The sequence below is a fragment of the Anolis sagrei genome, chromosome 4 (genome assembly GCF_037176765.1).
Source record: "Anolis sagrei isolate rAnoSag1 chromosome 4, rAnoSag1.mat, whole genome shotgun sequence".
Lineage (NCBI taxonomy): Eukaryota > Metazoa > Chordata > Lepidosauria > Squamata > Dactyloidae > Anolis > Anolis sagrei.
The window spans coordinates 22237549-22309637 of NC_090024.1; the positions used below are offsets into that span (position 1 = coordinate 22237549).

Genomic DNA, 72089 nt, shown 5'->3' on the forward strand with positions numbered 1-72089 from the left:
CCCTTGTTCCATGCAAAACAGCCTCCTCCCCCAAATCTTGAAGTACGTATGTGCATTGATAAAATACCAGGAAACATATTTCCCTCTCCATTTTAACAGTACAGTCTATCTTTGGTATTTGCAGGAGATTGGTTCTGTGTGTTGGAACTCAACCACATCCTGTCATAAGTTTGTAGTTCTCATCAAGAACTTAGGTAGGCAGTTAGTAGGGGAATGTCCTTCCCCAATTGGCCTCTCTATCTGCCTGTCTTGCTTTCTCTCCTTCTATCACCTTTCTTGTTAGGCTAGTTTTTTTTTTTCATGCCAGGAATGACTTGAGAAACTGCGAGTTGCTTCTGGTGTGAGAGAATTGGCCATCTGCAAGGATGTTGCCCAGGGGACAGCCAGATGTTTTGATGTTTTATCATCCTTGTGGGAGGCTTCTCTCATGTCCTCGCATGGGGAGCTGGAGCTGACAGAGGGAGCTCATCTGCACTCTCCCTGGATTTGAACCTCCAACCTGTTGGTCTTCAGTCATACCACTTGCACCACTGGAGTCTTCTGGTGCTTCTTAGGGACAAACTGGTCCTTCTTAGGCTGGTGCTTCTTAAGGACACACCACTAACTGTACAAATATCTGAGTACATGGAAAGGTTCATCTTGTTACACAGTTTTTTGAATAAAGTGTTTGATAACTTTTTGAATAGCTAAAGTTCAATTGCTGTACTGATGGCACTGGAAGCCTCTGATTTGCTGAACTACTGCTGCTTTACCATTTTTGAATATCTGGAAATTGTCTCCCAACACTAAGACCCCATGTAGATACCAAAATTCACAGATGATCAAGTTTTATTATAAAATGACAGTAATGTGAACACAAACACTTCAGCATCTTCCAAAAGCATCACATGCAGGACTGGTTGTGCTGTGAATGGCAAGATGTTCTGGTTTTTTCCCCAGTCCATGGTTGATTGAATCTGCGGGTGGGAAATGTATTTATTTACTATATATACGCCCTTCCCTGTCTCATACCAAAAGGGCCTCAGAGTAGCTCCATGAATATGGAGGGCTGACTGTATTTTGTTAGTGGAAAAGAGTCCTGTATATTCTTGTGTATGAGTCAAGAGCAGATTTTGGGGGCAAAATAATGGATTTTGAGATAACCATGTATAAGTTGAGGATCATTTCACAGAGAAGAGAAAGCGCCAGTGCCATCTCAGGGAGCCACGACTATTTCTCCACCCAGGCCTACAAAAAGGCCAGTAATGGCACCATGGCAGTGACAGTGCTTATTTTAATATGGACATTTCCTTTTCACCACTCTCCTCAGGGAAAGGGAATGTATGGTTCCCTTTTCTATAAGAGTTAAGGTACAGTACTTAACACTGGCCTGTGATAAGGATTTGGGGGTTGATATTTTGACTAAAGTTTCTCAAGTTAAATGGGAGTATAATGTACAATGTTTCTTGTGTGATGTGCAAATCACCACACAAGAAAAGTCCTGATACAGTCTTTAAAACCTTTTTATTACACTTTTATGGTGTTTTATCAGTATAAACAAGGTACAAACAAGGAAAGGGGGACTGAAAACCCACACAAACTATGCATGGCCAAGTAGCAATGTTAGTTTAATTAATTTCCCAGTTAAATAATAATTTGGAGGCTCTCAAGGCAGGACATACAAAATGCAAAACAATCAGGGCAACTGGGAAAATCCACACACCCCTACGTAATATGCAGTTTTGGTTGAGGTATAACTATGTTTAGTACATTTAAAGTAAAAGAAACAGCAGTTACTGGCAGATGAAATAAGTCAAGAGACCACTCTATTTTTTGACTGAGAAGGATTAAAATATTTATGTGGGTTTTGGGGTGTAATATAGCAAAGCACACATTTTGCTCCAAACAGATTTCTAATAGCAAAGTATTTCTCAGCAAAGAATCAGTAAAAAAAAAACCTTTTCAAACCAAAATAAAATTGAAGCATAAGATTCTTCTGTGTGTGAAACCTGAGCAAATATTTAGATACAGCCATATATTAAGGGGATCTCCAACCAAACATCACTTTCCGTTCAGATTGTTGCCTTATGTCTTTCTTGTTTTAATCAATTTGGGATGGAGGAATTTAGGGTGAATAAAAAAGAAAACGAGAATACAGTCTTAGAAAAGTTACTTTTGAAAAACTACTGGCTGGAAGATTGTGGGAAATATTCTAAAAAGGTAACCTCCTAGCCATTTCCCCAAGTGCTGGTTCTTAATTCAAGATTATATCCCTCAAAATTTGTGGGAGGGAACACCATAGTTTAGGAGTAGCCACCAGAAAGGCCATGTCTTGTGTCCTCACCAAATATGCTGGTAACAGTGATGAAACAAAGAGTATTATTGAATCTGAAAAGTCTTTCAATGTTCAGTTCTTTGTGCACAATCATTGTGCTTGAAGTACCTTTCAATGTCCCTTCCCAAAAAAGACAGGTCTAATGAGTGGCAGCGGCAGACAATTGAGTGATGTGTATGGTCTGGCTCCAGGTGTCTGACCATGAAATTCCTGTAAAGCGTACTTATCTGAATGTTGCAAAACTGGAATTTAGGTTTCGGTGATGTCTCCATATAAGGTGAGACCAATCAAAACTCAAAAGATGACATCCTCAGTTCCCTAAATTACTTTTTATTTGTCAGTAAGCCATCTGCGCTTAACAATGGACCACTGTTGTGTTTTATTTCATTTTTTAAAATACAAGAAAACCATTAGATACATCCAGAGACAATATTTTATTTCCATTTGCAGTTTCCTCCCCTTGGAAAGATTCTTTTGTTTTTAAGGCAGTTGATCTCGTCTTATAGATATCAAGATCTTGTTTCAAAGCAGAAGCAGCCTAGCAGTTTGGAGCCACAAAGGTCATGGTACAAACTTCGACTCAACCATGGGTCCCATTCACATTATACAATTAGAACATCTCTATAATTTAACGAGACTTTGTATTTCTAAGATTACTGCAGATGCAGACTGTAGCCAGGAAATCAGAAAATGTTTACTTCTTGAGAGAAGAGCAATGACCAATTTTGATAAAATAGTGAAGAGTAGAGACATCACACTGGCAACAAAGATCCACATAGTTAAAGCAATGGTATTCCCCATAGTAACCTATGGATGTGAGAACTGGACCATAAGGAAAGCTGAGTGAAGAAAGATAGATGCTTTTGAACTGTGGTGCTGGAGGAAAATTCTGAGAGTGCCTTGGACCGCAAGAAGATCCAACCAGTCCATACTCCAGTAAATAAAGCCCGACTGCTCACTGGAGGGAAGGATATTAGAGGCAAAGTACTTTGGCCACATAATGAGAAGCCAGGAAAGCTTGGAGAAGACAATGATGCTGGGGAAAATGGAAGGAAAAAGGAAGAGGGGCCAACCAACCAAGGGAACAATGGATGGATGGTATCCTTGAAGTGATTGGTTTGACCTTGAAGGAACTGGAGGTGGCCACAGTCAACAGGGAGCTCTGATGTGAAGTGGTCCATGTGGTCACGAAGAGTCAGAAGTGACTGAACGAATAAACAACAACATAATTTAACAATCAGTGGCTAAATCTAATGGGATCATGGGATTTGCCATTTGGTGAGACAGTAGCGCTCTCTTGTTGGGAATTCTCAATACTTCTTAAAGCTGCAAATGTCGCTATGGTAGTTGAATTAAAATTAAAGCTCTACAATTGCAAAGTATGTAAGAGCCCTTTGCTGTTGTCAAAGTCCTTCTTCATATAGAAGTGGTTTTACATTGCTTTGTTCAATATGGCACATCCATATCCAGTTGGAGATCATGGAAGCGAAATTGCACATATGTTGGTGTTGTGCATTCAACACAAGGTCATAATACTCTGTACTGAAGATTTATGGTAGGCAGTTCTGATAGAGGGTCTCAGTCAGTAAATGACATTTGATGTGGTTGGTAGTTTTTAAAACTGAAAATAATCAAGCTTGTGTGTGTGCATACTTAACATCTGTTGCTAAATTTCATACATTGCAGAGAGTGCAGCATCACCTTACTACGTTTGGTTTCCTAAACTATATTTCCAAATGCTCGACTGGACATTTAAATTATTATAATGCCAGAAATTCAGGAATGAAGATTTTTCATCATGTCAGAAGCAACCTGAGACAAGTCACTTCTGGTTTGAGGAAATTCACCATCTGCAAATACATTGCTCAAGGGACGCTCGGCCATGTTACCATCCTTGGGAAGTTTCTTTCATGTCCCCACATGGGAAACTGAGGCTGACAGATGAGAGCTCATCCCATCTCGTGGATTCGACCCATCGACCTTCAGGTCTTCACATGAGCAATTCAGTCTAACCAATTGCACCACTGCAGCTCCCTAGGAATGAAGTGAAGTTTTGTACAGGGGGCAGAATGCATATTTGATGTCCTATTTGACCCCCCCCCCAAATATACCCCTGACCCAGTTCCTATATCTGAGAAAATGACATAGTACTATTAATATTCATTGTTGTGTTGTAAGTACTCAATATCTGCAGGAAAAGAACCCTGCAAGTCATTGAAGGGTCACAGTGCAGTTCTGTATTTGGTAGGAAAAATAATGGCATATTTTACATTATCTTTTCCAACAAAGAACTACTGTACTTCCTTTGAAATACGTTTCATATTTAAAATTATGTTCATTTGGGTGATTGAATTTAATTTTTATACAACAGGTATGAAGCAAATGCAATCATTACAGCCACTTTCTAGCTTTTCTACTCTTTATGAGTAAATGTTTTTTCACTGCTGTTGGCATTTTTTCCATTTTAAATGGTGACAAGCAAAATGAAACACATATTCCATTATGCTACATTCCGACCAGAACTAGAGTCCCTGTACCATGCATGATTGAAATGTCACCAGGATTTGACATATTTTGTTGATGGAAAACTTTTTAACATGGGTTGCATTAGACTTCTTTCTTTTGGTTGCACAGTGTCATTTTCTCCGAGTTAATTTATTTGTCTAGGTAAGCATAAACTCATCCGAAAAAACTAACATTCAGAAAAGTGAGAACATTTTCTTTTTGAATGTAATTAGATTTCAGAGACACTGCTTCTATCCAAAGTCATGCTTGATATACAGTACAACTCCTTAGATGTATGGGGAATATGTTGCTGAATTAACTGGAAGTTTGAAACCACAGACCTTGTTGAAATGAATGACTTCTGGTGGAAACATACCATAAGTTCACATTGAAGAACCTATGAAATGCAGAGAAGGAACATCTCTCTGGCATTCTTGAGTCCTCCAGTTAACTTCCAACAGAAGCATACCATGAATATTTTATCCATAACATTGGTGGGTACCTGAATTCTAGCTATAACTTTTGGAGAATTATGATCTTTGAAAAGGCATGACCTTGTTAGAAATCATAAGTTTTTTGAAAAACGATGCCATGGCCTTTTGGGAAATGGAAATCTCCAGAATCTTTTGGAAAATGGCATTCACCACCATTGGGGAAAATCAGGAATCTCCCTGAGAAGAGTTAAAAACTCACTTGAGACAACCTTCTCCTTAGTAGTAAATATCCATTAGTATTCATGCAAGGCAATTGGATTTCTCAGCTGTTAAAATGAGATACCTAGATATTTCTTTGAACTGTTAGGGACAAAGACATGCCAATGCATCTGCCTGCCTGCCTGCCTGCCTGCCTGCCTGCCTTCCTGCCTATCTATCTATCTATCTATCTATCTATCTATCTATCTATCTATCTATCTATCTATCTCAGAGCTTCAGAAGTATTCTTTCTGTTGTCCCAAAAACATCTACTCTCTCTTAAACCATCTTGGTTTAAATCATGCACTCAAGAGACAAAAATAAGTAGACTTCTTTGAAAGTAACAACTCATAAACTTCATGTATTCAACATACAAGTACATTTTATTTATTTATTATATTTCAAATATTTGTACCCTGCCCTTTTCTACCCCCGAAGGGTGACATCACATATCAATCCAGTTACAGATATGATTTGAAATAGTTTCTCTATATAAATAACACATAGCATCTTTCTTATAAGCAACAATCCAAAATCTAAAGCATTTCTCTGTTCTGAGAGTCTGAATAGAGTCTCTGTCTAGTCTGAAAGTCCAATGGAATCTGAGATTTAAAATGGAGTCTGAGTCCTGAACAGTTCCATTTCTGATCACATGGTCTGCAGCCCCTCCCAAAATCTGATGGCAAATGTTCTTACTGGGATGACTTACAACCTCATCACTCAGTGGCATGTGCTAATTTAGCCCCTGTCACCCATGGAGCTGGCCAGCTCCCATCATACAATGTTGTACCCAGGCATGTAGCCGGGGGGGGGGGGCTTGAGGGGCTTCAGCCCCCCCCCCCCCCGAAATTCTCATGGTGGTTTGTGAAAAGGCCTTACTGGTGCATTATTTAAACTGTTATGTTTATTCATATCATGATCTCAATATATCCCATATGCATGGGGGTATTGGGGTAATGATACAAAAGGTTTGCTAGGCTAGACCTTCTTTCACTCAGACTCAGCCCCCCCTAAACCCCCCCTGAAATTTTTTTAGCCCCCCCCCCCCCCCCCCCCCCCGAAACGAAATCCTGGCTACGGGCCTGGTTGTACCTGCTCCATGGCTGAAGGGAAACGGAAGAATTGTGCAACTGCCACAGCAACACGGGAGACTTCCTGTGTTGCCATTGACTTTAATGCATTGAGAGCCACATACTCCACATGCACACCATGCTTCCCCCATAGGATCAACAGCCAGAGGAACCGGAAAATGTGCATTTTGAATAGGGTATGAAAACCATTTTACTCACAACAGGAAGAAAATGGCTATATATTTACTTGAGGCACCTTGATTCCATAGCATAGAGTCCTTCGAGTTAAAATGGTGTCAAGTTACATTAATTATACAGTATAGATGCATTCTTAGTCTTGGGATACTTGGATTAAGCTAATCTCAGTATCCAAACTGGGTCTGATTTAAAATGGACTTGTGAAATGTCAAAAAAAGTCTTCTACTATGCATTTTTCTGATTTTTTTTTTGTTACAGAAATAAGAATGAAAGAAATGAAAGAAAACACAATTCTGCTTTAAAAAGTCACAGGGGTTTCCCCCTCTTATGCCAACTTAGAACATTCTCTCAATGGGTCTGGTTTGTCAGGATATATTTTTGTAATGGTCTTTGGAAAATCTTAGAGAGAAAAAGGGAGGCAGGGGCACTGGAAGCACTCTATCTACTTTCCAAACAAGGACACAAAGAATTCCTGGAATTCTGTTCCAAAACAAAGCCTACCACAAAACACAAAAATCTACAGCAGGGGGGACCCACATACATGCCCACCACGAGGCAAGTAAAACCAAACATAATTAGTTTGAAAGCAAACATTGTTCTATGGTTTATAGCAGAAAACCATAGACTTTTATGGACATTCCAAACTCTCATTAGCAAGCATTCCATCTACTTCCGATCTTCAGACCATTCATGGCACTGCTTATGTAGCCACAGCAGCATCACAGATTTGTAAGACAGAAATGTCAGCAAGCCAAGGAGATACCAAGGTTGGCAGAAGAACAAACATTTTATGGATGGAAAATTCTAAGGAGAAGCAAACCTAGCAAAACCAACTCAATGGGGATTGCAAGGGAAATGAGAAATTGAATGGAGTATAGAATAATAGAAATCCAACCCCTTGCCAGCCAGGAGAACCCAAAGTGCTCCCAGCAAATAGCTATTCAGCTTCTGCTTAAAGATCTCCAAAGGAGGAGACTCCACCACACTCCAAGGCAGTGCATTCCACTAACTAACAGCTCTTACTATCACTCAGTGGGTTTCCAAGACTAAGGAGGGGTTTTGAACCCAGGCCTCCAAGGTTCTGATGGAATAGTCAAGCCACTACACCATTCCGTTTCTCTTAGTAGAAAGAGTGCCCAGCCAGAAAATACATACATTGTTCAGAGAGGATGTTGTTGAGGATGGAGGAGCTGAAACATTTAACTTTCAATTAAGCCTGGTTATGTCACCAACAGGATGCCAGCCCAGTCTCATGGTCCAATACAAACAAAGGATGAGACAGGATTTGGAGGAGCGCAAGGGGAAAAAAAGGAGAATGTTTCATAACCTTAGTAACATTTGAGAGTGTTGAGGTGCCACCGCATTTGAAATTGCAGGTGCTGAAAGAATAAAGTGAAAATATTACTCTCATGTTTCCCTCTGGTGCCATTCCTGCTACAGGCTTTTCATGACATTTCATTCTTGATGGCTCATCCATACCAGAACAGTCACAGTTATACCAAAGTTAAATGTGCACCAGATCACCTCAAGCATTTTGAGAAGAGGCTGAGGCACAGTTTTGGCCTCAGAAATAGCAATTATTAATCAGCTTGTTTTGAGTAAAGCCTTCTAATACCCACAAAAAGAAAAATTTCTGGCAGACTAAAACTGTCCCTGAAACAACAAAACTTCCCCACAACTGGTTAACCAAGTAATAGCATCATAAAGCAAAAAAAAAAAAAAATAGCCAGAGATGAAGTGAGGCAGAAAAAGAAAATCTCAGGAAAACGTATTGGTTCAAAGCTTATCTTGTATCAATTCCATGTCCCCAATATGTGATATGTTTAGAAAAATAAAACACTTTTCTGTTTCTTTTGGACTGGCAGCCTGTAACCAGAGGAGATGTTGATGCTGGCGTCATGCATCTCTGGTTGATCTGATAGGTTTATGCGTATTCAATATCAAACTGGATATTAAAACAAGTGATTAAAGTTGTCTGGATTGATGGAGACTCTGAATCATAGTGTGGGAAGGCTCTTGCCCACTTCAATATCACTCGTCATGAGATGCAAACCAAGTCCAGGAAGATCAAGTAGGCACTGAGCAAACATTAAAGCCTTTACTCTCAAATTTGGCTTCTTGGATACTTGTGTCCTGTCAGCATCGCTAATGTATCCTTTCACTTTTGAGATGCGTAGACTAAAAAGAATGTACAGGAAGATGGTCCTTTCCCTAAGGGCATGCTGCAGAAAACCAATCCAGCCTCTGCAGTAAAGCAACATCTACCACATCAATTGAGTCCTTTTGTAAGGAGCTTTTGAGCAACCATTTAATTTACAAGTGTAAGGGTTCATGACTGCCAGGCACACAGACTCTTTCCACTGGATTCAGATCTGTGCCATTCCTTTGATTTTGGAAGGGGATGGACATCGCCCAGGCTAAAGCAACAAATTAAGTCTGCACTACAAATGGAGTCTGTGTAGACTTATTTATCATTCATCAACATTGACAGGAACTACCAAACACCTGATTTGAGAGTGGTTGGATTCAGTATCAGTCATTTAAATGCGTAACCTGGAGGTTCACATCTGTAAGGATCCATATTTGCAATCGGGCCATTACTCTACTAAACATGATGTTGTAGAATGTTCTCCAGATGTTAGTGAACACCAGTCTTACCAGTATTAGTCAGCCTAGCTAACCATAAAAAAGGATTCAAGTAGCAATTCATCTGCATTTGAGGGGCTGAAGAATTCACACATTGGGCCCCCAATTTTCAAATGGGAATCTTTACCACCCTTACACAGAGGAAAGAAATAGTGAGCAATGTTCCCTTTCATCCTTATGAGATTTCCACATATAAATGGCCATGCTAGACCCACATTGGGCTTCAAAGCACATTAAGTTATTTTTAAGAGTGTGTGCGACCTTAGTAAAACTAACGTTTGGCGGCATTTGTTGATTAAACTCCACAAATATCCCTTTAAAATAAACAAAATTGCCTTGATTATACCAGATTCACCTGCTGCGTACAGAGTCACTTTTGCCACGTATTTTGTCTTCCAGGATTAAAGCGCAGATCCATTTATAGATTCAGTTATTCTAATGACAAGCAGGATGGAAAAAAGATTAACAATCGTAATGTGAAAGACAGGAAAGAAAATACTGAAAATAAGAAGATGGGAAAAGAAGCAGAAGTTGGCAAGCGCATGGAGAGTGTTAAATCAATAAACAGGTTTTCCCGCATACAGTACGTCACTTAGGAGTAAGATACATCAGGATTTGGGGACTTCCACCACCACCACCACCAGTAATAATACCTGTTCTGGTCAACTATTTTTGCATCTCGTCTGTGGGAAGATGTAAGCAGAATGGACTGAAAACATGGAAAAGACATCCGTCTTCAAAGGCTGGCTTGGACAACTCGGTGCCCTCCAAGTGTTTTTAAAAACAACTGTTACAGATACTAGCTACACATTGTACTGATGGGGCCTGTCGTCTGAATGGGAGTCTGCCTTGGCTTCACTTTAGTTTTTGCTTAAACTACTATAAGCCTTGACATAATAATATTTGCCATGGATAAAAGGGAATACTGCCAGAAACTATTAAACTAGTAAGTGAAGGTTACATCCAGCATATCTTGTTACATATATCATATAATGTAGCATAATTTGGAAAAAAAAGAGTATGGGGCCTCCTGATAAAATTCATCGTTCACACTCAAAGAAAACTATTGATGGCCAGTCTGATGCCTGGACTGACAGATAATGAAAACATATTTTCAAAATGCATTGCTTGGCAGAAAAACACCTCAGAACATGTGCAATGAATGAGGGACTTCTGGAAATGACATTAAAGTGTACAAGCCATTAGTTCATGGCTCTCATTTGGTACAGCAGGCTGTGAAACAAAAGGACATTTCTTTTTAAAAAGCTAGATCCTTGATTTTAAAAACTAGATCCTTGTCCTCCTGATTGGACCCTGCCTGGCACAGGAACATTGTCTTCCAAACATTTGAGAGTGCTTTTTGTTCTTCCTATTGGCATGGTGTAGTGGTTTGAGCCTTGAACTATCTAATCATCCATGGACCTTGGGCAAATCCTACTCTCTCAGCTTTAGAGGAAGTCAATGGCATCCATTCTCTAAAGAAATTTTGCCAAGAACATCATATGATGGGGTCTCCATAAGTCAAAGGCTCATGATTGCCCCCATCATCATCATCATCATGATTCGAATAACACCACTATACTACCTTGCACTTTATAATCCTCCTCCTCCTCCTCACCACCACCACCACCACCACCACCTCCTCCTCCACCTCCTCCTCCTCCTCCTCCTCCTCCTCTTCTTCTTCTTCTTCTTCTTCTTCTTCTTCTTCTTCTTCTTCTTCTTCTTTCTTACCCACCTCTCCTCATGGCTATAGTGGGACTATTTCCTTCTTGTCTTGAAAGATGTATGTTTTCATGTCACCTGACAACTTATGTGATCTCAACCTCTGAGCATTCTTAGACAAGAAATACTCTGAGATTGCTTGCCATTGCTTTCTTCTGAAATATTGCCTATGGGACATGGTATTCCTTGGCTATCTCCCATCCAAGTACTAACCATGGCTGATCCTGCTTAATTTCTAAAATCAGGTAGGATATGGTGCCTTCGGGGTATTTAGGCATTCATCTCTTTCTAAGCAGTTCTGTGACATAGTTCTATGACAGATAGCCACAGCCCACAGACTTTTAAGATGTCATGTCTGTGAACAAGCATAAAACCACTAAATTTGCAAAGCTCTGCTACTTGTGGAGTTTGATATACTGGAAAATATTTTGTCCCTATTAATTTTTGAGGATTATTATAGGAGTGCCTATTCATATTGCAAATTGCTCACACTCTTAGCCCATTAGTGATTGTTCTCCTTGTAGCACATTCCCTGGGATAATTTTGAGATCACAAGTAGCAATTTTGAGATCACAAGGGGAATTCCACGAGGCTTTGTTCTTAAAGGAGGACAAAGGGACTTCAAAGACAAACTCGCACATTTCAGGTTCTGTTTTTGCCTCAGCCATATGCCTTTGTAAACAATACATCATACAAGAATCAAAAGAGATACTATTGTAATTCTGATCTAATCATAGAAAAAAATCATAAGATGTATGAAACACGAGAAAGTAAACCTAACCCATTAAAATGTGTGTTTGTGTGTTTAAAAAAAGATTAAGAACAGTATATTCAACCTTTTCTGACAGCACCTGCCCCCAATTTTTGCACACTTTGCTGGTGCTTGTTTATCTTTTGGAGAGATACATTCAAATCAGATGATTGCCCCAGGACAGACACAGAATTATAGTACTCATATCCCTCTTTAGTTGCTGGGGATTTATAATTTGGCATTTAGAACTGTTTGCCAAAGAGCAGCAGTGCCCCATCAAACTATATGGGTTTCTATAGGAATCGGTTGCTATGTCTGTTAAGAAGGATGGCCTGTCTCATATTATTAATAATAACATTTGGATCTCACTTTAATTGCATGATTCCTTTGTATGACATCCTAAGATCTCTCGTTTTTCCTCAAAGGTACTATAGAAGTTATAGAACAATATATAAACAATATATAAGCAATATATAAGCAATATATATATTCTCTTCACTGGGAGGGGATTAAATATGAAACCACTGAAATGCAATTGATCCCAGGGATAAGGGGCTTTCTGAGACTTTCTCAGAAATACCAGGGAGTGAACCTGGGACCCTTTAATGCAAAATGTACTCTTCCATACCCTATCATTCCTTGATCTCTGTTATTGGGATCATTGCATTTCATGTTTTTTTTTCTATTGTATTTTTATTTCATTGTCACCAAACTGTTAGCACATCCTGATTAAGGGTAGTTTCATTTAAAAGTTGCGCAAATATTTTATCCCCTTTGAGAGTACACTGGGGATGCATCTAGACAGCCCCTGTAATGCATGAGTTACCACAATTAAAAGGGGGCTGTTCAGATAACGTTCTGGACAAACCCGAATTAATTCACCAAAAACCAGGAAAACCCTGGTCTGTGGTGAATTAATTTGTTACTGGGTTTATTCCATGCCTTCTTGGAAGGTGCGGGATAAACCCACTACTTCCAGTGTCTGGAAGTAGTGGGTGTCTGAAGTTCAGAAAGTAGTCCCAAGGTTTTCTGGGCTAAATTAGCTTGGGAAACCATGAGATCACCAACCTCCTCCCCAAAAGCCCTCCAAAGCCCTGTAAAAAACAAAAGAACTTACCCGGCCTCCATTAGAGAGCTGCCGGAGCTCTCCTGACATGTCATTTCTACATGCCAGGAGAGCTCCAGCAGCCCTCTAATGGAGACCAGGTAAGTTCTTTTGTTTTTTCAGGGCTTTGGGGGAATGGGTTAGAGCAGGGGTCAGGAACCTTCGGCCCTCCAGGTGTGGTGGACTTCAACTCCCACAATTCCTTGAGGCTTTGTAGGCTAAAGACAGCACAAGGAATTGTGGGAGTTGAAGTCCACCACACCTGGAGGGCCGAAGGTTCCCCATGCCTGGGTTAGAGTGTCTGGGTGTTCTCCCAGAAAGTTCCAGGAGAACATCTGGACATGACCCCAGAAAGCACGGGTTTCTGGGGCCAGTGTGGATGGGCCTCCGGAAACGTTTCCAACGCTAATGTTCCCAGGAGAAATGTCTGTCTAGAAGTGCCCTAAGTTCACTGTCTGGATTCATTCAGTTTCTGCAGCTGTACTCTTTGCTCTTGAGATACTGTTTGCAACCTCAAATTTGCAGCAGCTTTGCTATTATTGTTTATAATGAAAATTCTCAATTTCAAAAGATGGCCATCCTTGCAGTTGTTCAGAAGACACCTGGGTTGCCACTACTTATATTTTTGCAAAACATGTGGTCTTACCACAATAAGAAAAGAGAGGTGTTATTGGAGGCCACAATTCTATATGTGGCATTTAAGTACAGGGTAGATGATAAGTTAAAAAAAAACAAAACCTTTTCAGTTGCTGAAAGCACCTCAATACTAGATTAGGCAGAAAAGCCATCAGTTACTATTTTGAGACTTTCCAATAGGTTCTTATAAACGATCTGCATTGTTAATTCACATTCAGTACTCATGAAACTGTTGGGCAGTTTCAGGGTGTAACCCTGACAAAAGCAGCTGCTCGTGTGTTGTTTTCATTTACTTGGTTATTTATTTTAACGTATTTCTGTATCACCTCCCAGACCTCAAAGGCTCCCAAGCCGATGAACAAATAAAAACCAGCTAGAGCAGTACAGTATAAAAACAAAAACATTTGAAAAACTTGCTTTTATGATATTTGGGCCCTAATTAATTTACTAATATATACATTCTTGCATGCATTGAAATTGATATTAGAACCGTAGTCCCCAACCTTTTTTTGACCAAGGTTTCCAACACTTTCCAAAATGGTTACCAATCAGTTTTTGGTCAACGTTGGATTCAGTTTGGTTATTTGTGATGCTGATTCAGAAAATTGCACTGGATAGACCACACCAGCTCTAGTTTCTGATACAGAACATATGTCATGCAGTAGTCCCCATCCCTGCTCTCTTCTTGGCTGTCTTCATTTTTTTTTGCTCCTCCTCCTACTGTGATCCCTAAGCAGCATCAGGAGCAAGGGACTGGGTACTCTTTGTGTGAATCTCAGGATGCAAGAGGAGTGCATATTTGACAATCCTGATATTTTAAGTAAAATACTGTAATATGGTTTGGTATGGAAGGAGGCCCATAGGGTTACTGAACTGGGTGATGCCATCTCGAGTGATCATAGAATCATAGAAGCATTGAGTTGGAAGAGATCTCACGGGCCATCCAGTCCAATCCTCTGCCAAGAAACAGGAAATGCATTCAAAGCACCCCCAACAGATGGCCATCCAGCCTCTGTTTAAAAGCCTCCAAAGAAAGAGTCTCCATCACATTCTGAGACACAGAGTTCCACTGATGCTGCTGCCTTCTGCTTGCCTCAGTAATTTAATCATAATATCTTATACACTCATCCCATGGATCCAACAACAGTTACCTGTGAGTCACTTAGGATGGCCACCAATACATGTGATTCTTCCTTGCCTGTTTCTTCCTGAGATTTGTACTCTTCCAGTTACATAACTGTATTATGGTTTTGGCCCTTGCTTAACTTTATTTTGCAGAAGCAACTATCACTTTATTATATACCAAAGGATGCTTATGAATCCAGGGATTTATGTAAGATGTTTACGGAACCTGAGGTTGGCCAGGTATTCACCACATGGACTGCCACACTGCAAAATGTGTGCTTTGATTTTGAAAGGAAGTGTAGGAATCAAAGTTTAGTGAGTTCAAGTGAATTTGCAGAAAGTGCATCAGATGGTGCAAATACAAACCCTAATTTTCTTCCTGAAGTAAATGTGACAGTCAGCTGCCAAGGAAGCCAACATTCATTTCAATATTTCTGAAAAGGGACCAGGCTGTGAGATTGTATATAATCTCCCTGGCCCTCCATCATGCTCTCCTAAAAGCTGACCATGAATTAGAAATATGGAAGGAAGCTTGCAAAACATTTGCAATCAACGTTATTTATTGTGTGGTTTTAAAAGTAATTGTTTTCCCAACTATTGCAAAGGGGGGGGAAAGTCATTATTACTAATACTTGCCATTTCTTGCATTTGAAGTTACTTTTTTCAGGAACAAAACAACCTAAGATAAGCAACTTAAAGCTCACCCAGAAGAGAGAAAAACACCTCTGAAAGTATCACTGTGCGTTGTGAAGACAGGCAACAGTGGATTTACGTAGTATCTGATTTTTTGGGCTATGTAGACATGCCTTGATTGGCAAAACACTTGAAATAGCCTTGTCACAGTACTATTAAATAAAAGTGATCCCAAAAGTAACTTTGAGATGTAACTAGAAACCAGAACTGAACACAGTAATAAAGTGTTCTTGCTCCCTTTTGCTATTTCAGTTTCGTAATATAAATTTGTAACACCTTTGTTGCCAAGATGAAATATATGATTTGTAATTTGTCATGAGTAAATTCTATAAATCTGGTCATGTAAACTGGAAGCCTAAAGATCCCAAAATTTGGAGAGGACTCAAGAGGGACAAATATGGTGAAGATCAGTAAGGATGGAATAAATGCTGTGCCCATCACAAATGTGCATAGCTATGTGACTATTTACCACCAGGATTGTAGTCACATAGTTTTCTCATGGTAAATGTGAATGTGCATCTGGTCAAGCAGGAAATACATTTTCATGAAGTGGAAAAGAATTGCGCATTTTTCCTCCTTTCATCCATGCTACCACAGATGACTAACACAGGTATGTGTGGTAGGTGAGTTAGTAAACAGGTTGGGCATCTAGTAAGGCATGACTTAGAAAGGAACATCATGTTCCATGTATTTGGATTTTTCTGTATATTTTGGAAATTCAACTGCTGAGATTGCATTTTGAAGGGAGAGGATAGGAATAGGGTAGCCATGTGCCCTTTGTTGTCAAGGAGAGCTTCGTAAAAGACCTTCTTTTGAATGCCATTTTGGCTTAAAGTAAGCATGGGCAAACTTTTTAACTTGGGGGTTGCATGGTGGGCTGAAGTGGGGTGGGTGGGCTGGGAGGGAGGGGGTTCTCTTCAAGTCCCCTCCCTGCCCTTTCCTCCCCTTTCTCTTCTCTTTCAGAGGCAGAAAGTGAAATAAAAACAGGAAACATGTGGATCTCAAAAGGGTTAGCCATGGTCAGGATGAGATGGTGGACAGGAGAGAAAAGGTGTATCCATTAGACCCCATATTGCCTACTCCTGACATAGATTCCTGGAGCTGGCAGAGACACTCCAAAGGCCATCCAGTCCAACCCCCTGCCATGCAAGAAGACACGATCAAAGCACTCCCCATAGACAACCTCTGTAGGAAAGCCTATGGTACTTTCCAACAACACTTACTCTCAGGAAGTTCTTCCTAATCTTTTCAGTTTAATCTCTTTCCCTGCCATTTAAAACCATTGCTCCCTTGTACCCTGGTCTCTAAAGAAGCAGAAAATCAGTTTTCCCCTCCCTCCTCCTTGATGGGACACCTTTTAAATCTTGGAACATGGTTCTCATGTTCCCTCTCAGCCTTCCCTTCTCCCAGCTAAACATCCCCAGGAGAAAAGGAGGAAGGAAAAAGAGAAGGAAGGGAATGGAATGGAGGGAAGTGAGAAGGAAGGAGAGACAAAAGGGAAGGAAAGAAGTAAGGAAGGAGAAAGAGAGAGGGAAGGAAGAAGAAGGAAGGAAGGAAGGAAGGAAGGAAGGAAGGAAGGAAGGAAGGGTAGAAGGAGAGGAAGTAATGAGGGAAGACAGGGACGGAGGAAGGAAAGAGAGAAGGAAGGAAGGATCGGATAGGATGGTGAGATAGAAGAAGGCCTGAGAAAAGAGCCCAGGGGGCTGCACCTGGCCCCCAAGACTGGGTTTGCCCATACCCGGTTTAAAGAAATGCCTAATTGAATCTAATTAAATTTTAATGAAAGATAAAGAAGGGAGAGAAGTGATTTTGAAGTTGCCCATCAGCAGTTTCCATCTGGATGGTAAATGGAGTGGACAAACAAATCAACAACGTACTCACTATGGAGAGATGTATAATGTTTCTATTTTCTAAATTTGCGTGCATACATGCAAATTAAGTTTCACAGATTGTATGCAAATCTGAATCTTTTTTTCTGTTTTTCTTAGGAGACTGCCAACAAATTACAGATCATGTGAGCTGTATTTCAGAGGAAGGATCTGGCAAAGCCACCTCTGAGTATTTCTTTCCTAAGAATGGAATGGGCCATCATAACAGGGAAGTTTCACAACCTATTCTCTAAATTCACTCCAATCCTTCCGGATTACAACAACTGCATCTGCCCCTGGGGAAAAGATATCTTTATATTTTTCTCTTGCTGGTAGTGGAAGGAAAAGCAGCAGTTTAAGCAAGAAGTTTCAATGAGAAAGTAGCAGAAGAATAAGGATTTGAGAAGCCCATGTTCTGCCCATGGTCTTATCATGGATGTTGTGTGTCAGGCTGAGGACAACTACAAAATGAATACAATTTTTATACAAGCCCTAGGATGAATCAAAGTTTGAAAAGGTTATATTGTTGGACTACACCTTCCAGATCCCCAACTTTGCTGTAAAATTCTGGAATTATAATCCAACAAAGCAATTTTATCAAACTCTGGTATAAAATTGTGTGGGAGGTAGATCAGTTGAATGCATAAAGAAAAATACAGACAACTTTGCAATTTTTAAAGGATGTGTTAAACTGTTCTAAATTGGACTGGACCATGAAATAGAAATATGTCACCCTTATCCATGATAGCTATGTCTTACCTAAAAAGGGGGAATTTTCAGCCAAAAAAGTAGTTGATGGGGAGAAGTCCTTAGAGGAAGATTCAGTGACAGGGGAAGATATTTTTAAAGCATGGTTTCTATAACAGGCCGCCTGTGAATAACTCCCTCCTTGTTGTGTTGGAGACCGGTCTGTTTGGGCACCCCTTCCTTGCCCAGGAAAAAGGTGGGCAGTAATGCAAGGCAGACAGTCATGATTTAATCCAGCCCCGTGCCCCCTCTCCCTCATCTTCTCCTTCTCCCCTCCTTCCCAGCCTGTGGTTAAAGAAGTTACATGAAGTCATCCTCTGCAGGTTCCTTAAAACAAAAAACAAAACCAAAGGGGGAGGGAGGAAAAAATCTGAAAGTAATTGATCGTGGGGAGGGAAGGAGCACACCAAAGCCAAGATTTCCTGTTCAGCGAGGCTGCAGAAAGATATAAAAAGAGGCTTTTAACATGCTGCTGACAGTCTTTGCAAGCTTGCAAAGGGAGTGGAGCTTTCTCTACATTTGTCTGCTTAACTTCCCAGATCCCTGAGGGTTTTAAAGCCACCGCAATGAACAAGTTCCTGTACTGCACACTTGTGGTAAGTCCTTTGCCCAAAGACGGGTGGTTGCTTTGGACAGGACACCATCAGAGTATCTAGAGTATTTTCTCTATTTTCTGATGCCTACTTTGTGTATTTGTCTACTTCTCTGGGTCTTTATTAGCAAGTTTTCTTATTTTTCAACCCTGCTTCCTAGAGCAAAGTGTTGATAAGGAATGAACCATCCCCACTTTTAAAAGAGGAAATAACTAACATGCCACTTTTCGTAAGATACCTATATGATGAAAGAGCTACATGGCAGATATAATTATAATCTTACAGTTCAGGTGCACAATCTTATTATTCTAAGTTCTAAAGTTATTTTATGTTTCTAAAAGAATGTATCCTAAAGTATATTTTTATGTTTCTAAAAGAATGTATCCAAAAGAATATTTTAACATACTGTATATAAATCTAATGACAAGAACTTGAGTAGGTATTTCTTTTTTAGTTATTTATTTTTCTTTAAAAGGGAGAAACTCCTTCACACACCTAAATACTTGACACTGAAACCTTATGTTTTTAATCTGACTTGTGCTGAAAGTTTGGAGTCCCCCCCCCCCTTTTCATTGGTGACGGTGGTGATTAAGGAAGGAACAAGTGAAAGTTGTTGGGTTTGGACTGCGTTATGGACAGAGATGCCTCAGTTCATTTTATAAGTATGCATGTATGATCATGTGATTTGGAAAAGATTACTTTTGGACTAAAGTTCCCAGAAACGCCCAGCCAATTAGTCAGGTGATTCACCTGGTGGATTCACCTCTGAAGCTAGAAGCTCTCTAGTGTCTCCAGGAAAGATGGCAGAGAATTTTGATGGGCATATTTTATGTGTCAAAAAAGATTTTGTCAAAATGTATAATTTCTGTGTAAATCCAAAGGGAAGATTTCCAAAGAGAGTTGTTTTGTTTTGTTGTTATTTTTTTTGTCGTGTCAGGAGCGACCTGAGAAACTGCAAGTCACTTCATCTCCAAAGAGAGATGAACCCTACTGAAAATTTTTAGCTGTTTGACACCACATTAATTGCTTGGCTCCATTCTATGGAATCTTGAAATTTGTAGTTTTATGAGATATGGTACTTGCCCTCCTTTCTTAGAGTTCTGATTCGACAACAAATTACAAATCCCAGAATTCCATAAGATTGAGCCATGGCAATTAATGTGGTATCAAACGTGTATAACTCTGCAGTGTTTGAAGTTTGAATGCTTAGCACTTCTATAAGTCTGCCATTGAAACCTTGTGTATTCACTCATACCTGTAATACTGAAAGTTTAGAGTGGCCACCTTTTTTTTTCTTTTCCTTTTTCTGAGAAGCTCTACATCTTTAAAGAGTTACATGGCAGATCATCTCATTACCTGTTGAACTGGGCTAGTGGAAATGGCTGAGGATTTCATTTGGTTATTATTTGTTAAGACCAGTGTGAAAATTAGCAAATGTCTTCCTCAATCCAGAAAAAGGAATATGAACTCAGGGGAAGTTTTGGTTAAAGTCAAGATTCTGGATACTGAGTCTTGACTATTGTGTTGCCTCTATATTTGACCAATATACCAGAGTTCCTTTTTTGGACTATAGTTTCCCGATTCCTCAGCAAGCACAGTTCACGAGTATGACTTTGCCAAACTTTGCATAATACACATCTTTGTACATCTTCTATGCTCAGTAGAGACAGTTCCACTTTGAGTTCCCTGTGTTGCTGAAGACAGCAGTCCCACTGAGCTCCATTAAGCACTGGCACTCTTGTGTCTAAACCACAGTCATTTGCTCTGCCCATTATTCCTAAATGCCCATTTCTCTGCCACCTTTGTTGCTTTTCTTTCATTCATTCATTATTTCCCTCCATACCTCTCTTTGACCTACCCGGTAAATCAATCTATGAAATTTACATCCCAATCTAGGCACAAGACATGCTGATGAAGCAGTAACTACAACTATATTTTGAAAATACCTACAGAATCCTTGGCAGACAATTATTTACCTTGTGACTAATATGGTGAAGTGATGCTAGATGTTATGTAGAAGTGATTCAATATATAGTCAGCACATTTCATAGTGAAGATGATGAAATAATTATGAATACATTCCTCTGAGCTTTGTTTCAGGTGCACCTTCAATGAATTTGGTGAATTACTGAAATAATTCAGATAGCAATTATTGTGCCAACAAACATGTCCTTTTTATTGATTTAGTTGCTGTGTAGGCAAAATGGACTATGGTTCCTTGTCACTCTACACAATTATAGTGCTGTATGCTACTTCAAGAGCCAATGTGGTGCAGTGGTTAAGTATTATACTATGAATCCCGTCAGCCATGGAAGCCCGCTGGATGACCTTGAGCAAGTCATACTCTCTCAGCCTCAGAGGGAACACAGTGGCAACCTCCTCTAAACAAAATTTGCCAAGAAATCATGTGATAGGTCTCCCTTGGGGGTCACCATAAGATGGAAACAACTTGAAATTAAACAACAATAATACCACTGAAAGGTCATGGTAGCATCCTGAAGAATGTTGGAGTTGGTTGTTTGGAGAGACAGTAGACCTCTTTGCTTGATCATTCTAAATGTCCCTTCCTAAACTGCAAATCTCACAATTCCATAGAGATTATGTAGAACTACTATTGCCATCATTCCAGCCAACAATGCCATGCTAGATGGGGATGATGAAGTATATGCCATATACTGGAAACATTCCTTTAAGAAAGGATGCTGCTCCAGTATAATTCACAGGGCCAGAGAGCCAGCTCCAAAAGGCCATGTGTAGTGATCAACTAAATTACAGGGTAAGCCCGGCTGGTATAAATCAGTTGCGTAATTTCACTCTAAAATGCAAAACCAGTGCAGGGAATCCAAGAGGGATGTTAGGTCTTCCTGCACTGTCATTTCTGCAGCAGCTATCAGATCAACACAAGAACTATTATTTTATTTGCTATCCTCGATCTAAAAATTGAGGGTGGATGGGGGGAAGCTAAACTGAAAAGTGTAAAATACATCTTGAATCTGTCTTAGAACCTACAGCAACATCTAGTGGATGAAAAGCCTCCTTTGAAGTTGATAATTGAATCAGAATGCTGGGATGACAACTTTGTCCTATGCACATTCGTCTAGAAACATGAAATGCTTTTTAGTTATTGCACAGTGTATTTGGAATGCTGATCTGTTGACAACCCAATGTACAAATTAATAAATAAGAATGAAGAGGCACCTCATTTAATGGGGTTGTTGCCCAAATATATGCAGAGTTGGAAGTAAAGGTAAAGGTTTCCCCTTGACATTAAGTCTAGTCGAATCTGACCCTGGAGTGTGGTGCTTATCTCCATTTCTAAGCCATTTCTAAGCTGAAGAGCCAGAGCTCTCCGTAGATGCCTCCTAGTTCATGTGGCCAGCATGACTTCATGGGGCACAGTTACCTTCCCACCAAAGCAGTACCTATTGATCTACTCACATTTGCATGTTTTCGAACTTCTAGGTTGGCAGAAGTTGGGGCTAGCGAGAGGAGCTCACCCCATCCCTTGGATTCAAACTGCTGACCTTCTGGTCAGCAAGTTGTGCAGCTTAGTGGTTTAACCAATTGCATCACCGCAGCCCCTTTTTGGAAGTAATGCATTAACAAATAATGTTGTTAGCTTTTAGCATGTTGCTTCTTTGCCAATATAGAGACAGTTTTGGATTTCCACACAGATACATGCATTGGGAGAGGGTTGGTTTCCTTAAGGGTTTTGTTTTAAATTTGCTTGCACAAATATTGCATTGCCTCAAGCCTATTGATGGTTCATTCTTCTGCATGAATGCTACTGTTTTGGTTATGTAACTTAATGGCACTCAAACATAAGCTATAGTAATATAATTGAGGGCAACCCAATAAAAATAATTAGCAATTGGTTCAAGACTAAATAGTGAATAACCAGAGAAGGTCCTGTTTCACATAATGGATAAATCCTTTCCAAACTGAAAAGGGTTTTTAAAAAAGGATTCGATATCCCAATGATAGGTTTTTGACAGTTGACCTAGATCTCTAACTTCAGGAGAGATATATTCCTGAATTCCAGATGCTGCTTGGGGGGGGGGGGGGGGGTCTTCATAGTGTGAACTTGTGGCTAATACTCTAGGCAACAGCTAGATCTAATGTTAGCCCAATTTGAGAAGACTCATTGAAATTACTTCCAAGTTGCTACTTACATAAATTGCATTAATGTGGGTGGGTTTATTCTAGTTAAGCCCAACATTGGATTGAGACCAGAATGGTGATTCATCCAGATTTTTCAGCCAAAGGCAATTGCAATCTTCTTAAAATTAAAGTAGAAAAAAGGAGCACTAGGATTTAGAGGCTGGACTTAGGAACCCATGTAGACCTTGGCAGTGGCTTTCAAGGGAAAAATTAGACTTCGAAATGTGTTTGGAATTCCAAACAGATGGTGCTTTATGTGTTTCAGTAAATTCAAGCATTCTTCTGTGGTTTGTGCAGAAACCCCAAAGCCCAAGCATATAACCATATTTCTGAAGTCTGAAAAACTAGTCTATTTACCTCCAGAAAGCTGTGACTGAAGGGAGAGAGGTGCTGGAAGGAGCTTCGGTTGTATTTGCAATTGTCATCCAATTCACATTTATTTCACTGAATGGGAAGCAAAATGACATTTTGGTTTCCATTTCGAAATTGGTGGCAAAAGTGCTTCCAGGTTTGAGAGGAAAGTAATGTAATCTCATTTCCCTTTCAAAACCCTCTTTTGAGGAATAGGAAGGTGGCTATGAACCTCTGCTTGGTACTGGGCTGAAAGAAGACTACAGAGACATTTCCATCTATAACTGTAAACAGAAACTTCACAACACATAAGCACTCTGCATTAATATTCTCCAGGTCATTTTTCAGTCTAGAAGAGATGTGAAAACATGAATGCCATTCACATTCATTTGTACAGGTTGAGCATTCCTTATTTACAATTCTGAAATCATAGCTAGTTAAGACACAGCTTTGTTTTCTGATAATTCAAACAATGTACACAAAATTTATTTCATGCACAAAATGATTAAAAATATTATGCATAAAATTACCTTTAGGCTATGTGTATTAAGTATATGAACATTTTTAATCTTGAGACCTTGGTCTCTCCTCCAAGATAGCTCACTGTGTGTATGCAAGTGTTCCAAAATCCAAAATACTGTATGGAACACTTCTGATCCCAAACATTTCAGATAAGGTGTACTCAACCTGTAGTGATTTTTGAAAATTGTTTGATATACCATGGTTAAAATGTCCTAACTTGATGCTCTCCAAAGATTTTGTAGATAGGGACGAGAACTTTATTTGGCCTCAGACTATGTGCCCTGTGTTCAGGGTTGAGGGGAGTAATGGGCCACAACACCTAGAAAAGACCTTGAATCAAATATTAGCAATGGATTGAGCCTGGGCTAGGGCCAGCTGATGACTTTCATATCAATGGGCCAATGAATCCACTACGGTTTTCAGTCGAGACTTTAGAAAGCTATCCAGTGTGTACAACGTATGGGAGAGTAAACAGATAATGGTACTCCTCACAAGAGCCATGACAGGTGCTGACGACTGCTGGACCGACCACAGGCTAATCCGATCCACGATGGCTATCAAGATCGCCCCCAAGCGCAGACTCCAAGGAAGAAAGACCAGGCGCAAAATGAACACCCAAGCCCTTCAAGAGCCCTCCAGGCGAGCCCATCTCCAAACAGCACTCAAGGACCATCTACCCACAGTACACCCCGAAAATGTTGAGGAACATTGGAACAAACTGAAGACCTCCATCATCCAAGCCTGCGAAGAAACTATTGGATACCAAGCCAAGAAACATCAAGACTGGTTTGACGAAAATGACATCGAGATTCAACAGCTAATCGACAAGAAAAGGAAAGCCTTCCAAACATGGCAGAGAGACATCAACTGTGCTGCTAAGAAAAAGATCTACGCCAGTGCAAAAGCTGAGGTCCAAAGAAGGACAAGAGAGCTCAAGAACATCTGGTGGACAAAGAAGGCTGAAGAAATCCAACACCTGGCAGATACCCATAATGCTCAAGGATTTTTCAAAGCCACAAAGGTCATCTATGGGCCAAGAAACCATGGCATACAGCCTCTACGCTCATCAGATGGAACCAAACTCCTGAAGGACCAAAAGTCAATTGCACTACGTTGGAAAGAACACTACCAAAGCCTCCTAAACCGCAGCTCCAGTGTGGCCGAAGAGGTCCTCTCACAAATCCCGCAACAACAAACCAGGGATGAGCTTGCAGCACTGCCTAGTTTGGAAGAAGTCAGCAATGCCATCAGCCAACAAAAGAACAACAAAGCCAGCGGACCGGATGGGATCCCTGCTGAAATCTTTAAAGAGGGAGGACCTGCGCTGACACACCAACTCCACCAGCTCATAGAAAAAGTGTGGGTGACCGAGAAAATCCCAGCAGACTTCAAGGATGCCACCATCATCACCCTCTTCAAAAAAGGGGAAAGAACAGACTGCGGAAACTATCGAGGTATCTCCCTTCTAACCTCCGCTGGGAAAATCCTCGCAAGAATCCTTGCAAACCGCCTTCTGCCCCTCTCAGAAGACACCCTCCCAGAATCCCAGAACGGCTTCCGTCCCTCCAGAGGAACTGTGGACATGATCTTCACCGCACGACAGCTCCAAGAAAAATGCAGAGAACAAAATCAACCTCTGTACATGGCATTCATCGACCTTGCAAAGGCATTCGACACAGTGAATCGCAGCGCTCTCTGGACCATCCTCCAAAAAATCGGGTGCCCAAGCAAATTTGTGAACATCCTGCGGCTCCTCCACGATGACATGATGGCAACAGTCTTGGATAGCAATGGCTCCCAAAGTGACCCATTTAAGGTGGAATCGGGTGTCAAACAGGGATGTGTTATTGCCCCAACTTTATTCTCCATCTTCATCGCCATGATACTACACCTTGTTGATGGGAAGCTTCCCACCGGAGTGGAAATCATCTATCGGACAGACGGCAAGCTATTCAACCTCAGCAGACTGAAAGCCAAAACCAAGGTCACAACAACATCTGTTATAGAACTCCAGTATGCTGATGACAATGTCGTCTGTGCGCATACAGAAGAAGATCTACAAGCCACTCTCAACACCTTTGCAGAAGCATACACAAAGCTTGGCCTGTCACTGAACATCGAGAAAACCAAAGTGCTGTTCCAGCAGTCACCAGCCGCCCCCTCTCCAATGCCAGAGATACAGCTTAATGGTGTAACATTAGAAAATGTCGACCATTTCCGCTACCTTGGCAGCCACCTCTCCACCAAAGTCAACATTGACGTCGAAATACAACACCGCCTGAGCTCTGCAAGTGCAGCATTTTCCCGTATGAAGCAGAGAGTGTTTGAGGACCGGGACATCCGTAGGGATACTAAGGTGCTTGTCTATAAAGCTATTGTCCTCCCAACCCTGCTATATGCCTGTGAGACGTGGACTGTCTACAGACGTCACATGCAGCTCCTGGAACGATTCCATCAGCGCTGCCTCCGGAAAATCCTGCAAATCTCCTGGGAAGACAAGCGGACAAACGTCAGCGTGCTGGAGGAAGCAAAGACCACCAGCATTGAAGCAATGGTCCTCCAACATCAACTCCGCTGGACAGGCCACGTTGTCCGGATGCCTGACCACCGTCTCCCAAAGCAGTTGCTCTACTCCGAACTCAAGAACGGAAAACGGAATGTTGGTGGACAGGAAAAGAGATTTAAAGATGGGCTCAAAGCCAACCTTAAAAACTCTGGCATAGACACTGAGAACTGGGAGGCCCTGGCCCTTGAGCGCTCCAGCTGGAGGTCAGCTGTGACCAGCAGTGCTGCAGAATTCGAGGAGGCACGAGTGGAGGGTGAAAGAGAGAAACGTGCCAGGAGGAAGGCGCGTCAAGCCAACCCCGACCGGGACCGCCTTCCACCTGGAAACCAATGCCCTCACTGCGGAAGAAGATGCAGAGCAAGAATAGGGCTCCACAGCCACATGCGGACCCACAAGGAAACCCATGATGGAAGACCATCTTACTCGTCCAACGAGGGATCGCCTAAGTAAGTAAGTAAGTGTACAACGTATGGGAGAGTAAACAGATAATGGTCAGTGACTTAAATCACTCTTTCAAAATTCTAGTTAAAAGCAAGTGTGGACTCCCCAGTTATGGAAAGTACATTGCTCTGAGGTCCAAATATTTAAAATCTGCTGTGTGCTACCACTCACCAAAAAGTATTTTCTGCTTTAAACTATGGTCTGTCACTGTAACTTTTAAAATAATGATAGTTACTAGAAGTTTATTTCTGGTTTATGCACATACCCCTAAAAAATATTGCTAAAGCAAGACTGCTCATCTCAGTTCACTGGCTAATTGTGCTTCCTGAATATCCCCAGATTTGTAATTTTCCTTCTGATATATATCATTCTTGGTGGCCATCTGTCAGGGATGCTTTGAATGTGAATTTCCTGCTTCTTGGCAGGGGGTTGGACTGGATGGCCCACAAGGTCTCTTCCAACTCAAGGATTCTATTATTCTATGATTTTATGTTGTTGGTGGCAGACATTTTTCAGGTCCTGCAAAAATGGGCATGAAAGACATTTACCCACATGCAAGCAAAAACTAAAATTATGGTATTTGTAATTGTCCTATTGTTAATCTACCATCAAGCAATACTGATGGATTGCAAATTTATTTATTTATTTAAATGAACCATTAACATTGTGTTTTCTCTGTCTTAATAGCTGCTGGACATTTCTGTGAAATGGACCATCCAGGAAACCCCTACTCTAAAGTACCCCCATTATGACCCTATGACTGCCCGTCAACTGATGTGTGACCAGTGCCCTCCAGGAACCTACGTTCAGCAGAATTGTACAGCTTCCTCGAAGACTAAGTGTTCTCCCTGCCCGGATCAGTACTATGCTGATGACTGGAACAGCAATGAAGAGTGCCAGTATTGCAATGTGGTATGCCATGAGCTTCAGTATGAGAAGGTTGAATGCAGCCGCACCAAAAACCGGGTTTGTGAATGTGTTGAAGGACGGTACCTTGAACTGGAATTTTGCCTGAAGCACACTGCATGCCCCCCTGGCTTTGGTGTTGTTCAACAAGGTATGTTTCTGTTTTTCAGGAAATACATTTATTTGTATTATAAATAAACAGCCAATTTTTTGTTTATCTGTGATAAGTAAGTATTATTTTTTTGGTGATCAAATCCAAAAGATGTTTGCTCTTGAAATAGTAGAAATGAGTATACAGTTGGTTCTCCATATATCCAGGCTTAACTTTTGCAAATTTGATTAATATGTTATCTCTCGGAATCGCTAGGTCCTCCAGCTCAATGCTGTATTCACTTTCGATTGGAAGACATACTACTAGAGAGAACACTTCTCTCTCTTTAGGCATTTGCTGGTCATACAGAGCAATTATGTGGCCAACTTCTGCCTGAAGCTGACCACAGAATAATACCACACAAGATGGCCAATTTTAACATTCACACTTGCCTCAAACAGACAAGAATTCTTTCTCCCACCCTGGACATTATTCCACAGATATATAAACCTCACTTGCCTAGTTTCCAACAGACCTCACAACCTCTGAGGATGCTTGCCATAGATGTGAGCGAAATGTCAGGAGAGAATGCTTCTGGAGCATGGCCATACAGCCTGGAAAACTCAACCCAGTGATTCCGGCCATTCTTAGCATCCTATATAAGGTAGAATAGCTAGTGAAAGCTAATTTGGAACTTGGTTCAAATTCCATCAGAGACATGAAGCTCAAACATCACCATGCATCCAAACAGCTAGATATAGCATCCAAATTACTTTATAGTGTTGTGAAGGAAAAACTGAGGTAAATTTACTTATCATAGTCTAAATAATTTAATCATAGGTGAATGTGGTCTTAACAAGTTGACGATTAGGCTCCAGAGCTGTCTGACAAAGGTACAAAGTAGAAGTGACCCAAAATCAAGTAGTGGGGCATTACGTGGGAGTATTGGGACTAAAGCAAACAAGAAGCATTTCTTTAACAATGTTTCACCTAGCTAGCCCCACTTACAGATAATAGCTTCCATTTGAAACAGTCTCTTATTGTAGGACACCCTCTATTTGAAGGATGTCACTCCAATGTAAACATGAAGAATCGAAAGAAGACAGAAGGAACTCTTGATGTTCTTTATGCAGAGTTAGCATAAAGACAAGGAGCTCCCAGTGGCACAGTGGATTACACCCCTGTGCTGGCAGGACTGAAGACTGACAGGTCGCAGGTTCAAATCTGGGAGGAGTGTGGATGAGCTTCCTCTGTCAACTCCAGCTCCCCATGCTGGGACATGAGAGAAGCCTCCCACAAGGATGCTAAAAACATAAAAACATCATGGTGTCCCCTGGGCAACATCCTTGCAGATGGCCAATTCTCTCACACCAGAAGCGACTTGCAGTTTCTCAAGTCACTCTTGACATGAAAAAAGCAAACAAACATATAGTATGTTGAGTGAGTAGAAGAATCACCTGATCCCAAGCTTCTCAGGTTCTATTATACAGTTAGTCCTCCACATTCACAGGGGTTAGTGGTGAAAAGCCCCTTTGAAAGTGCAGAAAATGTGGGGGGGGGGGGGGGCGATGACAAAACACTCTTTTTTATAACCTGAGAGAACACCTGTCTAGGATCTCTATGTCCTCCAGCACGCATTGACTATAGAGCTATGCTGAGAGAGACCATATTAATCAAATCTGTGTATAGTTCAATTTGCAGATTTGGAGGGCTTACTGTGCACTTATTTTTGTTATTTCAAGAGCAAAAGCTTTCTGGGTGTGATCACGTGGAAAAGATACCTGCGCATCATAGGTAACCAATTTGCACCTGTTGAACAAATCTCCGTATTTTTTCTCTACTATTTAATTATGCACTTCTTTCTTCCTTTGCAACAAATGCCACAATGGATAAATCACTACCATTCTCCACATCACCTATGTAGGGTTTTGGTCACTTCATTAGGGCACAGTAGATTCCTGCAGGGGACTGCCAGTGCCAGTCATGTACCTTTAAAAGTCCCTGGAACAAACATGTCCATTTCAAGCTGACAGACAGTAAAAATTTATTGCAACGTTTGTGGAAAAACAGCCCCTGTCCTTCTAAACATCTCCCTGGGTTGTCGCCAAAAGTAATGTTGCTCACAGTGGCAAAATGTTCAGCTCTTACTGTAATGGGTAATTTAATGGCAGCTGCAAATTGCATTCTAATGAGAAACATGATGGATCGACCTCTGTCTCGGGGACATTATCTGGGATGCAGTATTTATGGGTTATAGCTAATAACATTTTTCACTGGGAAGAACGCTGTTTCCAGCCTGTGCACTCTTTGACTAACAGCAGACGTGTTAACTGATAGAGCACCCAGAGAGTAATTATAACAATATTAGTGTAATAGCAGAAGTCATCGCAAATGTCTGGCCATAATTAATTACCACTGTCACAAATGGATACTCATAGTGCCTGCGAGTGCATGCATATACGAATGGTTCCCAGGTTATTTTGACACATGGGGCAGAAGCCCCTCTTTCCATTCCTTGTAGCTAAAGCACAATGACAGCAAAGGGAACAAACAACTATTTTCTTTCCTCTGTATAGGTGCATCTACACTAAAGAGTCAGTGTAATTTGCTAGGGAAACATGGGGAGTTGGAGTTTTATGAGGTCTTTAGCTATATCTGCCAAAGAGTGTTAGTGCCTCACCAAAATACAACTCCCACAATTCCATAGCATTGAGCCATAGCAGTTAAAGTTGAGCCAATGACACTCAACATCTGCTACACGGTTAGGCTGGATCATTGTGCATAATGGTAGGATTGGCCTTCTGATTTTAGTCCTTAGTCAACTTGAGTGAAGTGGCAAACTTGTCCTATGAGCTGTAACTGGAAAATCAAGACAGTTGGATGAAGGAAAAGTTTTGAAATCAGGATAAAGGCAGCTTTAGGTTCAGTCTCCCTAGTTTGGAGAACAGTCTACCTGCAGACAATATTGCGTTATAGCATTCAGATATCTTAAGTCCATATACAGTTCAACTCTTGTATCCGCAGAACTGATAGACGTGATTTAATTTATTCATTGTTTGCTTAGTACCTCCTATACAAGCTTCACTCTCTTCTCTGTCATTTGTCCCATCGAAAATAACCATGATTCAACAGAGTCACTTGAAGTTAAGGAAACATATCCTCTGTATATATCAGTGACACACTGTAATTTAAATATTACTTAAGTCTAAACATCTGAAAAAGGGAAGGACTTGTATTTGGCAGTGGGCAAAGCTGCATTTTTCTGAAGAAATTCTGACAAAAAAAGCCCATATGAATTCTGAGTTTGGGCTCACCTGTTCCCTATAGCTATGGCTACTTTCGGGGCCAATCTGGTACTATTAGCAAAAAGGATCTAAATTAGTAGACAATTTGTCACTGGGATTATTACCAAGATCCTTTGTGGGAGACTCATTATAATATAAAATTTAAAAAGGGCCTCCCACCCTACAATTGCCATAACCTATTCTTGTAGCATATTGGTGGCACCATTGTTCCCACTGATATAATAATAATAATAATAATAATAATAATAATAATAACAACAACTTTATTTTTATACCCTGCCAACATCTCCCCTAGGAGACTTGGGGCGGCTTACAGAGGGACAATTCCAAAAATTGCAGATAAAAACAGAAACACAATTAAAATCAATCAATAAAATAATAAACAAACACAGTCATAAAAACAACATCATAAAACAAAATAGCTGGGATAAAGGAAACATAGCCGAGTACAGGCTCAGTGTGTCAAATTCCTAAATTCCTAAAAAAAGGAGCCAAAGAAAGTGCCAAAAACAATAAAGGAGGGCTGGGGATACGATTGTTGAAAGTGTCGAGGTGCCAATAAGAGGGTCAAAATAAAGTGCAGAATTTAAAGTAGGGACAGGATAGTTTCCTAGCAAACTGCCTAATCAAATTTAACTATTCCAAGATGAAGGCATTCACTACTTAAACATCAAGCAAATGGGTGGCCATTGCTGACTTCATAATTTTAAACAGAGCATTTAAAAAAACCAAACCCAAAAAGCAATTTTCATAAGAATATTCTTTTTCTCTCTTGTTACTTTTGTCTGAGGTTCTAATGAATCTATATTTAAAACAGGCTCACTGTTTTCATCATCATTAGTAACCAGGGACTTTGAGGACATTGGTGGTGGAAAATGGTATCTTCTTTGTCATACTGATTATTATCAGCGTTTTGCATTGCAATGAATTTAAGGTGGCAGAAACAATGTAAGAGTCCTCTTTCTAAGGTATAACCAAATATCCCTGGCATAGACGTTTTCCAGAATTCAGAATTCAAAACGATCTTAACATATTAGAGAGATGGACCAAAACTAACTAAATGAACTTCAAGATATTCCATTTAGGCAGAAAAAAGGAAATGCAAAGATACAGAATGGGAGATGCCTGGCTCAACAGCAATGGAAAAGATCTTGGACAACAAGTTAAACATGAGCCAACAGTGTCATGCAGCAGCTTAAAAAGCCAATAGGATTTTGACCTGCATAAATAGGAGTATAGTGTCAAGATCCAGGGAAGACATGCTACCTCTCTATTATGCCTTGATTAGACCACAGTTGGAATCACACTGTGACCAATTCTGGTCACCGCAATTGAAGGGAGATGTTGACAACCTGAGAAGTGTCCAGAGGAAGGTGACTAAAATGATCAAAGGTCTGGAGAACAAGCCCTATGAGGAGCTGGGCATGTTTAGCTTGCAGAAGAGAAGGCTGAGAGGAGACATAGTGACCATGTAGAAATATGTGAAGGGAAGTCATAGGGAGAAGGCAGCAAGCTTGTTTTCTGCTGCCCTGGAGACTAGGACGTGGAACAATGGCTTCAAACTACAGGAAAGGAGATTCTACCTGAACATTAGGAAGAACTTCCTGACTGTGAGAACTCTTCAGCAGTGGAACTCTCTGCTCCAGAGTGTGGTGGAGGCTTCTTCTTTGGAAGCTTTTAAACAGAGACTGGATGACCATCTGTCAGGTATGCTTTGAATGTAATTTTCCTGCTTCTTGGCAGGGGATTGGACTAGATGGCCCATGAGGTCTCTTCCAACTCTCTGACTCTATGATTCTATGAAATAGGACCAGCTGTGAAAATGTCTATACCAGGGATACAGGAATAGGGATGCTCCCCAACCTTGCGGGGTTTCCTTGGGAAGACAATGTAATCTGATCATATTTCAGAAGAGGTGCAGGTTCACATGAGAGCATGTAGTGTAATGGTGTGAGCATTGGACTACAACTCTGAAGGGACAAAGTTCAATTCCCTGTTTGGTCATGGAAACCCATTGGGTGACCTTGGGTAAGTCATATATTCAACCCCAGAAAATTCCATGTTTAGGTCACTTTAGGGTCACCATAAGTCGGAAACTAGTTGTAGGCACACAACAACAATGGATTGACATACAGCAAGAACTAATCTCCTGCAGGATGCATGTCTTTAATTGTCCTAAAAACAGCAACCAATTGACAGCGCATTTCTTGAGCTTCTGCTTCTCTCAAACTAGATTAGGAACAATTTATTTCTGTGGTCTATATCATGAGCTATGCGTATTCATGGCCATAATAATATTTGTTCTTGAGTGCTGTCAAAATGCAATTTGCAATTGCAGCACTTTCACTAAAAAAAAGTATGATGTGTCAATCATTTTTACACCGAAGTTCCTCAAAACCTATCACTTAAATACAGAATTGCTTGGTCTGATCTACAATATCAATTTAATAAAATTCATTGCCTGCAGAAATTATTTATTTGTTTCTTAAAATATTAATCTCTCACCTTATATCATTGAATCTTAATGCAGCATATAGTAAAATGAATTTAATGAATTTGAAACTGTCAAAAAATAACTCAAACTAAAAGCAGATGAAACCATTTCACAAGTTAAAACAAACAAAAAAACAAAAGACAGCCTCAAGCCAGTAAAAATATCGGGAACACTATCCTGATGAAATGAATTAATATTATTTTATTGAGTTTTGAGTAATTATGCAATAATCTAGCCAACTAAAAGAAAAAGAATCAATACATAATCTTCACACTGTTGCATTACCAAGCACAGCTTACTTGTGAAATCTTTGGAAACTCAATTAGTGTGTCCATCAGCACAATTTGTTTCTAAAGCTTTAATTTCATGATTTCATGCTCTGACCCAATCTATATCACCAAATAAAGCTCAGATGTTATTTATGTAGAGAATGCATAAATATACAAGATGCCAATGTGATCAGAGGAAATACGTGGCATTAAATATTCAAATAATTGTGAATATTCTTTCCTTCCTAAATTCCAACTGTGGTCTCTGGAGATGCTGTGTCTTAAGCGGTAACACATAACTTTCCCTATGTGGGCAAACACAGTAGACTTCACTACCTATCCAAGGAGATATCAAAATAGGGTTTTCAGGCAACTTTGTTCAGGGCCATCTCTGGATCATTTTCACTGAACTTTGGCCTTTGATTTATTTTTGTGAGGTAGTCAGTCCCACTATTCCACTGTAATCCCCACTGTATTTACCTGGACATTTTGCATATAATGGTTCCAGGAACCACTGTGGATACCCAGATCCATAGGTGCACAAGTCCCATTATAGAAGATGCCATAGAAGAATAGTATCCATGATATAAAATGGCAAAATCAAGGTTAGAATCTGTGGATACAGAGGGTACATTTTTTAAAATACACTGAACTCATACAAATAATACAAATAATTCACCTGGATTTTGAATTGGGCCAGTTCCTTCAGTGGAAGACTACATCACATGACATTACTAATGTGGATACACGGTACTAAAAGAAAGAGGTGAGATTTCACATGTCAATCAACAAGGTGGTGATAGATGAGACCTTAACATTGCTTTTTAATATTTTGGATATATATATTCTTGAAATCCAAAATGCAAGCTTAAATGTTTCCATTATCTTGTTTATGTTCCTTAGGTACTCCTGAAAGGAACACGGTTTGTGAGAGTTGCCCAGAAGGCTATTTCTCCAATGAAACATCATCCAAAGCTGCCTGCCATGAACACACCAACTGCAGCGCATTGGGCCTCAAAATGGCAAAGAAGGGCAATGCCACCTGTGACAATGTGTGTCAGGGAGAAAGGACTGACAAATCAGAACAGCACTGTGCAATTGGTATGTCAAGATTTAAAAGCATAAAAAGTTACTAGGTTTCAATGTCAGAGTGAAAAAAAATTACATTGGGAAAATATATTTAGGATTTTTACACTGAGAAAATAACAAAGAGCATATAGCTGGATTTTTGCTGACCGTTCCATAGATAAACCACCTTCTTCTGCTAGTCCCCTGACCCATGTATTAATTATGTTTATTATTACTATTTCAGATATAACCTTATGTGAGGAAGCATTCTTCAGGTTTGCTGCTCCTACAAAAGTCCCACCTGGCTGGCTGGATACACTCAAGGACAGTCTGCCTGGTATGAAAGTCAATGCAGAAATTGTTGAAAGGATTAAACAAAGGCACAGTTCTCAGGAACAGACCTTCCAGCTGCTGAAATTGTGGAAGCAAAAGAACAAAGATCACAAGAATGTTATTCGAGGTATGCATGCATATCTTTTAAAATGCTGGTCTATTTGTGTATTGTAAGTGTGAACTTTATGTGCTTGTTGTTGTTCTCTTAAATATTTAGAGGTAGAGATATGTGCAGCAGAGCAGTGGCTTGGCAGAACAATGAGAAGAGAATGCCACCATTCAGGCATTAATCCTATTGTTTTCCAATTTGGAGAGATTTATTGAATCAGTGAAATTCATCAGTCTATTTGATGTGTCTACTCAGGTTGGGACCAACCTATAGATTTCAAGCCACAGAGACTCCTGCTAAACATTTATGTAATTGTAAATCAACCTACAAACATACAGAGGTGTATTATGACAATGTGTAAGGTCCATATCAGTAATTCCCAACCTTTTTTTGACCAAGGACCACTTGACCAAGGCACACTTTGGTCAGGGAGCATTTTGATCAGGAACCACTTGACCAGGGACCACTTGACCAGGGACCACCTTGACCAGGGACCACTCTCCAACTCTCCAAATCCATTTTTGGTCAACTTTAGATTCGGTTTGGTTATTCGGGGTGCTGATTCAGAAAATTGCATTGGATAGACAACATCAGCTCTAGTTTCTGATACAGAACATATACCATCCAGTAGTCACCATCTGCTCACCCAGAGTAAACCATATTTAATAATCTAGAGCTGATGTGGTAATAGCAATTTTTCGTGGGTAGTCTCTCCCCTCCCAACATCTCTGTTGCCTCAGCGCTATAAGAAGATTTTGCGAGACCAGTCGCTCTCGTTGCCATGTGGTTTTGAAGCAACGGAATAGTAATGGTGAGGCTGCAGACCATATTTTCATTCTTGGGGACCATTGGCGGTCCATGGATGACAGGTTTGGAATCACTGGTCCATATTATTGAAGGGGAAGCAGAGACATCTTTAGAACCATCTTGCAAACAGAGCCAGCAGTATGCCCATTGCAATATGTCCTCATCCTGTCTCTTCCAAATCAATGATTCTATGATTTTATGTCAGGGATGTAGCTATATTATCATGTGTCATAGCCTCTAATGCAGCATCTCAGTCAAACTGTAGCATGCCTATATTACTGCACTAGACTTGACAATCATGGTTTTCTCCTAGAAGTCCTAGGATCTGTAGATCCATGTAGGAGCAATGCTAGCTAACACAGAATTTTAGCACCCGAATTAATTCTTCTTGACTAAGAAGGGAATAGCTTAGGAGAGGGATCAACATAAGTTGGAAAATAACTGTTCTGGACATTTGCCTTGGCTATTACAAATAAATAAGCATATCCTTTTGCTTTCTCTAGGAATGGATCTTTGTGAAAACAGTGTTTTGAAACAAATTGGCCATCTCAATATAACCTCCGAGCAGCTTGTCATCTTGATGGAGAACTTACCAGGGAAAAAAGTAGGGAAAGAAGAAACAGAGCACACTCTGAGGATGTGCAAATCCAGAGATCAGATCCTTAAGCTCCTCAACTTGTGGAGAATAAAAAATGGAGACCAAGACACTATCAAAGCCCTGACATATGGACTGAAGCACTTGAAAGCATATCATTTCCCCAAGACAACCATCCAAGGCCTCCGGAAGGTGGTCAAGTACCTCCACAGCCTCACAATGTACAAATTATACCAGAAGCTTTTGTTAGAAATGCTGGGAAACCAGATCCCTTTGGTAAAAGTGAGGCGTGGATAGTTCCAGCTATCTGGTCTTTTATTTGCCATTTGCTGCTAGCATTTATGATTAAATCTGAGGAGGGGGGATGGTTTCCTTTATTATGCTTATTTATATTTATATATCTGACTGGGGTAGCTCAGAGCTATCTTGGACCTGTTGTTATTATTGTCATTTTTGGTATTGCTATGATAACACTAAAATCCTGGTTTGGAATGTTTGTTCATCAAAGATTCCCAATGAATTTAACGTGATGTGCAATGTAATACCAGACCAGTTTATTTATATTCCCTGAAATCTAGAATGTTGTATATATTTATTAATTTATATGGCAACTGTATGAGATCAAGGGTAGAAACAGATTGTTATGCTTTTCCTTGAGAATTCATCTTGCTCGGAAGACACAGAAAACATACTGGAAGAACACGGATAGCCAACCAAGTCTTCCTTCAGTTCAGCAAGGTTTGTAATAGGAAAAGGAATTGGAGGAAAGGTACAGACACCCTCCCGAGAAAGGTGAAGTTTTCAGTGTCGTTTCCAGTTCTTCCCCTTTGAATAAAGTGATAGGATGAGTTCCAGGCAAAAAGAATACAGCTGTGAAACATGCTCTTTAAATACTACCTGGAATGTAGGCATGAACTGAGCAGACTGCCTTTATATACAAGGACATTTCTCAAGGCAAACTACTGGGTTCAATCACTTCTGCTCACAACACTGAGCAATAGTTCAAAGTGTCAAAATCAGCAGCCTTTCTATCAAGGAAGAATTGGTAGCAAACAGTTCAGGGTCAAGAAAGCTAGAAATGAGAACAGGGTGGAATCATGGTGGACAAGGTCAGTAATACAGTCCAATAGTCATAAATCAATACCTACAACAGCCTGTTGCGATGTAAACTGAAGGAAGACTCATTTGGCTATCAGGTACCTGCACTTTCTGCAGTATGTCTCCTTTGTCTTCTAAGGAAAATTAACTTTCAAGGGGTCGCATGACATGGGTGACCACTTACTGAATGGTTGCTTGTAGAACGTCCCATATGGTGAATGCATAAGGGAGAAATAAAGGAGTGGTCAAATGTAAAGAGGGCAAAGGATAGCAGTTTTCATCCCACTTTGTTACCATGATTCACATTATTCTTCTGGAGCATGTTTAGCATTGCTTGCTATGAGATACAAGCCAGGATCCAAATCAATGTGAATGGCTCCCTGATTCACGCACAAGAGCTTTAACGCTCCCCTTTTAAACAGAAGTCCCACCCTCTTCCCTTGAAAGGAGAAGGCCTTCCTTATGTGTTCCATGCTTAGCAGAATACTGTTGATGCACTTCACTTGTGGTTGCACTTTTTCTAGTGTTGCAGAGATTCAGTGGTGTTATAGATAGATTGACAAAGGCTGGAATCCTGTTGTTGACATGCCAGCAGTAAGCAGCCTAATTTTTTGGTGTCTTGGCCCTGCACAGATGATGCACCACAATCTTTTTTTCCTTCTGCAACCTTCTATGCTACTTTTCCTACATAGTGGGTCAACAGGATTCCAATCCATGTGTCTTCCTGTACAGAGAGTAGTCCTCTATTTGAGAGCATACTTACTTGAAGACCATCTAGTACAATCAGCATATGTGTAGAGTTGCACCCAGGAACCATCCACCTGCTCTTTCAACCAGAAATTAAAAGAAAACCCCAAGATTCCCATCCAGCACAAGTACTCTGGTGAAGGTTTACATTGAGCAATACCTCAACTTTAGTCAACTTTGAAAGAGCGTTAGATAAATTCATGTAATCTATGGCCATGAATGGCTACTAGTCCAGGTGGATGTATATCTCCACTAACACTAACAGTAGCATGGCTCTATATATGGAAGGTACATTGTATTTATGTTCTGCAGGCAGGCTTCCCATAGGCAAATAACTGGTGAGTCAATGAAAGAAAGAACGCTGGACTACACAGACTATGGGTTTCATCCAACACGGGTTTTGGTTGTTTTTTGAAAAAGCTATCTCTAACAATGTCTGTGAACTGGGCATTTGTCCCCATTTTTATTGAAATGTATGTCCAGCCAGAGATGCTGTCAGTACCCGTAACTGTAATTCTTTTCCTTCCTTCCTTCCTTCCTTCCTTCCTTCCTTCCTTCCTTCCTTCCTTCCTTCCAGCACTGCCCAATTTTTAATGTCAACAGAGCTGCTAAGTGGGAAGCTTTTAATCTGTTTCTACCCTATTTTTTTAAAAAAGAAAGGAATTGAATGTACACTTTGTTTTGAAGCTAAAGGGATGAGGAGATATATTTATAAGACGCACATATGTGATGCATCATAACAGATCCTTCATTTTTCTTCTGTGGATTTTTAAAGATTGTTTCATAGATTTGTCTGTATAGGTGGTAATATCTTATGGATGTAATTTCCTCTTTCAGCCAGTTTTTTATTATTATATCATGAAAGTATATGAAGAACAAGCTGTACGTGAAGTATTGTTTTTAGGACATGAATGTATCATATTTAAAAGATGTGTTGGATTTTTATATGTTTTATAAAACTTGCATTTTTTTCATTTAATCCTTGTGGTTTGTTTCTTTCACCATTGTTGTTCAGTGCACACAAAGACTGCTAATCATATACTAGCATTCAGTAGTGGAGAAAGATACATTCAATCTCCTGGCTTGCTTTAGATATAGTGCACTTTTAGATAGTATGCACATTTGTGAGTGAGTATGAGATTACTATTTACTGCTCCACCTTAGTCAGAAAAATAGCTTGGGTTGACCCTGCTTATGGTAGGCCAATTTATTAAGTTGGGTTTAAGATAGACAAAACCACATCCCATTGAGTCAATGTATTTATTCTAAGTATAATCAAATATTAGAAAAATTACTTTTTGGACTACAGCTCCCAGAATACTCAGCCAGCAAAGCCAGTAGAAGATAGCTCCCAGATTTCCAGTGTATTGGTCAAAATCTTGGAAGATAATCCTGGATTTCTTTCTGGTTGTTGTTTCCTTCTCTTCCACCCATAGTCAGTAGATACCTATGTCAAGGTTGTTCTGGATCTTGGCAGCTTCTCTCCATAGAATCATAGAATCATAGAGCTGGAAGAGATCTTGTGGGCCATCCAGTCCTTCCAAGAAGCAGGAAAATCACATTTAACGCACCCCTGACAGACGGCCATCCAGCCTCTGTTTAAAAGCCTCCAAAGAAGGAGCCTCCATCACACTCCAGGACAGAGAGTTCCACTGCTGAACAACTCTCACACTTAAGAAGTTCCTCCTAATGTTAAGGTGGAATCTCCTTTCCTGCAGTTTGAATCCATTACTCCATGTCCTAGTCTCCAGGGCAGCAGAAAACAAGCTTGTTCCCTCCTCCCTATGACTACCCCTCACATATTTATACATGGCCACAGGTTAGGGGAATTCATAACTGCATGGTCAAAATCCTGCTGGTTATACTCTGTCCATTGGTTCACAGCCATTGATTTCAATGAGCTTACAACTAAATCAGAAGCCATCCAATGTACTTTTTTTCATTTAATATTAGAGTTCTTTTGCCAGGAGGTACCATATAGCTTTAGACATATCATGAGAAGACAAGGCTTGCTATAATAGATAATAATGCTTGGTAAGGTAGAATGCAGTAGGAAAAGAGAAGGACCACATTCAAGATAGATAGATTCAATCAAGAAAGCCATGACCTCAATTCTGTAGACCTGAGCAGGGTTTTTAGGACAGGATGAGTAGGAAAAGAGTCCATTGGCAAGACATGGATAAAAACAGAAATTCTGTAAGGTCAACTAGATATCTACTGGGGCAGAATACATGAAGATGACATAATATTTCAATCAGATACAAAGAAAAGCCTACAGGTATCATATTGTGCATTATTTTGGAAGCAATCTGTTAACCTTCTTATATAAAATTTAATAATGAGCCTACACATTCTGTAATTTTCTGTATTAGAACTTATAGCAATATAATAAAAATAATAAAAAAGAGAAAGGTTTTTAAAAGAAGAAAAAATACTTCTGATCTCCCTCTCATGAATTATCTATATAGATTATAGAGAGAGAGAAAGTCCTCAACTTTTATGGGGATTAGGTGAGTAGTAGGGCTGGGCGGTTCCGTTTCGTTAATTCGTAATTCGTTAAAAATTCGTTATTTTTTTGATAACGAAGCGATAACGAACCATTCTGGAGCAACTTAAAAACGAAACGAATTTTTAAATTCGTTTCGTAATTGGTTCGGATTCGTTATGTATTCATTTCATTATCGTTTTGAAGTCGTTTTGTTATTATTTCCGCATGTCTGGGGCAAGTTTTATAGTTGTTTTTTGTTTAATTAGTGAAAAAAATTATAATATCACACCAACAGTCAACAACAGAGGGAGAGGGAAGCTTCAGAAGTTCCCCCTGTCCCATTTGGAGGTTTTTTAGCGTATTTCGCGGTCGTGTCCGCCATTAACGAATCGATTCATTATTGTTTCGAAATCGATTCGTTATTGTTTTGTAATTTTTTCAACATTTACGAAATTTTGTAAATATCGAACTTTTTAAAAGAAACATTTCGGAATTCTTTTTAAAATCGAAACGCAAAAACCCCCAAAAAACGAATCGATTTTAGAAACAAATTTTTCCGTTGTTACCCAGGCCTAGTGAGTAGGGATCTCATAAAAGTGGAAAATTGTAACTAAAAATGCTGCTTTTTACCTGAATGGATACTTTTCTCGGATTCTCCAGGCCTTCTGTGGTGACTCTATGGTCAGCTTCCACTGGAGGTTCACCATAGACTCACCCTGGAAAACCTGGCAATTTCCACAGAGAAAATGTTGATCAAATCTATAAATAAATCTGGAAAGGTTAAACCCACAAATGTGGATGGCTGACTGTACATGCATATTATTCATACATCCCTCATTAACAATTGTCAATATCCTTCTTTCCATAACTAGTCCTTACTCATCATCAAAAGCAAATGTTAAAATGTCATTTTCTTTTCTTTTGCTTTGCAAAAAGTCAATAAGAGGTTCCCATTCTTTTTTTAAAAGATCACTAATGACTGCTCACTGGTCAAACAAATTAATTTATCAATTTCATGAACATACATATTCTGACCATATATCTCAAACACTGAAATGCTCTATATTATGGGGCTAATCAATGCCAATTCTCCAGTGGTACCCCCAAGTCTGAATGAATTTCCTTAAATTCTGAAGATTTTTTTACATAAATCTTCCACTTATGGCAAGGATTGCACTGAAATGCCTTTGAATTAGACTAAGGCCATGTGAAAAACTTAATATCCATGTATGGCCTGGACTAAAACGATAGGAATTTGATTCAGGATGTGGATCAAATTTATTTATTTATTTATTTATTTATTTATTTATTTATTTACAGCATTTATATACCACCTTTCTCACCCCTGGGGGGACTCAAAAAATCCAGTTTGTTCTGGAGTGTTCACACAGGCATTTTGGGAACCAGCTGGAAGGTGGGACAGAGTTCACAAAGATCACACAGATGGTGGGTTAACCTGATACAAGGAGTGTACTTTTTACCTATCTCCTTCTCTGCAAAGAAGCACCTTATGTGATAGGGATTAGCATTAAAGCAAGGCTAAGAAAAGTGGGAAAGGAAAAGTACCTTCCTTTCTAGTGGGAAGATGTTTGCTTACCTTCTGGCTGAGCTACACATGTAATTTCTTTATTTGCATGTACCCTTCACAAACGGACCCCAAATTCCTGCTCTGAAGCAGCCATATACTTATCAGCTACAGTGGATTTTGAGACTGGGTATGGAATTTTTGGTGATAGTTTTCACTGGAGCAGGGTAAGAATACTTATTCACAGTCATTTTCCAAAATCCACAATCATTTTTCAGACTGCTGAAGTCTAATTTCTTAATATCCTATTCGACAAATGCCAGTGTACAAAGCCAGGTGTTAAGAATCACATGGTCCTTACAGGTATTTCTGAACTGTAGCACCCAGAATTTAATGAATTTTAAGTGTGTGGGCTACAGGTAATAGGACTCAAAATCCTGAAACATTTGGAGGGCTGTCCATCTCTGCACCAGAGGTTGCATGGATTGAATCTTGGAAGTTCTACATGGAAAGCAAGGGCTTTGCCAACAAGCTATGGTTACATTGGAGACATTTAGGCTATAAGGAGTAGCTCCTACTATTACTCACAATATCATAAAATCATACAATCATAGAACTAGAGACCAAAGGGGTCAGCTGTCTCTTCTAACAATTATTAACAGTTGCTTACTGCAAATCAAATCTCTGTTAAAAAGGCAGAAATATGTCTACCTCTTTTATTTCCCATGGCCTGTTGGCATCCTTCACCCAGAGATCGATATTCCCTAAAGGCATACTGTTTCATAAACTCTTTATTTAATTAAAATCTTCTGAATCAAATAGAAAAACATCCACTACAGTAAGATGTCATCTAGGATTTCTAATTCTGGATTATTCCAGCCCTTTAGGCTTCTAGACCAAAATCTGTGACTTACATTTGACCCTGGTGATGTTATTTAGCATTATGTATTAAGTACAAAACCAGTAGATCGCAGGTTTTCATTCAAACATACATTGAGATAACATATTTTTCCTGTTTAGAAATTCAGACAGGAGCCTTAACTAACAGGGCTGTTTGAGAGCAAAGCAAATTACAGGATCATTCCTTCTCATTTAGGACTTTATCGCACGAGGCAGGGAAGCACATAATTGCAACTGGACCATCACCTCCCTGTGATTATCCCATCTCTAATTATTAACAAGTAAAACACATAGATAGTTCTCAATCCCACAACATTCCCATCACCTTATTACCATGGGTCCCTTCCACTTTTGATAGGTGACATTAGGAGGCAAGATTCTCCTCCTCTCCCTCTCCCCATTGTTGGTATTACACAAACCCACAGAAGTGGATACAAATAAATAAATAATCAAGGAACAGCAATAGTGCAGGAAGGTAAAGTCATGAGGGTGTGCAGAAGTACAATTGCAGGACCACAAACTGGCAAATCAGTAAAATTGCACTAATGAAGTGAGGTGTGATATCTTAATGCGGTATCAACAATATAATGACTGTAATGATGGGGTTCATGTGACAATTGACCTCAACACACTCACCAACTCAATGTCCTACGACACTTCCAGCCTATTTTGGAGATGGAGCCCCACGCCAGCCATCAGACGACATTGTATGACTTCCGGTGGGAGCCCCTCACCATCTGGGGTGGAAGCATCCTTGGATGCTTTCTTCACAACACGGGACGCTTCCCATGTAATGCTGGCTCCAATGAACTCAGCACGGATCCTCCCCAGAAGGGCAAATCTTCCCATGTGTGATAGGGAAACATCGCAGAGAGGGAGCTGCAAGCAGGGCGAAGTATTCACCCCACTGCCCCCCGCTTTTCTCAGGGAATCTAGGCGTAGTAAAATACTTCACCTGGCCTTTGTTTTCTATTGGTTTCTTAAATTCCAACATTTATTACAAAATTAATAACAATAGTTAATGGGAACAGAGGCGCCAGTGAAACAGGCAGTTCTCCAAGAAGGAAAAGCTCATTTTGTGTGTTGCTAAGCCCAACGCCGGGAAAAGGTACTTCCTGAATGGGACTCGCACAATCTCCCAGCCAGAATGATTCCTGGCTAAAGGGACTCTGGGAGATGTAGTCCAAAAGGTTCTGGTTTCTTTGCACCTAGCTCCAAAGCCCTGGGTTCTTTCCATCTAATGCAGGATGGACCTAAAAGGTGAGGGAACTATCTCGTAAGACCAAGATTCAACCATGGATCATCCCCAGCTGGATTTGCCCTACCCTGGTGACACTAAGAACACTGGGTGTCATTTTGAGAAGGGGGGCATTTCATCTCACTGCCCCATAAGACAGGAGGGCAGCAGGCCCATCTGAAACAGCAGCGGAAGAAGACAGAAGACCCAGAAAGATGGAAGAATGCAATTTGCCTGGCCTTTGTGATCAGGTCATTTGTCCTGACTTATAAGGAACATTTAATGCAGCCTACTTGCTTCTATTGAGAAGGTAGATGGGAAGTGTAGCCATAATGACTGAGAAGGAAGGAAGACACTAGCATAGTAAGTACTTTAGAAAGTTTTGTGAGCTGCAGCAACAAATCAATTAAGTCTTCTCAATTGTAGCAAGTGGCTGCTTTAACAGCTGAGCCATTCATTTGCACATAGTCCTTTCCACTTGCATGGAACTAATGCCATTGAAACTAGAAAAATTAAACCTAATCTCCTGCCTTGAGATAACTTACAAAAGGCCAGCATATGTTTAACTTGTAAATTAATAGTCTCCATATTGAGAAAACATGTCAGGCCAAAGGAATTCTGTACCACTTCAGTAAAGTGCTGACACAACTAGGGTACATTTACATTTTTATAGAATGAATGCAGTTTGATATCACTTTAAAAATATTTCATTGAAGTTTTATCATGTGAAATAAAGAAAGTGAAAAAAGAAATCTAAAAATTGTATTTCCTTTACATTGAAAGTGGGAGAACATTTGATTTTATAGAAAGTAGGAAAAAGTGAAGAAAGAGGGGGAAAAGAATGTGTGTGTGTAAAAAATTGAAAAATTTGGAACTCTACCAGATGTTTTTGGCCTACAACTCCCAGAAATCTCAGCCAGTTTACCAGGTGTTAGGATTTCTGGGAGTTGAAGGCCAAAAACATCTGGGGACCCCAGGTTGAGAACCACTGTTTTTGATGGTCATTAAGTTTGTTTGGAATTGATATTGTCTTATAATTGTTCTGTTTTCCCTCCGTCTTCTTTTTTTCCTTAAGATTGAATGTCTTCAGCAGATGAGATCTATTTTCATCTGTTTTAGGTAGTCTTTTAGAAGGTCCCAGTTGGTTTCTTTCTTAGGTAAACCTTGGTTAGATGAAAGCCAATAGGTAAGTTTGTCCACGTTCATAATCTCTAATACTTTAATCAGCCAGTCTTCTTTTTTCGGTATTTCTTTTTGTCTCCAGTTCCTGGCATACACTATTCTGGCAGCAGTGACCAAAAAATTAAACAAAATCTCTTTGTTATTGTCTTTTTCTATATCTAACATGCCTAATAAAAATATTCAGGCTCTCTTTGAATTTTTATTTTTAAAATCTTTTGTATGGCTTGATATCACTTTAACATCCATGGATTTAATGCTATGAAATCTTGGGCTTTATAGTTCTGTGAGGCTCCCACAGTCTTTGGCAGAGAAAGCTAAGCATCTTGTAAAAATGCAATTCACATGCAGTTAAAGTAGTGTCAAACTACATTAATTCTGTAATGAGGATTCACTGTTATCCAGCATTCTTCCAGCTTTCTGAATCCCTTTTATTTGGGATTTTGTTCATTCTTCAAACTACTGATTTTGGAGTTTTTCAACACAGTGTGAAATCTATGCCTGCCTTCTAAAATAAATACTTAGGCCTTCAAAAAAGCACAAGAGTAAGAGAGATAGGCGATCTGTGGCTGGCTTTACCCTGAATGCATCACACATTAGAGAGAGGCCTCAAGATGTCTTTCTGAAAGCTTTAATAAAATCCGTATTGATTCATTGTCACATGGCATTAAAGTTGCTTTTTCCCCAAACTGCACTTGTATAATCTTCAGGGAATTTTTAAACACTGTGTCTAGCAGAAGGATGGATGTCTTTAGTGTGAAGTGACATTTATTGAAGATGTGTGAGAAGAAGAGTAGGGGAGTTTTGTGGCAGTGGGGGAGCGAGAGAGAATCGGAAAAAGATATACTGCTGTTTTTCATCTTCCCTTTCAATTACAGGGCGTCTCATGGGCATGAGGTGAGAAATGGCAGCTGGCAGTGCGAAGGAGATATAAACTTGACAATTTGCTCAGGAAGCAAAGGAGAGACCATATAGCTCAGGGGTAGATCACAGGCCTCATACAGTAAATGTCCCTTGTGCATCCCTTTCTGGTTGCAAGTATTTCAGGTTGCAACACTTCAAAAGACTCTTTATGTGACCCAGGAGACCACCTGTCAGTCTGATTGAGGTGATCATGTGCCTTATTTTACTCTTTGAAGGACTATCAAAGGACAGACAAGAGCTTGGGAAAGTTACTATTTGGACCACACCTGCTTGAATTCCTATAGCTGGGAATTATAGCCCAAAATGCCAGTTTTCCTAAACTTTGGACCAGTCCTTTGAAGGGTTGTTCAGACCAAGCCTAGTCTATGGGTTATAAACCCAAAGCAAAGGAATATTGAAGAACTTCCAGTTGCCCATCAATAGCTGGTTACCTCCAGTTACCCATCAATAGACTTTCTCAGATGTCTTGCATCTCTCATTAAGTTAGAGTAACTATTTCTAAATCTGCTTACACACACACACACACATGCATTTGCAAAGAAGTGTGATTTATAAATTAGAGGGGGGAGGGATAGATACCTAAGGCTTGAAATTGTCAAGATGGACCAAGGTCATTACGCTCATTCTATGACCCATTTATCTATCTTATGACCTCATCAGATGAGCCCCCAGTGGCGCAGTGGGTTAAACCCCTGTGCCGGCAGGACTGAAGACCGACAGGTCTCAGGTTCGAATCTGGGGAGAGGCGGATGAGCTCCCTCTACCAGCTCCAGCTCCTCATGCAGGGACATGAGAGAAGCCTCCCACAAGGATGATAAAACATCAAATCATCCAGGCGTCCCCTGAGCAATGTCCTTGCAGACAGCCAATTCTCTCACACCAGAAGTGACTTGCAGATTCTCAAGTCTCTCCTGACACGACAAAAAAAAAATCAGATGGGCAAAATTGCCCATCCCATAACACATTGAACTCATTTGAGGCATGGAGCCTGCTGGATCCCATCACACAACATCAATCTATTTCCAGCAGGGCTCCATGCCTCATGTGAAATTGAAGTGTCGTAAGAGGCAGCACTGGCAAGGCAACACTGAAGGCTTCCCATGTTTCATAGGAAACAACAGGGGAAGCTGGGCAACAATGTTTCACCCCGTGAGAAGAAGTGATAGGCAAGGCAGGTAATGTGGGATACTGGACAATGGGTTCCCCATGCCCCCTCAGCTAGGTCCCCTCAATGTGATGAGGTCCTTATTGTGGTAAGGCTGTCAAAGTGGATTTCTTGAGTTGGCAAAGTCTGAGAGGGAGAAAGATGGTTGACAAGATGTCTCTTGGCCTTTTTAAGGGAACCATTGGTTTGATATTCTCAGGCTTTACTTCCTCAAAAGAGATCCCACTTAAACCTTGGAAATAACTTTTCAATTGTGAGGGCTATCTGCCTGTGGAATAGACTGCCTCGGTGGGTGGAGGCTAGATCAGTGACTCCTGACCTTTTTTTGACCAGGGACCACTTAACCAGGGACCACTTTGACCAGGGGCCACATTGACCAGGGACCACTTGAACAGGGACCACTTTGACCAGGGACCACAACAGGGTTATGAATTAGTTTTTGGTCAAGTTTAAATTTGGTTTGGTTATTTGGGATGCTGATTCAGAAAATTGCATTGGATAGACCACATCATATCTGGTTTCTGATACAGAGCACATGCCATCCAGTAGTTGTCATCTACTCACACACAGAAAACCATATTTAACAATCTAGAGCTGATGTGGTAGTACTAATCTTTGTGGGTAGTCAGCCTCTCCCCTTCCGACATCCCCGTTGCCTTGGCACTATAAAATGGTTTCGCAAGGCCAATCGCTCTCATTACTGCGTGGTTTTGAGGCAACAGTGTAGTAATGACAAGGGCACGGATCATGTTTTCATTCTTGGGGACCACTGGTGGTCCATGGACCACAGGTTGGGAACCACAGGGCTAGATTGACATCTTTCAAGGATGCTTGAATTGTGTATTCTTGCATGGAAGGGGTTTGGGCAGCCCATGTAGTCCCTTCCAACTCTAAGATTTTATGATTCTAAGAGCCTAAGATTCTATGATTATAGGAAATGAGTCAATTTCTGCCTACCATTTAGTTGCACCTTTGCGGGCATGCAATCCTGTCACCAAAATGTCTCTACGACTCTATGTATACAAGCCAGCATTAGGGGCTTCTGTAACTAGAAATTTCTCTGCTGTCCTATCTTTCATGGATTCATGAAAGAGTTAACTTTGCAGACAATTGTCCAGACAACAGAATATTTCTGTTATACAACCATAGGCCAGAACCCTAGCATGTTGCACGTTACTAGCAGAAATGCCAAATAATCTTTCAGAAATAGAGATCTTTGAAGTTTTTCCTAACTTAATGATAATGCAAGTATGTAATAATGCTCTCTGATGTGTTTTTCATTGGTATGTATATTTTATGCTAGCTTATTTCATATTTCTGTATGAAAATTTGTTTAGAAATAATGCAATCCTAAATATGAATTTCTTTCATTAAAATGCATTCCTAGTTAGATGGCCTTTCTCCTCTTCACTGCATATATGTCTATTTTCCAAGCTGCAACTAATATTTCACACATATATGTCAATTTTCCAAATGGGAACAGAGCAATATTTCTTGATTTCATAGTAACATAAGCCAGAAAAGAATTGGGCTTCTAGACACATTAGTCTGTCTGCACTTGTCTTGAAGTGATGTGCAGGTAATCCATCAGACTATTTTTACACAATGCTCTTTATGAAACAGACACACCAAAGTTCAGGTGGAGTTCAGAAAGACATTTTCCTTTCTTGTTAGCTATTCTGCATTTAGCAGCCGTGGGGACCAGTCTTCCGTCCATGGGGGGAAAATGGATTTCCTGTTGCACACCCACTACTGCTATTATCACAGTAGTGTCTAGTCCTCATCGGCTAAAATTCCTAAATATAGGCAGGTTGACATATATAGATAGATGTATTATTTTTAAGCCTTACATACTTTTCAGGGAGGAAGAGACTTAAGCCAAGCTGAAATTAATTCTATGTCGTATGATCCTCTAGATCAACATAGTCTTAGCTATCAAAATCAGATTATGTTTATTGGACATATACAGAATTATGGCCTTGTTTATTTCTTTATTCCTTTAAATGATGCTTAAATATAGTGTTGCCAGATGCATCTCTATTACCAGAAAATCCTGTATTTACTTTTTGGTATACAATAAAGCATAAAGGTTTGGACTAGTTTTTTTCTTCTGGATTTCACCCAGGCAGAACAGACATAAACATGGGAAAACAGAAAAGTAAACGAAATGCTGCACTACAACTTTGGAGACTGTGATTTGAATTTCCACTCAGCCATTGAACCCATGAGCAAGCCATACTATTAGCTTCAGACAAAGACCATGGCAAACCTCCTCTGAGTAAATCTTGCCAAGAACACTCCATGATAGGTTCACATTAAGGTTACCGTAAGTTGGAAATGGCATGCAGGTGCATAACAACAAACTGAGTATTATGAAGCTGCATCAAAGATACATGGGCATTATGTGGGACCCTTCTCTCTTGAGTTTGATTAGACATCATATGACATTATTAAAATAATTTCATTTCACTGTTGCTCTTTTATCTGTTCCATCTGTATTGACCAAGGGCAAGATGGATGGATCTGTATTGACCAAGGGCAAGATGGATGGATGGCATCCTTGAAGTGACTGGCTTGACCTTGGAGGAGCTGAGAGTGATGACGGCTGACAAGGAGCTCTGGCATGGGCTGGTCCATGAGGTCACAAAGAGTCGGAAGCGACTGAACAAATGAAAAACAACAATCTGTATTGTATTTATTTCACTAGTCAGCTTGGTTAAAAATTTCAAACATTGGGGGAGAACGTAAGGGAAGTCCTTACCTAGAGAATTTCTTTCACATCAAGAACCTGAACATGTTGCCAGAATCAAATGGCAAAGAAGAGCGAGTGGTGGAAGATGACAATTAGGAAGGAAGTTGGCTTATGTGAAATCAGGTTATTAGTTCATTATTAGTTCATTTAGCCCAGCATTAACCAAACGAAGTAGAGGAATTAACCAAACGAAGTAGAGGAATCTTTTCCAACTCAAGGGCAGCATTTAATTACAGCTAAACTCAAAGTTACTTTTTTGGACTTCAACTCCAAGAGTTTTTGTCCAGCATTGCAAATTGTCTTGTTCACTGAGAGGTTCTAGAAGTTGTATACCCAAAATTTCCAAGTTCTGTTGCAATCACACATTCACACACACAATGCCATGAATTCTCATGAATAAGGTATTTTTCCATTTGCACACAGTATGCTCATACATTTATCTCCCTTCACCATGCATACATACATACATGCACAAACACAAAGAAAAGCATCCAAGCAGGTTAGTGAATCCACTCTGGCTTCTAATTTGAAATTTGAAGGAGATATTCAAGATGCTGAACTCATCTCCATCACACAATATGTTCAGTGCCTTGGATAACATTTTCAACACACATATGTGTACATACTTTCACCTATCCCATTCCACCCAACAACGAGGCTTGAAAAAAAAGCCTTCTGATAGTTCCAGTTAGTGATCTTTTTCTAGCCTAACTTCTTGATGGGTACTTACTTAGAGCTTCCATGGACTAAACCTGAGATATTTAGGCTGAGCTCCTACATTGGGCAGAGTAGTGTAAGAGTTCTGTAAGTGGGACACTGTTAATGGCTTCTTGTGCATCATTCACAGAATTCATGAGTTTGCTGTGGTGTCTTGCTTTGCATGGATGTTGAAGAGAACGAAATGATTGGGGCTTAAAGAAATGCCTATGGATCTCATCATGCTCTGAGCCTTCTTTGGAAACATAGCCCCACATCAGCAATGGTGTGTGACTTCCAATGGAAGTCGTGTCCCCAACCAGGGTGGAAGCATTCTTGGATGCTTACCTCTAAGCACAGGTGCCTTTCCATGTTGTGCTGGGAAAAACATTGCTGTGCCAGAGAGATGTGTGGGGTGACAGAATAGCCCATGCATGACATTTCACCACATCCTCTGTGTGATAAGTCACATTATCACCAAATGATGATATCTACTACAGGTACTGCTGGGATATCGGCAGATGGTGCCTTTTCATCTAGCTATGCTCTGGTCTGAAACATAACTAGATGCTTCTACAATTCCCCCCTCTCTACTATGTACATAACGGTCATTTAAAGGAACAATTTCAGCAATCTATCACCCTTGGCAACAACAACAGCAGAAATGTCCAGATTTAATGTCGATATATACTTGCATATGTCACTAACAATATATTTGATCCTAGTGTGCAAAACAGTCGTTTATCACAGAGTTATAATCAAGCATAACTTCTCTCCCTCCCTCCCTCTCTTTCTCACTTTTCTGGTGGTTTGGGCCTCACATTTAACAGCTGAGCTTGGTTTTCATGTTCATCTGCCAATTCAGACACCAGTCCTGTGGTCATGAAGAACGCAAAGCAAAAGGACAATCTGGTAACCATGCCTTTGATATGGAATGAGAACACAGTGAAGTCATAAAACTGTGGACACAAGGGAGCTAATTTGAGGGTTAGATTAGGCTAAAAGAAAAGGTTAACTACTGCATAATTACAAATGATGTCCATGTGGGTAAAAGAACAAAAAGATCAAAGTGTTAATAGAAACAAATTCATCAGAAATACACACACTAACACTAGAGGTGCTTCCAGCCTGTGGGCTTTTTTTTTTTCATCCCTATCAAACATTCAGATTCACTAGAGCCCAATATATATGAGGATTATTCGGAAAGTCAGGTCATGAGGCACACAACTCTTGTGGGGAATTTCCGTGGGGGAAGTTGATATCACTGTCGTGTAGTAGAAAGCCAGCAGAAGTTAATGAGCAGTGCCAGTCATCAGTAGCTCATCAACTGGCATTGTGGTGAAGGTTAGAAATGAGCATCCTCATTCCATTTCATTCCAAGTGCGGACTTTGTGCTGTAATGCGCTACCTAAATGCTAAGGGCATGAACACTGCTGCGATTCATCACAAAATCATTTCAGTTTATGGAGAGGACATAATATCAAGACAGCATGTGACAAAATGGATACGGAATATATTGTGAGATCATGAAGAAACTTCACAGAGCCATCCAAAACAAACGTTATGGGATGCTAATGGTCTGCCTCCTTCATGACAATGCACATCCACACATTGCTCATGCAACGCAAGAGTTGTCGACTTCATTTGGTTGGGATGTTTTAAGCCCCCCCCCCCCCCAACAGCCCCAGTGAGGGAAATTGAGGGAACACCTTGGTGGAAAACAGTTTTCTGACAATGACCAGGTGAAAATCAAAGTCACTAACTGACTGAAAAGGGCGGTGGGAAACCTTTATGGCATCAAAAACTGGTCCCATGGATGACAAAATATATTGAAGTGAATGGTGATTATGTGGAAAAATAATGTAGTAGCTATGCTACAATCCTAGTAAGTTTTATTAAAATATAGTTATTCTTTGTATTTTTTTTAAAATCTTGTCACCTTACTTTCTGGATAACCCTCATAGTATCAGAACTACAGGAGAGTTTGGAAACTTTACATTTTCCCAAATTAACAAGCAGGCTTGGTCATTGCACATCTGCAATATGCAATGCACATCTATTCCCTCCATCCCATCATCTTCATCACTGATAAAAATATTGAAGAGTGTTGGTCCAAGACAGAACTTTGTGTCACTTGACTTGAGATTTCCTTCCAATTTGAAGCACATCCACTAATGTCAACTCTTTGAGTTTCCAATATCTTTCCTTTTTGCCTTTTTAAAAGAGAGGGTCAAGGTTTTCCATCTCCAGTCTTCTGACATCTCACCTGTTTGGAAATATTTCCCAAAATGGATGGCAAGTGGTTCTGTGAGTATGTCAGCAAGTTTCTTCAATACTCTGGCATGCAGTTCATCTGGCCCTGAAGATTTGAACTTATTTAGATCAACTAAGCAATTTTTAAATAAATCTTAATTTGCAATTATATATAAGGGACACCATTTATTACATCATTGAGCATCCATGACTTTTGGTACCCATGAGGTCTTCTGGAAACAAACCCCAACATATTTGAAGGGTCCACTGTGCTTAATGTCAAATGGCAGAAAAAATAAACAAAAAATAAGGAAATATAAAAATGAAAATGGATATGACTAGAAAACTGCATATGCCATTGATGAATAAATATCAATACGATTCCAATTTTTAACATTTTAAAAAATTAAGTGAAAACAATATTTTGGCATCTCTACCACTCTTCCATTTTCTCCCCTGCCATAATTTTGTCAAACTGAAATGAGTTGAGCATAGTTTGAGTAATCAGCTTTTAAAATCTCACTTATTTCATAAGCGTATAATTTTGTTTACTAAATCAAGAGGGTAAAGCTATCATCAAGTCCTAGTTACTTGGCTGAAGTCAAAATTGTATTCCTACCAATGGATCAACGCGATGTCCTTCAAAAGTTTGTTCTGTTCCAGCTGCTACAGTAATGTTTATCTAGAGCACCTAATTATACAGTGTAACCTGCATCTCGATGTTATTATAGCTTTGCACAGACAAAACAAAAATATTGGTTTAAACTTATCCATTGAACAAAAATGGGTGCCTTTTAAATTTACGTTGGATAACAATTTAAGCAAAATAATTATTTCTACTCCCTTCGCTTGTCCCAAGGCAATGGATGATCAATGACATACAACTGAACATATTAAAATACTTGATAAACTATCAACATATTAGTAATTTGAGTAAGAAATTTAGAATATTGTTACAGTGTTCAAGGATGTATCTAACCTGTACAATGAATGCCATTTGACAGCACTTTAACTGCCATTGCTCAATGCTGTAGGATCATGGGAGCTATAGTTTTTCAAGGTATTTGACTTTCTCTGGCAAAAAATACAGATTATTCACCAAAATACAAAGCCCATGATTCCATAGCAATGAATCATGGCAGTTACGCCACGCTGCATTAATTATACAGTGGAGACATACCCCAAGTTTATTTATTTATTTTATTTACTTTATTTACATATTGCTTTTCTCAGCCCTCAGGCGACTCAAAGCGGTGAACAACATTGATACAAAACATCACAAGACAAGTATAGGGCAATTAAAAACAATTGTAACATAAATCATTAAACATCAGTATAACAATCATTAGCGCCTCAACAGTAAAATCAGAATCCAGTCTCATCATCCATTATTCCATATTCCTATGTTCAGTTACACTGTTTAATCAAATGCTTGTTCGAACAGCCAGGTCTTCACTTTCCTCCAAAACGCCAGCAGGGAGGGGGCCGATCTGATATCTGCAGGCAGGGCGTTCCACAGCCGAGGGGCCACCACTGAGAAGGCCCTGTTTCTCGTCCGCACCAAGCGCACCTGTGATGCAGGTGGGACAGAGAGCAGGGCCTCCCCAAGTTAACTGACAAAAACCTGTGAATTTTAGTTTCTTAGGTTAGTTACTTGGGTTCATCGACATGGACCCTCCATTTTCAAGTGGTGGGAGGGGGAAAAGCTCTATGGCAGAGGCATGATGTGTGGAGCTGATCCGGGGTAACAGGCTAAAGCAGGCATGTGCAAGCTTCGTCCCTCCAGGTGTTTTGTACTTCTACACCCAAAAATCCCAGCCATCTTTGGGGTGTCCACCAGAAAAAAATATGATGTCTGTTGCCCAGTACCTGGAATGGCACTACTTGAAGTGATGAGAAGATCAGAAAATGGAGGGCCAAAAGAAGGGAATGACTCTTGCTTTACCCTTCCCCTCTTTTGTATGACTTTGTTGCTCTGGCTATCATCATTGCAGGCACTGAACATTGTTGACTGGAGCCATTTTCATGCCTAGTGAGCATCACAAAACCCAGAATTATAGTGGCAAGGTAAGAATGATGGCACTGAATTGGTTCTAGTTCTGCTGGACCATGTGACCACTATCAAAACTGGTCCAGAGCACCCCACTCCAGATCGGCATCAGCAGTTCTGGTCTAAATTGATGGGTCCTATAACTTTAGAAGATCTCATCCTCTTGTGGCTGGGTGATAAGTGCACCTGCCAAATCTGCTCTTTTGGTGTTAGTTTTTGATGGGCAATGAATCTCCCTTTGAGTGTTCTATTTTCAAATCCCTTTATATATTTCTATTTTACCTTAAAGTCAGCTTGAAGAGAGGCTATGTTCCATTAATACATCAATCACTTTATTTGTTGGTGTGTGTCTTCCAGTGGCTTCTGACATATAGCAGGATAGGTTCTATCCTGCCATTTTCTTGGTAAGATTTGTTCAGTGGGGAGTTGCTTTGTCTTTCTCTGATTTGTGGCGAAAGAAAGGTATGAATAAAGTTGTGGAAGAGTGAAGTGTTCCAAAGCATAAAACCAGGTTATGTTCCTCCTTCCCCCAGATGTGACTGTAGAGGTGGTGGGGACTGAAAGACCCATAGGAGAAGAGTCAATGCACATTGCTACTATATTCTTGTCCTGTTGTGAAGCAAGTCTCCTGAACCTTTCTGCAGCTAAATTCTACATGGAGTTGATACAGCTTAAGCTTTCGCAAGCAAAGTTGTCCCATTTTACAATGATTAAAAATGATAAAATTGAAAAAAAAAATAAAGAAAAGAAACATAAAAGAAAAAAAATGAAGAAAAGCCATCTGCTTGGGAATAATGAGAAGGGAAGGAGGATAATTATGCTTGCTCATGTGATACGGCTACCAAATATCACAACTGCATTGGAAGGTACCCTTCACACCAGAGGAGGTATTGGAACAGCAGCAATATTGGGAGCCATTCATGGGTTTTCCCATCAATGAAAACATGTGCTCCACTAGCAATTGAAAATGCAAAGCAGCAACAGTAGAAGCATGTATGAAACATACAAGCCAAAGATGGTATTATTCTGCCGTAATTATGATTCTCCACCCCTGCATTATAAACCCTTTAAATAAAGGACTGTTCCCTGACCTCCATCTAAATAGAGGATTGCCCTCTAAAAAACAGGAAATGCAACTTGTGGAGACACCAAACATGTCAGAGTCTAGGACATGGAGCCACAGGGATTCCAGAAGCATCACCATCTTGAGCCACCTTCCGCTCACTTCCTGTGTCCACCGCATTGGCCTGGGGTTAACCAACTCTGCGGTCACCATGGATTTCCCACCGTCTTGCTCCCTTCAGTGACTTGTCCATGCCTTCCTCATTGGGAGGGTCAGCCATTTCTCTCATTATTGCTGGTTCTCTCCAGGTGTGACTTCAGGTCTCCTGTTTCCTCCAAAGGTTCTCCAAAGAATATCTGATATAGGAACAAAGGTTTCTCAGTCAAGGTGTCTTTTAGAAAGGTCAGTTTTTATGAAATGCAAACTGTTAGGGAACTGTCCCTCTTCCTACGACTACTACAAAGAAGGTGGGGGGAGGGAGGGCTTCTTTATTTTGGCAACAGTAAAAGGAAAGTGGGTAGATAAAACAAACTCTTTAATTCACAAGCCCTTACTCATAGGCTTCCCGTCAAGCATGGTTTCCTCTTTATTTAGAATCAATACTAAGTAAGGAAAGTATAAATATATAAATCGAAAAGCTCTCTTTCTGTGGGTGTATTGGTGGCCAAAGTAAATGGTCTGAGGTTTGGAAAGGCCGTGTGTGTTTGTTTTGCGTTTGCTCTAAATTTCAAGAGTTTTTTGTCTTTTAAAAAAGGCCTCATATTATCCCTAGAAGGAGATAACTCAGGACTGTTTAGAGATGAACAATGCCTGGCCCACTTGATGCTGTTAAACTACAATTCCTATCAACCCTAACTAAAAGCTTCTTTTAAAAAGTATTATTATTATTACCCCACTTTTTCTCTCTATAAAGGAGACTGAAAGCAGTCTACATTAAAACATTTCAATACAATTTAAAATCTACAAACATACAAACATTATGAATTAAATAGCTATGGCAGTAGTTCTCAAACGGTGTTCTGTGGAGCCCTTAGGACTCCACAAAACACAGTCAGGGGTTCCATGGGGCCTTCCCACTCCCTCCCCTGGCTAGCAAGCTTACAGGTCTCACCTTAACTGTGCATTTCCTACATGGCAGAAGCAGGTTGGACTGGATGCCCCCTAGGTTGCTCCTACTATTGTTATTGTTATTGCAATGGCTGGATGGCCATCTGCTGGATGTGCTTTGACTATGCTTTTTCTGCAAGGCAGGTTGGACTGGATGGCCCCTGGGTTGCTCCTATTATTGTTATTGTTGTTATTGTTGTTGTTGTTGTTGTTGTTAATAATGCCCCATTTTTTCTCTCTACAGTCTACATTAAAAACATTTCAATACAGCTTAAAATCTACAACACACAAACATTATGAATTAAATAACTATGGCAGCAGTTCTAAAACTGTGCTCTGCGGAGCCGTTAGGACTCCATGAAACACAGTCAGGGGCTCAATGAGAGTCCCATGGGGTCTTCCCACTCCCCCCTGGCTAGCAAGCTTACAGGTCTCACCTTAATTGTTCATTTCTTACAGGGCAGAAACAGGTTGGACTGGATGGCCACTGGGTTGCTCCTATTATTATTATTGCTATTGCAATGGCTGGATGGCCATCTGCTGGGTGTGCTTTGACTATGCTTTTACTGCAAGGCAGATTGGACTGGATGGCACCTGGGTTGGTCCTGTTGTTGTTGTTGTTATTATTATTATTGTTATTATTATTATTATTATTATTATTATTATTTCACTGACACAAAAACACAGTATGTCACAGCAAATGAGATCGCTATGATGGATTTCATATCACAAAATCACAAGTCGAACTCTTCCCAAGCATCTAGGACTTTGTGATGTATTTTCGAATGATGTGCGCAGATCCAAGTAAGGTGGCCTTTTGCAGTAGACAGATCATAATTGTGTCAATGTTTATTTTTCCAAATGCTGGCTGAGATCTTTTGACACAGCACCCAGTGTGTCGATGACCACTGGGACCACCTGTACTGGTTTATGCCAGAGCCTTTGCAGTTCGATTTTGAGGTCCTGATAATGGCTGAGTTTTTCCTGTTGTTTTTCCTAAATGAGACTGTCACCTAGTATGGCGACATTAATAATCCAAACTCATCATCATCATCATCATCATCATCACTGTTACTATTATTGGAAAGCCCCTGGGGTCTTCTATTGAAATACTGTTAGTTTTATGTTGGTAAAAATTGTTCTTCATTTTAAAGATTGTATTGTTCTTTCTTTCATTCATTCTTTCTTTCTTTTTGTACTACAAACAAGATAAGTACAGTGTGCATAGGAATTTGCTCATGTTTTTTTTGAATTAGTTCACACAAACATTTTCTATGCACCTGTCACTGTCACAGACCATCTGTCAAATTTTAAAATGCAATGCGGCCCTTGTGTCCAAAAGTTTATTGGGGCTTCATGAGAAACTTTTCCTTCAAAAAGGGCTCCATGGCTTTAAAAGTCTGAGAACCTCTGATCGATGGTATTAAAAATTCAAAGTTACAATCCATACAAACAGCTTAAAACATATTAAAGGCTAAAACCATAGCACCCTCTGACCTGATCTTTAAAACCTTCTTCTTTAAAAGCCTGTCTGAATAAAAAGTTTTTAGCCTGCCACCAGGGAGGGGCCATTCTGACTTCCCTAGGCAGGGAGTTCCAGAGTCGAGGAGCAGCCACGGAGAAGAAAGGCCCTCTGTCTCATTCCCACCAAATGAGCTTAAGATGGAAGTGGGACTAGAGAAAAGCCTCTTCTGAAGATCTTGGAGCCTGGCAGGTCCGTACAAGGGGATGCAGTCAGCCAAATAGCCTGGACCTGAGCTGTCTTGGACTTTAGAGGACAAAACTAGCACTTTGAATTGTGCCCGGAAACAGACTGGCAGCCAGTAGAGCTTCTGCAACAGGGGTTGCCTACTCCCTGTAACCAGCCCCAGTTAGCAACCTGGCTGCAGCTCTTTGGACCAGCTGAAGTTTCTGAGAACTCTTCAGAGGCAGCCCCACATAGAGAGAATTACAGTACTCACGACATGATGTAACTAAGGCATGTACCACTGTGGCCAGATCTGGCTTTCAAGGAACAAGCGCAGTTGGCACTCAAGTCTTCATTGTACAAAGACCATTTTGGCCACTGCATTTACGTGGGTCTGCAGGTTCAGTGCTGAGTCTAGTAGTACTCCCGAATTGCACACTATTTCATAATGCATTACATATTTGAACTGTATTGGAGCAGTATTTTCCCATCACTCATTACAGGGTCTGGAATTTTGTCAATGGCAACAGGAGATTTGTCAATAGGACGAAGAGAGTTCTTTATGAGAGCAGGAGATTTATCAATTACAGCAGGAAGCACTCTGACGTATGCTCATTACATAGCTTCCCTTTCATCTCCTGACTCATTGTAAAAGGATTGTGGAGATTTCTTCAGTTTGACCAGGCAACATTCCAAGAATAAGGAACGGCAATAAATGCAGCCAGCTGAGTTTTGTGGGGTTGAAGTTTCCATTTAATAAAATATTGTATCATTCATAACTCGGGGTGTGGGGGGGGGCGATTTTTCAATAACAATAACTTCTAGGTTCTGGCCTTCTGCAGTATAACCAATGGGACTATGGTCCTTGAGGGAAGGTTGCCATACAACCTCATCTAGAAGGCCACGTGTTCCCCATATTTGATTTAAAACATCAAAACGTTATAGTTTCCTACTTAAACATAGCATGAAATGTCATGACAGATAAAACAATAATGCGCACACACATACATTTTCCAGGTTCATATGTTATGAAATTCATTGTTTTGCATGTTTTCCTGTGCCTGCTGCTCATCCTATCCTGTTGGGAAGGTTCAATAAGGAAATTCATAGAGTGATACTGTGAAAATTTTCACTCAGTACTACAGGAATCAAGAAGAAGCAAGAAAGAACACATCCTGATGTGACACCCTCAGGTTCAGTTTGACTGTAATGTTATTTGTTCTCAACCTGAAAGGAGTTGCCCTTAGGACCATTAATGCAACAGTATTTTTTTTTACAAAGATCATGAAATCAACCCAAATTAATGTTTCCTCCATCAATATGATGTATTGAACCAGACCTGCCAATGTGTCCATTTTCCTTTTGTTCCTGCACAAAAAAGCAAGAACTATGTATCTGTAAAGTTTGATATCTAAGTTGAGTATCCTTATCCTGAATTCCAAAATCTAAAATAAAAAAACACTAAAATTGTCCACATGGATGCCTGAGATGACACATTTGCTTTCTGAGTCAATCTCATACACATTGTCTCATACACACAAATCGTACTCGGACTATTCATGTGAGGTATATATGATATTTATATATGATATATAAATGAATTTCATTTTTAGATTTGGGTTCCATTTTCAAAATATTTCATTGTGCATATAAATGCAAATACAAGTATTCCAAAACCTGCAAAAATCCAAAACACTTCTGGTCCTGTGTATATAAGAGATATTCAACTTGTACACTATTGATGGGCAATGTCAAGGCCTGTTATTCATTGCTTATCTCGCACCAAGTAATACCCAGGGATTCAAGGCCAGGAAGAGAGCAGAAGTATCATCAGGGGTTCTTGAATATATACAATTATGGTAAGGCTAAAATCATATTCATTCTTAGTGAAGCAGAAAATCATACCACTTACAGAAGAAGAGAAGGACAGGACAAAAAAAGGCAACAACAGTGACATCTTCATGAGGAATAACTGGAGAGGGAGAAGACATGTAATTTGTTGGTGGTAACAATGAGAACAAGAGAAAAAAGAAGACGGGGCTACAAATGTGTATAAAAGCTATGAGGAAGCAGTCATGTTCCACTTTTTAGTAGCCAGTTCCAAATTGGCTATTTCTTGGAAACTGTCAGAGGCATTGTTTTTTGTTGTTTTTTGTCGTGTGAGGAGTGACTTGAGAAATTGCAAGTCACTTCTAGTGAGAGAATTGGCTGTCGGCAAGGACATTGTCCAGGGGATGCCTGGATGTTTTGATGTTTTACCGCCCTTGTGGGAGGCTTCTCTCATGTCTCTGCATGGAGAGCTGGAGCTGATAGAGGGAGCTCATCCACGCTCTCTCCTGATTCGAACCTCCAGTCCTGCCGGCATAGGGGTTTGATGATGAGATGATTGGGCTGGTTATTGTAATAATTGTTTAGTGTAATTGCTTGTTGTTTATTAAGTGGATAATGTGTTAAGTGGTCAATTGTTATATGTGCATTGAATTATTGCTGTTTTTATTGTGTGTAAACCGCTGTGAGTCGCCTTCGGGCTGAGAACAGCGGTATATAAGCAAAGTAAATAAATAAATAAATAAATAAATAATCTCTTATCTTTCTCTAGCTTTTCATAGCCTAGCCAACTCAGAAATGGGCTCTGAAAGTATGCAGTTTCCTTTTCCTCCTCTCCTCTTCCTTCCATGGCTCCTTTGGGCCCTTCTACACAGGCCCAAAACTCGTGATGGGTTTCAGATTAACCTGAGACATTCAAATGATGCCTCAGGTTAATCAGTATTGACCCTGAGTAAACTTGGTTTTCCTAATTTATTCTGGATTTTAAAAACACCTGAAAAGGTTCGAACCTTACTTTTCAGATGTTGGGTTTAGTGGGGATTGACTTTTGGGACTGTGTTTCACCTCCTGGGGATCAATCCCATTGCCATCCGGTTTCTTTGGGTTCTAGGAGCCCGAAAGAGCAGGATGGCACCCCCACCCTCCCCTCCCAGCCTCCCATTTCTGCTGTAAATGTACCAGAGGGGCCTGGCTATATGTTCAGGCCCCTCGGGGAAAGCTTCAGAAGCGTCAGAATGACACGTTGGAAGCTTTGGAGAGGAGAAGGGGGATTTCCTCCAATATCAAAGGCACTCAAACCAGTATGTATTCATTATCAACAGTAGTTTGACTGTATTGGAATAGAGGGTTTATGTGATTGAAGTCCTAAAAATGTGATACGATTGCTGGGTTGGACATACTACTCTCTGATTGCTTCTATCACACAGTAGTCAAGATCCTATACATAATCACTTTTAAATTTTTCTATTGCTATGCTGCTATTAGGCTCCAAGAGGGACCCCAATTGTTTTAACTTACTGGTAGGGAGTAGAGGAGTATGGCAAAACCACTTGTCTCAGCTGCATGGGGGAGAGAAGTAACTATGTACTCTCAAATGGGGTGCATCAATCGTTTCTTTTCCACAGGAAGTGAGTGCTGTCAGATCTTCATGATTTCAGTCACCTTCTCCCTCCTCACAGAAAGAGATAATCTGAAATATTTGGAAAGGTTGATAGCTGCTGACCAGTAGGATGCTTTGAGGTGGGGTGCAATGAAGAGAATAAATAGCCCTCTGTATCTTGTGCAAAAAGGCTTTTATGGGCATGTAAGTCACTAATAGAATGCTGGCCAATGTTTTGGAATCCCCATCTAATATATGAAGTAACGACCGAGAATGTACCCAGGTCATCATAATAAGCTCAGTCGATGATGAGAGCCTGGCAATACCTTCAGCCTTTGATGAGTCACTTACTATGTTCACAGGAAAGAAGGTCCTACCCAAGCTTTTCTTTTCTTTTTTCAGAATTGCTTTTCTGAGAGACAAAAGTGAACTGAGACAGTCATGCTAACCAAAAAGGATACCAACATAGCAATGTTCTTTGGTTATTCCAAGCACTAATAGCCACTTGAAAGCATTTTGTTGGGATTTTGGTTGAAAGACTGGACCATGGGCGGAGGGGAAATGAAGCGAGAAGTCCACCCACTGGACAAAGGCTCTTTTCCTGTGAACTCTCCCTGTTCTGTCTGAATCAAGGGAGAAAAACACAATGAACTTTTCTCATCATATATCTATGGTAGACATCACAGAAGTGTTTGAGCTAGCTACCCACCCCCACCCCTGCATTCCCTGGGTGGAGTTGTTCAGTTTGAAGCCACACTGTTTTTCCTTTATCCTGAAAACAATTTGTGCAAAGCAAAAACCAGCTTTAGATTTTATACCTCTTTGTTTGTCTGGGTCCTGCTAAACAAGAATGTACAACTTTGAGCTTTCAGGATCAGTTATTCACAGGCACCCCAAGATTCACCAACCAGATCCTAGTGCAAAAACAAATATGCTAAGAATTAAAGACTGGATAATCATATTTTTTTAAAATCTGGTGGCACAGCGGGTTAAACTGCTGAGCTGCTGAACTTGCTGACCGAAAGGTTGGTAGTTCGGATCCAAGGAGCAGGGTGAGCTCTCACTGTTAGCCCCAGCTTCTGCCAACCTAGCAGTTCGAAAACATGCAAATGTGAGTAGATAATAGGTACCACTTTGGTTGGAAGGAAATGGCACTCCATGCAGTCATGCTGGCCATATGACCTTGGAGGCGTCTACGGACAACGCTGGCTCTTCGGTTTAGAAATGAAGATGAGCACCACCCCACAAGTCGGATTCTACTAGACTTAATGTCAAAGGAAGCCTTTACCTTTATTATCTGAAGACCATCTTTCAGTTACTCTCTCAGGCTGGATTTACACTGTCATATAATGCTGTTTCAGAATGCAAATTATTTGCATTGAACTGGATTATATGAGTCTACACTGTCAGGTAATTCTGAAACTGCATTATATGGCAGTGTACATCCAGACTGAGCTTAAAAGGAAAGCTATGGTAAACTTCCTTTAAATTCGTTATTCTGTATTTTATGATGCAGCATTGAATTATTGCCAATTGGAAGCCACCCTGAGTCCCCCCAGGGGTTGAGAAGGGCGGGGTAAAAATGTTTGGAATAAATAAATAAATAAAAATTAAATAAATCTTGCCAAGAACTCCTGTGATATGTCTGCTCTAGGTAAGTCGTAAGTCAGAAATGACTTGAAGAAACAATTGAGAAGGAAATAGAAAGAAGAAACACACCAGGGAACTCCAACTACTTGTCTCCATTTCAATGGTCACCTGGAAGTATATCTTTACTTGTGCAAGCATGGCTTGCACATTTTTTCACTTTTAACAATTTTGAGTACCAGTACCAGGGGTGAACTCAATAAACTCCAAGACATTTCACAAACCAACCAAACAGTTATTAGTTCCAACTGGAAGAGACTGTTCATCCAATGGGATTTATCTATGTGTTAACTCACCATTCAAAAATTGATTCAGTGGTCTACTCTAATTAGAACTAAACAATAGCGACAGGGTCAAGAACTCCCTTGTTAAGTTTTACAGTGCAGTAACATAAGTGGGGACACAGAATATTTGATCAGTGAACAGATGCCAGAGGCAGTGGAATTGAAACTTGGAAGTGCTAGTTTTTTGGCATAACATCAGAAGATATACTTCTACTTAGACACAAAGAGATGCTTGTCACAAGAAAATTACAGGAAAGTATTTATTTATTTATTTATTTATATTTACCATATTTCTGTCCCACCCTATTTCATCCCAAGGGAGCCTCAGAGCAGCTTACAGCTTGGCACAATTCGATGCCACATCGAAGCAAACATAATAGATTATAAATACATTAAACATTAAATCATTAAATATAAAACATTAACATATAAATAAAATTAAAACAGGATTTAAAACAGTAATTAAAGCAACCACATTGTCCATAATCAGAGTCCATGAGCCATTCCAGTTACAGTAACATTAATTCCTAGATGCCTGTTGCATTGTAGCTAATGTCCAAAGTAGGGGCATGTATTGGAGGAAAGAAGGCCCTGCCCTTCATTATCTAAGTTATGATTCAGCTTTTCGACAGTGGCAGCTGATAACTTGCATATCAAGCTGTGAATAAGCAATCCAGCATGCTGAACCCATTTCAGAGACATGTTTCAATCCTTAGAAAGCTCCAGAGAGATCCGCCACCTTTCTAATATGGGAACTGATTGCCACCACAGGGTTCACATGTGATGGAAGATTCTGTTCCATCACCAGTACTAAAAAATACTCAATTTTTGGTTCACTTGGCACTTAGCATGGAACTGAGGAGGCAGTTTACCAATTGTCAGTAACAGTCCAAAACACCTGGAGGACCAAAGCTCAGGAACCAGTGCTTGAAATAGACCTTCCCATCAATGACAACATGGCTCCCTGGATAACATTCAAAGTTGTAAATCCTGCTGGTTTCTACATCAGTGAAGTAACAATTTTGCTCTAGAATTGACTTTCAAGGAGTTATCCAAACTATTACTCCAAATCAATTATTTTACACTGCGGATTTAAACCCATAGAAGATTCAAGGTTGCACTCATAAAGAGGCCAGAGGTTTCAAACACTGTGAGAACTAATGATACATCAGGAGTACATTATACAAAAGCATTGCTGCTTATGTTGTAGTCTTGTGATGCTACACCAAATACCATGTACTCAATATACCTTGTAACATTCCTTTGTTCCATTGAGGTTGGATGACACTTGTGTTAAATCACTGAAAATGTTGCATTCTTGGGCCATGCCATCTGATCTCATTTTGGGCTTACATAACAAGAGACGTTTCCAAACCCATGTGAAAACAGCCAAACCAAGACCACTTCCTAGATCAAATAGACTTTGCTGTCATACACAGTGTCCTTTTCCGTGGGATGACAATCTGGGCTTTGACTGCAACTGTATAATCATGGTCCACGTGCCATTTATATCTACCAGGATGTGGTGTTTTCCATGATATCCATTTTCTAACTTGTTCCAACAACCTGATGGGATAGCTTCAAATCTCAAAGTGGTTGAACTTGTTGATGTTTACGAAATCTGCTCTGCCTCCACCCATTCACACAAACATGTAGACACATCTTTGGAATGCAATGCCTGCATTTGAACATCCCCTTGGTAATACCATGTTTCCAAACAATAACAGTTGGCTAGATGGTCCATTATCACTTTAGCCACACTGATCCAGCTGCAGAGATCTATACATTACAGCAACTGCATCTCCAGATGAATATCTGCAGTTCCAACTACCCACATCCACTACAATATGTCCCCTCTAGGAATTTTCTAGGTCCGCCAAGCATTTCCATGGGCTTTCACCTGAGAACCTTCTCTAGGGTTCATTGTTATCCATGGCTTCCTGTTTCCACAGTACGTTCAGGGATATATCTTTCATAGATACAGGATATGTACTATACTCATACTAGCTGCTGTCTTAGAAAACCTAGAAATTGTTTTAAATTATACATCAAATGAACATCCAGACACAGGCATGGTTTCCACAGATGTGCAGTTGAATACATATTTTCAGCCTCATATTGGCATAAGTTGATATGAATACCATTTGCAAACATGATTAAACCTGCACTGGGGCCAATATAGGCCAAAATTGTATTTGAATTTTAAACATGCATAAGTTCTCCTATGTAAACGGATCTCTTTCTCTTTTTTCTGATGCATTAATTGTAAGGTTGTGGAAGCAGAATTGTTCATGCAGTACCATTGTGCAAATGTGCACTGTGTAGGGATCTATCTGTACACTTAATTGTGTATTTGTTACAAATAGGGTGCCTTGGTTCAGTTGCATAAGGTACTTCAGCTCTGAAAGTTTGCATGGCAGATTGAATGGGTAATTCTGCATGCTGAGATTTATACCACACAACTCTGATGTAGCATATTAGCCATTGTGATCATTTCTTGAATTTGTTCAGGTCATTGTGATTATTCCTTTCATTCCTTCCAAGGAGCTCTAGAGAGAATTTAAGGGAAAATGGACTACAACTCACAGAACCCTCTAGCCAGCAGGAGATTGGACTGGCTGGTCCTTGTAGTCTCTTTCATCAGTAGGATTCTGTGATTTTATTGTCTGAAACATATGTTAAGAGGGGGGAAAGTAATGCTAGTTAAAATTTGCATCACAATTGGCACTGGGAGTTGGCCAATGGGTCCAGTTACTTCTTCAGCTCACTGCATCAATCTAGTATCGGGGTCAACAGATAGATCATATCTACTAAACGTGTCTACCTTCTAATAGAGGAGGATGCCCTGAGAACCTGGGGAACCAATGCATAATCATTGAGGGACCTCTGGGAGGAGAGGTCAGAAATGTGCTCTGGCACCCTTTGACAGCCAAGGCAACAGATAGATTGAAGAAAGTAATAGTTTCACTCTATTCTACTTTGGTCAAACCACATTAGGAATCCTATGTCCAGTTTTGGACACCACAATTCAAGAAGGATATTGAGAAGCTAGAGGGTATATAGAGAAGGGTGATCAAAATGACCAAGTCCTATGAGGAACAACTGAGGGGGCTGGGTATGTTTAGTTTGGACAAAAGAAGGCTGAGAGGGACATAATAGCCATGTTTAAATATTTGAAAAGAATGTCACATTGAACAGCGAGCAAGCTTCTTTTCTGCTTGCTCTGGAGACTAGGACACAAAGAAATATATTCCAATTGCAGGGGGTAAATTCCACTTAACATTAGGAATAAAATTCTGACACTGAAAACTGTTTGGCGGTGAACTATGCTGCCTCGGACCATGGTGAAGTCCTCTTCTCTGGAAGTTTTTAAGCAGAAGCTGGATGACCATCTGTTTGGGATACTTTGATTATGTATTCATGCAGGGCAGGGTTGGAATGTAGCCCTTGTAGTCTCTTCCAAGTGTATGATTCTATGTGCAGCACCTTTTGCACTCTCAGATTTTCAAGAAGTCCAAGGGATTGCTGGTCGTTCCCTTTTTCATGTCTGTGAAATAACCATCAGTGGATGCAAAGCTTTAGTTCTTCCCTTGGGCACTGATTAGCAGTAGACTTGCAGTTCACCTCCATTTAGCTGTCATTGTGCAGCTAGGGAAGAAGGAAGAGCTGTTTCTCTTGAGATCACCTGGTTTATACTCTGTCAATAATGAACAATATCTTGACCAGTGGGTCCGGTTACTTGTTCAGCTCACAAATCAACATGGGTGTGATGTTTTTGTCAAATGTTGTCAGATTTGTGCCAAAGAGACAGTAGCAGTGCATATCTAATAGCAATACCAGGGTCTGGCTCCTTGTGAGTTCACAGGGGCCCAGTAAACACCTCCAGCCCCTGGTTTAAGCTGCCACCACATCTTCTTTGAATGGTTGGTGCTATTTCTAGGATAAATTGTGTTACTGTTAAAGAAAAGGTGTGTGCGGTTTGACTGCCATCTACTGGTCACAACTTATACAAACTTCTTCCAACTACAGATTCTAAATTAGGTAATGAATTTTCCAAAAGAAAAATAAATTCATGGAAAAGATGGTGGTGTGTGCGTATCACAAAAATTCCAATGCTTATTGAGCATAGTCAATGAGCAAAACGTTTGGCTTCCAGAAACAGGACTCTTCTGCATTGCAACTGTGTGCCTTCAAGTTATTTCCAACTTATGCTAACCCTAAGATAAACCTATCATAAGGCTTAACTTTTGCAGATTTTATTATTTGTGGATTTAATAAACATGATCTAAGAAATGCCAGGTCTTCTAGCATAACTCTAGGGTCAACCTCTGGCAGACAGTCTTCAAAGAGAAACATTTTTAAAGTGTCAGCATCATCAATGAGCAATGATTGGTGACACCATGAAGACCACTCTTAATATAAAGAACACTGCATGGACTTTTGCAGAAGAAGGTGACAAGCACATTTGGAATGGGTGGTCTTCAGAAGGTCAATACCAGAGCTGATGAACATTAATTTTTTGAATAATAATATCTACAATTTTCAAGGTGGCAGGGCAATTTTGCAGCCTTCCTGGCTGGCAGACTTTAGGAAGTCAGGAAAATGATGAGATTTTGTGTATGTATGTGTGTCAGAAGCAACTTGAGAAACTGCTAGTCGCTTCTGGTGTAAGAGAATTGGCCGTCTGCAAGGACATTGCTCAGGGGATACTAGGATGATTGATGTTTTACCATCATGTGGAAGGTTTCTCTCATGTCCCCACATGAGAAGCTAGAGCTCAACAGATGGGAGCTTACCCTGCTCCCCGAATTCAAACTGCCAACCTGTCGGTTGACCAGTCCTGCTGGCACAAGGGTTTAACTCATTGTGCCACTGGGGTGAGATGAGACAAGGTTTCCTCTTCATTCTCCACTCCCAATTTCAAAGAGTGCTTTTCAACATTTTTGTTGTGCGCCTTCACATTATTTCCAATTCATGGCACCCTTATGATGAAGCTATCACATGGTTTTCTTGGCAAGATGTGCTCAGATGGGTTTGCTTTTGCCTTCCTCTGAGGCAGAGAGAAAGTGACTTGTCCAAGGTCAGCCAGTGGGTTTCCATAGCTGAATGGGGGTTCAAACCCAAGTCTCCTGAGTCCAACACTCAAATCAATACACTATATTTCTGAACTACCTGTCACAGTTTGGCCTTAGTGATGTGTCTTCTTCGGTTTGATTCCCCTTTTGAATGGTTTGCCTTCACATGCCATTCAGATATAAAACAAGCAGACCAGAATAATTTTGAGTGAGTTGCATTTCTGTGGCACTACAGGTTAGAAAAATATTGACATTTAAACAAATTTAGACTAGAAAATCAATATGGTCTGCTGCACTTTTGAGGGCTATGGAGTTGGTAGGGTGGAGTGAAGAACTTTGTAAAAATAGATACTATCGAATGGATGCTGTACAAAAAAAAAAAAAACCCAATCATATTTCTCCTTCTGTCCAGAATGGCCTTGCTGTGTCTGACTTCTCTCGCTGGGACAAGGTTGACCTTCAGTGAGTTATTAGTTCTGTGTGGGGTGTGTGATAGGCTGCAATCAGGATGTGTACAAGACACAAATCAGATAAGCAGAGAGTTTATCGATTGAAAAGCACAGCAGCATCTTAGACACACGCTCTGGCAAGCTTCTAATACTGACTTTCCACTGCGCTCTAGACCTCAGCAATGGGAAAGTGTACTCAAAGCTTTGTAGGGAAACTCTGCAGGAACTCCGTTGAAATGTGCTTGCTGCAATGCTGAAAACAACAGCATCCCTCAGCATGAGGTAACAAAAGGGCTTAAAAAAGGACTCCATGCTAGGAAGATTAAACATTCAATTTTTTTGCTTTGAAGCTGGGCATTTTGTCTGTCATAAACTTACCTATGCCTTCCTGTAGCAGATCCTGGGGATAATACTCACCTGTCCCAACCATCAAAAGGAGCCCAAAGATGTCTTCTCAGCTGCTGGCATTGCTGACAACCAAAAATGGTCTCATTTGTAGTGGCCATTCCATGTTATGCTTCAGTAGCAAAGTCCTTTCTTCCAGAAAACACCAAAGCTATTTCACTATTTGTTAATAGCTCACCTGCGGTACAAAGATTTAGAGCAGTGGTTCTCAACCTTCCTAATGCCACAACCCCTTAATACAATTTCTCATGTTGTGGTGACCCCCCCCCCCCCAAACCATAAAATCATATTTGTTGTAACTTTATAACTGTAATTTTGCTACTATTATGAATCATAATGTAAATATCTGATATGCAGGATGTATTTTCATTCACTGGACCAAACTGGGCACAAATACCTGATACGCCCAAATTTGAATGCTGGTGGGGTTGGGGGAATTGATTTTGTTATTTGGGGGTTGTAGTTGCTGGGATTTATAGTTAACCTACAATCAAAGAACATTCTGAGCGTCACCAACGATAGAAATGATCCAAACTTGGCACACAGAACTTCCATGACCAACAGAAAATACTGGAAGAGCTTGGTGGGCATTCACCTTGAGTTTTGGAGTTGTAGTTTACCTACATCCAGAGAGCACTGTGGACTCAAACAACGATGAATCTGGACCAAACTTGGCAAATGCCCAAATATGAACACTAGTAGAGTCTGGGGGAAATAGACCTTGGCATTTGGGAGTTATAGTTGCTTGGATTTAGAGTTCACCTACACTCAAAGGGCATTCTGAACCCCACCAATGTTAGAATTGGGCCAACCACACAGAACCCCCATGACCAACAGAAAATACGGTGTTTTCCGATGGTCTTTGGCGACCCCTCTTATACCTCCACAGGGGTCTGGACTCCCAGGTTGAGAAACACTGATTTAGAACTAGCATGGTTCAAAAGATGAAAAGCTGGACTAGGAACCTGGGAGATGAGGGTTCAAATCCCTGCTCAGGTATACTTACAGTTAGGAAATGTTGAGCCTAGGAATTTGTTTGAAGTACCAAAACTCAACAGAGTACATTGTTTTTCCATTCAGTTAAGCTTTCTTAATTTCCTCCAGAATGGTAGTCACATAATTGTTGCTATTGTTTAATTCCTGGGAGTTAGAAATTCTTACCAGTGTACTGCAAATCAGCCAATGACCTGCTCGTAGATCCACATCTACATTCTGTTCACCTCTGCCCTTTAAAGTACAACAGAT

The 72089-nt window shown here is 40.2% G+C and overlaps 1 protein-coding gene across 1 annotated transcript; it reads left to right on the forward strand.

Annotated features, from left to right (window-relative positions):
- Positions 1 to 18144: 18144 nt before the first annotated feature.
- On the forward strand, positions 18145 to 37071 carry TNFRSF11B (TNF receptor superfamily member 11b). Its single transcript, XM_060775816.2, has 5 exons — positions 18145 to 18671; positions 27397 to 27766; positions 34678 to 34875; positions 35087 to 35302; positions 36595 to 37071. The coding sequence occupies exons 1-5, from the start codon at positions 18642 to 18644 to the stop codon at positions 36981 to 36983; spliced, it is 1203 nt and encodes a 400-aa protein (XP_060631799.2). The 5' UTR covers positions 18145 to 18641; the 3' UTR covers positions 36984 to 37071.
- Positions 37072 to 72089: the final 35018 nt, after the last annotated feature.

Excerpts from the sequence above, each read along its gene's own strand:
- TNFRSF11B (XM_060775816.2), top strand. The coding sequence starts at position 18,642 with ATGAACAAGTTCCTGTACTGCACACTTGTG. Across the intron at positions 18,672-27,396 it reads TCCTGTACTGCACACTTGTG|CTGCTGGACATTTCTGTGAA; the intron begins GTAAGTCCTTTG and ends CTGTCTTAATAG. Across the intron at positions 27,767-34,677 it reads CTTTGGTGTTGTTCAACAAG|GTACTCCTGAAAGGAACACG; the intron begins GTATGTTTCTGT and ends TATGTTCCTTAG.